Source organism: Giraffa tippelskirchi, chromosome X (assembly GCF_054371585.1).
Source record: "Giraffa tippelskirchi isolate mGirTip1 chromosome X, T2T-mGirTip1v1.2.pri, whole genome shotgun sequence".
Taxonomy (NCBI): Eukaryota; Metazoa; Chordata; class Mammalia; order Artiodactyla; family Giraffidae; genus Giraffa; species Giraffa tippelskirchi.
Genome location: NC_137289.1, coordinates 87,613,652 through 87,685,568, shown reverse-complemented (window position 1 = coordinate 87,685,568; position 71,917 = coordinate 87,613,652). Strand labels below are relative to the sequence as shown.

General features: G+C 47.7%; 3 pseudogenes across 3 annotated transcripts; all 3 read left to right on the top strand.

The window, feature by feature from the left end:
* Positions 1-9,363: 9,363 nt before the first annotated feature.
* Positions 9,364-13,410, top strand: LOC145535479 (uncharacterized protein CXorf49 homolog; annotated as a pseudogene). Its single transcript, XR_014075433.1, has 6 exons — positions 9,364-10,807; positions 11,430-11,586; positions 12,124-12,200; positions 12,484-12,529; positions 13,096-13,137; positions 13,242-13,410. The product of XR_014075433.1 is annotated as an uncharacterized protein CXorf49 homolog (transcript).
* Positions 13,411-33,749: 20,339 nt separating this feature from the next.
* Positions 33,750-37,796, top strand: LOC145537201 (uncharacterized protein CXorf49 homolog; annotated as a pseudogene). Its single transcript, XR_014076257.1, has 6 exons — positions 33,750-35,193; positions 35,816-35,972; positions 36,510-36,586; positions 36,870-36,915; positions 37,482-37,523; positions 37,628-37,796. The product of XR_014076257.1 is annotated as an uncharacterized protein CXorf49 homolog (transcript).
* Positions 37,797-58,146: 20,350 nt separating this feature from the next.
* Positions 58,147-62,172, top strand: LOC145537200 (uncharacterized protein CXorf49 homolog; annotated as a pseudogene). The gene is made up of 6 exons (XR_014076256.1): positions 58,147-59,567; positions 60,190-60,346; positions 60,884-60,960; positions 61,244-61,289; positions 61,856-61,897; positions 62,002-62,172. The product of XR_014076256.1 is annotated as an uncharacterized protein CXorf49 homolog (transcript).
* The last annotated feature ends 9,745 nt before the right edge of the window (positions 62,173-71,917 follow it).

Below are 71,917 nucleotides of genomic sequence, written 5' to 3'. Positions count from 1 at the left end.
GTGAACATTGGCATACATGGGTCTTTTTGCATTATGGTATCGTCAGGGTACATGCCCAGTAGTGGGATTGTCGGGTCTTATGGTCGTTTTATTCCCAGGTTTTGTTTCAAGGACTCTCCTTACTGTTCTCCAGAGTAGCTATATCATTTACATTGCCACCAACAGTGCCAGAGGGTTTGCTTTTCTCCACATCATTTCTAGTGTGTGTTGTTTGTAGCTATTCTGATGATGGCCATCCTGACCTGTGTGAGGTGATACCTCGTTATAGTTTTGATTTACGTTTTCTAATAATGAGTGTGGGGAGAAATGGCAACAACCTCAGATACACAGACGACACCACCCTTACGGCAGAGAGTGAAGAGGAACTAAAGAGCCTCTTGATGAAGGTGAAAGAGAAGAGTGAAAAAACTGGCTTAAAACTCAACATTCAAGAAACGAAGATCATGGCATCCGGTCCCATCACTTCACGGCAAATAGATGAGGAAACAACGGAACCAGTGACAGACTTTATTTTCTTGGGCTCCAAAATCACTGTGAACGGTGACCGCAGCCACAAAATTAAAAGACGCTTGCTCCTTGGAAGAAAAGCAATGACAAACCTAGACAGCGTATTAAAAAGCAGAGACGTTACTTTGCCTACAAAAGTCCTTGTACTCAAAGCTATGGCTTTTCCAGCAGTCACGTAGGGATGTGAGAGCTGGACAAGAAAAAAGGCTGAGCGCCGAAGAATTGACGCCTTTGAAGTGAAGTGCTGGAGAAGACTCTTGAGAGTCCCTTGGACAGCAAGGTCAAACCAGTCAACCCAAAAGGAAACCAATCCTGCTCATTCATTGGAAGCCCTGATGCTGAAGCTGAAGCTCCAATACTTTGGCCACCTGATGCGAAGAGCCGACTCATTGGAAAAGACCCTGATGCTGGGAAAGGCTGAAGGCAGGAGGAGAAGGGGACGACAGAGGATCAGATGTTTGGATGGCATCACTGACGCAGTGGACATGAGTTTGAGCAACCTCTGGGAGATAGTGAAGGACAGGGAAGCCTGGCGTGCTGCAGTCCATGGGTGGCAAAGAGTGGGACACGACTGAGCTACTAAACAACAATAAATTCTATTGCATATAATCCTGCAAGCCTAAAACATACTTCTCTCCCCACTATGAATCAATATCAAACGAATACGCATAGCCTTCAGCTGACATAGGTAGGGCTAGCACCTACATTGCTGGCTATGGGGTCCTAGGTGTCCCAAAGTTCGTCTTGTCCTGCTGGTGAGTGTGGCTGTTTCTGGGGGCAGCTGGCTGACATGCCAAGGTATCTTCAGGCTGGTTTGTCCTGCCGTTGACTGGGTTTGGGGTCCAGGGTGTCCTGGGGCTAGCGCCAGCTCACTGGTGGGTGGAGCTCTGTTTCTGTTCCTGGGTCTCTAACTGCAGGGCCCTGGGGGTCTCAGAGCTGGTCTCAGTTCACTCTTCGGTGGGGCCCGTTCCTGATATTGCTGGCTGTGGAATCCTGGATATTGCATAGGGGGTTTCCACACACTGCAGTGTGGGGCCAGATTCCAGAGCTGCTGGCTGAGAGCTCCAAAGTGTCCCAGACCTGGTGTCTACTTGCTGGTACACTGTGCTGGGGCTCAGTGGCTCTTGGGACTGGTGTGGGCCTGCTGGTGGGTGACCTATTTCCTGCTGTGGCAGGCTGCAGGGCTGGTTGCTGTTGTCTGCCTGCTAGTGGATGGAGCTGGTTCCTGGGTTCTCTGACTTCAGGGCTCTGGAGGAGTCCAGAAGTTGGTTTTTTGGGCCATTGGTGGATGGGTCTGGGTACAAGGAATACTAGGGCTGGTGCCTACCCACTGATGGGTAAAACTGGTCCTGGGGCTAGTGATGACCTGCTGTGGGCAGGAACTAGGTCACAGGGCCTCTGACTGCAGGATCCTGGAGTCCTGGCTTAGTGCCTTCTCACTGGTATAGGGCCAGTGTGGTGTGTCGGGGCCTCTGATTGACAGGTCCAGCTCCAGGGAGTCTTAAGACAGCAGGCTTGCTTGTGGGTGGGGCTGCGTCTCTGTCTGGCTAGTAGCTTGGCCTGTCCTAGTATTCCTGCCTACAGGCTGATGGGCAGGTCTAAGCACTGGTGCTAGTAAGCTAGAGGGGGGGAGTCCAAAATGGCACTTGCTAGAACCAGTGACCACGGGGTAGAAGGAGCTCCGCAAAATGACTGCTTCCTGTGTCTATGTCCCCAGGGTGAGTCCAGTTGCCTCTTGCCTCTCTGGGAGGCTCTCCAAGATAAGTAGCTGGGTCTGACCCAGGCTCCTTTCAAACTATTGCTTCAGCCCTGGGTCCTGGAGCGTGTGAGATTTTGTATGCCCCCTTTAAGAGTGCAGTCTATTTCCCACGACCCCTTGGCTCTCCTGAAATTAAGCCCTGCCGGCTTCAAATCCAAAAGTCCTGGGAGATCCTCTTCATGCGAATAAATACAATTTCATCAGCAAAATTATACAGACTACCACTACACAGAATAGGCATGAATCTTACAAACTTAACATTGATTGAAAAACCAGGAAGCAACACAGATATATTTAACAATTCCATTCGTACAGCTGTAAGTAGCTGTCAACACTAACTCATAACATTATATGTGTGTGTGTGTGTGTGTGTGTGTATGTGTGTGTGTGTGTGTGTGTAGTATAAAATTTTTGAGGAAAACGGAAGAAAGGATGGCACATAAGTAAGAGTGGGCCTATTCTCCTTGAAGAAGGAACGGGGCTAAGATAAGACAGGGAAACTTCAGGAGTGTTGGGGAAAGCCGACACTATCCGCTTCTATGACTTGGGGGTATACACTTGATAATCAATTATTAAACTCGACGTACATATTGTGACTTTTTCTCTATCTATGTTACGTTTCGGTATAACTGGAGAAGAATATAATGCTTAGGGAAATAACATCCCAGTATAAGCATATTGTAATTATATTCTAACCAGAAGTAGAACCAAAATTACTTTCTTTGTTGATAACCTATCTAACTGAGCTTAGTAATCTTATTTCATCTACATTAATAGCTATATTTTTGGGAACTCATACCTTTTTAACTAAAACTAATCAAGTGATGCTTATTTAATTATAATATCAATCTCAATTTTTAAATATATTCCATATTTGGGTAGTACATTCTCATTCAGAATTTAATTGTGAACTTGTGCTGAAACTCAAAGAAGTCATGTATTTGGATACAATTTCTCAGAGACGTCTCCCCTCCCCATCCACTTCCTCTCAGAGGTGGAGCACCAAGAACCCGAGAAAAAGAAATGAAGGCCAGAAATCCAGAGCGATGTGCCTGCGCTATAGTACACCTATCTGACCAGCCGAGGGCAGTATTGCTTAAGGCTGTTTTTTGGGAAGGGCCAGATGCCATGCCTTTGGAGTTCCTCCTGTTCTTTGTGATTCGTCTATTAACCCCTGAGACTGAGGAGCTTATTTGTGCCAGTATGGTGGCGGTGGTGATGGTGCTGGTGGTTGGATGGGCTGCATCTCCCTTGCCCGTTTGACACTGCTGTCTTAACACCAACCTTCACCCCTGCTCCCCGCAGCAGCAGCTCTTTTCTTCCTCTTTCTCCTCAGACAGAAACTGAGATCATCGATGTGCTAGACTGGGTGTGCTCCCACCTTCCACTGGCACAGAAGCAGTAGGTGGGTGTGCACAGCCCTTCAAGCCCTTCCCTTGTTCTTTGTAAGGAGCAAAGTGGAAAGAATTTTCCTTGAATGTCAGCCTCCACCCCGCAGTGAGTGCCCCTACTTTTGTTTCTAGTCTTGTGGCCCAAGTGAAGGCTCCACACTGGTTTGTGGCATCGATAGGGTCGATAGGAAGAATGTCATGTTTTTTAAAAGCTCACTGATTGATGAAATGAAACAGGAGTCATTTTCTGGGGCCACCCCGCTGCCTAAAGATAACAAAACTTTTCCCATTATAAATACGGATCCATCTTGTAACCTTGTTGTTCAGAATTCCAGCTGTTATAATGCACCTCCCTTTTTAAGGATGGACCCGAAACAGAAATTGAGGAAACATTTCTCTTGAGACTTTACCTTAAATGACTGAGCATGTAAGGGTCTTCTCGTGCTTATTAGGGATTTTTCATCTCTTTAAAGTACATGTGCTTTATTGCTAATTCTTTGACACCATCAGAAGACATTTTGGAAAAAAATTGTTTTGCCCATGATTCGAGGACCCAAATGCCTCAACTGAGTTTTCCCGCATGGTTCCTGCCCCAGAATCACAGACGTACAGAATATTAGAGCTAGATAATCTCACGTAGAAATCTAACAGTTCTACTCCTGAGGGGTGTACAAATGGGGAATCTGAGAGTAGAGGGACAGTGCCATGTCAAGGCCAGCAGACAGTTCAACTATACCTCTTCAGTCCCCACTTTGCTGTTTGTTAGGACAGAAGCACCTCCATCGCCTCACACTCAGAGCCCTTGTGGATGGGTGTTGAAGTTGGTACAGCTTCTTCCCAACCTCCTGACTAACTGGAAACAATGAAATCTGTCCCATTTACTGTCAGTTATAGCTAGAGCCTTGTTCACTCACTTGAGCATCCCGGGTGAAGCACTCTCCTTCACTGCATCCACAGAATCTCTAGTGTTTTGGGGTCACCGTGGATTGCTGACCTGACAGGCCTAACGCAAGGTGGAGTAAGGTAGGGCAAGCACTTGATGAGCAATCAGGAGACCTGTCTCTCGCCTCACCTGCTGAAAAGCACTTCCCCTTTCTGAACCTCTTGTTTCTCCATCTGGGAAAAGAGGAAGGTGACCTAGAACAGTGGCTCTCAACCTGGGTTCCAAGAACTTCCTGAAATTGTGTGCAAAGACTTCTTGGGAGGGTGTATGGAGCTTTCAATAGATTCTCAAAGGAGTCCTATTATGGGCTGAGTTGTGTTGCCCCTAAATTCCTATCTTCAAACCTTAACGCTCAAAGTGACTGAATTTGGAGATGGAGCCTTTAGAGAGGTAATTAGGGTTGATTGAGGGAGCTGGTAAAGAATCTGCCTGCAATACAGGTTTGATTCCTGTGTTGGGAAGTACCCCTGGAGAAGGGATACGCTACCCACTCTAGTATTCTTGGGCTTCTCTGGTGGCTAGATGGTAACGAATCCACCTGCAGTGTGGCACACCTGAGTTCCATCCCTGTGTTGGGAAGTTCCCCTGGAGCAGGGCATGGCAACCCACCCCAGTATTCTTGCCTGGAAAATTCCCATGGACAGAGGAGCCTGGTGTGCCACAGTTCATGGGGTCACCAAGAGTCTGACACGACTGAGTGACCAAGCACAACACACACAGAGGTTATAAGAGTGGGGCCCTAATCCCATAGGATCTGATATCCTTAAAAGAGGAGGAGTTACCAGGTCTCTCGCACTCTCTCTCTCTGTCACCATCCACACACAGAGGAAATGTCATGTGAGGAAACAGAGAGAAGGTGGCCAACTGCAATACAAGAGGAGTGCCTACACCAGGAATTGAACTTGCTGGCACCTTGATCTTGGACTTCTAGTATCCCGAACTATGAGAAACTTAATGTCTTTTGTTTAAGCCATCCGGCCTGTGGTATTTGGTTTTGGCAACTCGAACAGACTAACGCAGGGCCCATAACCAAAAAAAAGGTTCAGAGCCATTGGACCCACTGGTTGCCAGAAACCCATCCTGGACATTCATGTTTCAATACAACGATTTTAGGCACTTGCAGATTTCTTGAGTTCTTGCTTCGAACAGTGCAGGATATCATTTATTGCAACATACTTCCTCTGCTAATAGTTGCATAACACAGATTTGTATCTATATAAACCCAAAGGCCAGAGTTTAAATCCTGATTCCACCATCTACTAGATGTTTGACTTTGGACAAGTTATCGCATGTTTGTGCCTCGAATATAAAGTAGGGATAACATTAGTGTCTCCCTCACATGGCTGTTGTGAGAATTAAATGACATAATGCATGTAGAGGGCTTAGCACATAATCAAGTTTCAACAGATATTAGTAGCTTTTGTGATGAAAATGTAAGTAGCAGTCAGGGTTTTTTGCCCTTATAAACAACACTGTTGTGAGCAAACCTCTTTATACACAGAGAATTGTTTTTAAGTCCTTAGCTGGATTAACTAAGAGGAAAAGACTAAAGTAACTGAAATCATAAATAAAAGAGGGGATATTACAACCAACGTGACAATAATAAACAGGATTTTACAAGAATATCATGACCAATTGTGGCAATAAATTGGACAACCTAGAAGAAATGGATAAATTCCTAGGAACACACAATCTACCAGAACTGAATCAAGGAGAAACAGAAAACACAATAGACCAATAATGAGATTGAATCGGTAATGACAACCCCCCCACCCCCGCACACACACACACAAAATCAGGAACTGATAGCTTCACTGGAGAATTCCACCAAACATTTAAAAAATTAATACCAATCTTTCTCAAATGCTTCCAAAAAATCGAAGAAGAGGGAACACTTCCAAACTCATTTTATGAGGCCAGCGTTATCCTCATATCTAAGGCACCAAAAGAAAAGAATACTAGAGGCCACATTCCCGGATGAATGCGGATGCAAAAATCCTCGACAAAATACTAGCAAAACAATTCAACAGCACATTAGCAGGACTATGTGCCCCGGTCAAAAGGGATTTCTCCCTTGGTGCAAGGATAGTTTAACATACAAAAATCAATCAATGTAATAAAACACATTAACTGAATGAAGGACAAAAATCACATGATCTTCTCTATAGATGCACAAAAAATTCAACACTCCTTCATGAGAAAACACAGTCAAACAACTAGGAGTAGAAAGAAATTACCTCGACATAATAAAGTCCACAACTAACATCATACTCAGTGGTGAAAGTCTGAAATCGCTTCTTCTAAGGTGAGGAACAAGGCAAGGAAGCCCGCTCTCACCATTATGTTAGTATTCAACAACTGGAAGTCATAGCCAGAGCTGTTAGGAAAGCAAAAGAAATAAAAGGCATCCAAGTCAGAAAGAAGTAAAATTATCTCTGTTGAAGATAGCATGCTTTCGTACATGCAAAACTCAAAAGATTACACACACCCTTACACACACACATGGACACAACTGGTAGAACTAATAAACAAATTCAAAAAAGTTGTAGGACACAAAATCCAAAAGGAAAGTTCAGTTGTATTACTATACACTAACAAAGAATAATTTGAAAAGGAAATTAAGAAAACAATTCCATTGACATTAGCAGCAAAAAAGAATAAAATACTGAGGAATAAACTCAAGCAAGGAGTCAAAAGACTTGTACACTGCCAACTACAAAACATTGCTGAAGGAAACTAAAAAAGACACAGATAAACGGAGAGGCATCTCTCTGCACAGACTGGAATATAAATATTGTTAAGAAGTCCACACTATCTAAGGTGGTTAATTTTATGTGTCAGCTTGACTGGTCCACAGAGTGCCTAGGTATTTAGTCAAACATTATTCCGGGTGTTTCTGTAGGGTGCTTTTTCATGAGATTAACATTTAAATCAGTCAACTGGATAAAACAGATTTCCTCCTGATAATGTGGGTGGGCTTTACCTAATCAGTTGATAGTCTGAATAAAACGAAAAGGCAACCTTTCCTCACGTAAGAGAATTCCTCCTGCGTGAAAGCCTTTGGACCCGGGACATCAGCTTCTTTTCCTGCCTTTAGACTGAAACTGAAATATCAGCTCTACTGGTTTGGTTCTTAGGCCTTCTAACCTGGGCTAGAGCTAAACCACTGGCTCTTTTGGGTCTCCAGCTAGCCAACTCACCCTCTAGATCTTGGGACTTACCAGCCTCTGCAGTCGAATGAGTCAATTCTTTTACACACACACACAAACACACACACACACACACACACACACACTCCACTGGATCTGTTCTTCTAACACACTACCCAGAGTGATCTACAGATCCAATGCAAACCCTATCAAAATCCCAATAGCATGTTGTACAGAAATTGAAAAACTCGTCCTAAAATTTAAATAGAATCTAAAGAGATCCTTAGCAGGGAAAACAATTTGGAAAAAGAAAAAGTAGAGAACTCACACTTCCTGATTTCAAAACATTACAAAGCTACAGTAAAGAAAACTGTATGTCACTGCCATATTAACAAATAGATCGGTGGGGTAAAATAGAGATCTTAGAAATAAACCCTCACTTTTAGAAGATGTGCCAGGCCGTGGACTTCCTGATAGAGGGGAAAAATGGCTTTCTCTCTCTCTCTTTTTCTTTTAAGGTTTAAGATCTTTGGATCAAAGCAAGGACTCTGGAGTCAGATTGCTTGGTTTCAATTCTACCACTGATCCCCATAGGCCAAGTGACCGTGGGCCAGTGGCTGAACCTCTCAGTACCTGTTTCCTCACCTGTAAGAGGCTGGTGATCATTAGTACTATAGTCCTAGGAGGGTCACAAGGAAGCATTACTATTTATGTACAGCACTTAGAAGAGTGCCGGGCACAGGGTCCCTGCTCTATAAGTTGCTTTTCATAGATTCAGCCAAATTACCTCCCAAATGGATTTCTTGCACCACCGCCACAGAGGTTTGCTCCTCAACTCACCCACTCTCGGAATGGTTAAGCACTTGGAAGCTTGTCGTCCTAGTGCGGGAAGCCCGATTCGTGGTTTTAGTTTACATCTCCAGGGTCAGCGGTGGTGAGCATCTTTGAAGGGGGGACTGGACAGTGAGACTCTCTCTTCTTTGAATTGCCTCAGAGTGGGGAAAGAGCTGGGGGAGTGAGGTCAACCCCAGACTGTCCCCCAAATCTGCCTGCCAAGAACGTTTGATGGAGCAGTTGAGGCAGAGATGTTACAGAAGAAAACGACAATCCCTTTGTCCTCTGGCCACTTAGGGAGAAGTACGCCGACCACTCATCACTGAGCGCGGGATTCCTCTGCCCATTCTCCCATTGGGTCATAAGACTTGTGGTGGAAGGGAGGCTGGCAAATGCTTTCAGCACGTGCTAGGCGCCCAGCGCCTCCATCCTGACGTTTCATCCTCACCTCCCAGGAGACCAGCGCCCTCAGTACCTTCCTGCCTCCTGCTCCACCCACTTTGTACACAGTCAGGGCTCAGGGCTGTGACTCTAACCGGAAAGGGGAGGTGGGACAGGAGGAGGTGGGACGAGAGGCTTGACAGAGGTATACACGCAGCATCACCTTCAGCCACCAACTCGCCATCTGCCGCGATGGCCTTTGGGCTTGGCAGCAAACCACAGGAGGCCCTCGACCCCATTGGTTACACCTCGAGGGGGCGGGCAAACAAGGCGCGTGCTGCTTGGCAGGAACCGGACCAATGAGGAGGCGGCAGCGCTGGCTCGCTGAAAGCCTCGCGTGATTTGAGGCGATCTCCTGTGTGTGGTGCGCATGGTGCTTGACGGCGTGCGCCAGACGCCACCCGGCTCGCCTGCCCTGACCGCCGCCACCGCTGCCACCTCGATCCGGTTGATAAATCGTCGCCGTCCCAGGTCCGCCGGCCACCCAGATCACGACATGAGCTTCTCAGATGGTGAGTCGGCTGTTTGGGGAGCGGGTTTCGGCTCAGAGTGCTGGGAGCAGACCAGCGGCCTTGAGGCCAGCTCCACAGCCCCGCGGGGACCCAGGCCAGGCCCCGAGCCGGGGGCACCTTGAAGCGGCGAGGGTGAGGGTGGGGATGGCTTCCTAGACCCTGAAGGCTTCGAGTCAGAGCGGGAGGTGCCGGAAGCGGGAGGGCAGGTGCTGTGGGGCCGCGAAGGCCGGCCTGGCTCCCCGGCCGACGACCAGGGGGACGTCCTGCAGCTGGCTGACGAGTCAGTGGCGACCGTCCTGCAGCAGCTGGCCAACCTGGGCTTGCGGGGCATCCGCAGATGCCTGTTCCCGGAGAGCTACGTGGTCGGCGAAGGGTCTCCCTTGTGGGACCTCGAGGCGCGTCCCGGCAGTCGAGGCGTGGCCGCCCAGAGGTGTGGGGAAGAGGCACAGGCTGAGGCCGGCCCTCTCCAGGTCGGCAGACTCGAGGCGGGCCGGGCCTGGGGGAACCCGAAGAGAGGCAGTAAGAGTAGGTTGAAGGTGGCTGTGGATCGCCAGCGGCTCCCCTCAGAAAGCCCAGCCGGGCTGCTGTCCGACTCTGAGTCCTCTGATGAGTTCAGTGAGATAGAGCTGATGAGGGTGAGCATTTATGCCAAAGACAGAGGCCAGGCCAAGCGCAACGGCCCCAAGGACCCCGGGGACACACCCAGAGACTCGAAAATCCAAGGCAGGGAGAATCTCGTTAACGTGCCAGGCACTTGCCTGTCCTCGGCTCTGCGAGGATTAATCTCGGTTGTGGAAAGGCAGGTCAGGCAGGGCGATGCAGAGCAGGAGGACGTCTCTCCCCCTAAGAAATTGCAGAGCGTGCTCAGGGAGAAGGGGGGCAGCCTGCCCAGGTACCCGGGAGTAGCAGTAGCATCAGCTACTGCAGCTGCCACTACAGGCAGCCTACCGTGGCCCAGTCCTAGGAGGAAGGGGTTCCTGAAGAAATCCCTCAGGGGCGTCTCCAAACATGCCCCGGGGACAACCTTCCCTTCCTGGGAGCAGGGAATCTCGGCCACTCCCCTGGAACCGGCCACCTTCCCCCCAATCTCTGGCATCCCGCTGCTTGGGAGGTCCAAGAGGTATGCCTTGGTCCCTTGGGAAGGCAAAGAGTCAAAGCAAACCGGCGCTCGGAAGAAATCCGTGGCAAGGCAGGCACGGGAGTCGGTGGCAGCAATGGCGGTGTCCGGAGAAGACAACGACCCAAATAGAGACCCATCCCCAAAGGGCCGAGTAAGTAGGCCAGGCCCCTCCTGTCTCCCCCGTCTTCCCCCTCCCACCCTCTCCAGGACACAGGTCTTCACCCGTGCTCCCTCTGTCCATCCCTCAGGGGTGGTCATTGGGTGGCCCTCGGTCACTGGGTCATTAGGATGCCAGATTGGGGTCTTTTACTAGGGACAAACGTTAAGGTAGCACTTTGGGTGTGCTGGGCTGGGTTCTCCACCCTTGGCCTGTTTCCAGCCAGGCTGGGGCTGGAGTGGAAGGGAGAGCTGGTAGCTGAATTGATTTGAGGGGCCCCTTAAAAGCTTCACAGAGCTTCGGTGTTTAGACACATCACTTTCCTGAATCCTACTTCCTAGCTGATCCCCAAACCTTCCTTGCAGGGGCCCCAGGCTTTCTCAGTGCCACACTGTTGTCCCCAGCTCAGCTCTGCCTGCTGGCCTGGGGCTGACTTAGAGGGAATGTGCTGAAGAGATCAGCCTTTCAGTTTCCTTTCCAGTTCCCTGCCTCAGCTCGGTCTTGAATCACACGAGGTCTCACACACACAGACATAGACATATAAATGCACTGGTACACACAGGTGCATGCACACACACATCCTTACTCCAGGTCAGTGAGAAATCTTTGTTCTTAGCTGACCACTGACAGGGCACCGGCGTCTTGTCCACGGGTGCGTCAAGGAGAACCCAGCAGCACCAACGTCAACATCAGAGGCGGGCAGGATTCAGGAAACTCAGAGCCCGTGGCCATGAACAAGGGAGAAGTCATGCCCAGAGGGCCTGGCCCCTCAGGTGAGTGTCCTGGGTTTTGATATGGGGGCAGGGAACCAGGGGTGAGGGCAGAAACCTCTGTCTGTCTGTCTCTCTTTTCTGGGGCCTCAGCCTTGCTCTCAGGCTGCTTCTTCCATGGGAAACAGGTGTCAGCAGGGCTAGCCCTGGCCCCATCACCTTCTGTGTGGGATTTGTTTGGCAGGGGTGATCGGTGGCAGTGCCCCAACAGCTACTCTGGGCGTAGACCTGCAGGCTAATAGCGTTTTCTGTGAAGTGCTGTTCGCCCACATTGCTCTCCCAGGTGCTGGCCGTGGCTGCCGCTCTGGGAGGCTCGAACCCAGAACCACAGTCTTTCGGGACCATCGTGGTAAAATGGCTGCCCCTGAGGAATAGGAGGGGCAGGCCCAGAGAGAAGGTTTGGGCTGCCTGCCGGGCAGAGCCGGGGAGGCTTGATGCTAGCAGAGGGTGGTACTGCCTCACCTCACGTTAGACCCTGCTTGGCCCTTTCCACCTCACTGGGAGCCTGGGAAGCTGGATTGTGTGTCCTTTCCCTGTCAGGTGACCGCGAACCAACTGACCATCCCCCAAGACCGAAAAGGCGGCAGCAGCCACCTGCAAGGCAGGGCTGTCCTCGGGTAATGCTTCTTCTGGCTCCTGGAAATGCACACCCAAACCCCATGGTGGGATCTGAGTCCAAGTTCAACTGACATGTGTGGGCACCCCCCCCGTCCCCCCGCCCTGTCCCCATCCCACACCCCAGGGAGGGAGCCCACCTCCTTTCCTCTGAGGAAAGTCTTTCCCTTGCCAGTCTAGACACCTGGCTTTGGGATGGAGGGCCCGGGGGGAGAGGAGAGGAGGAGGAGAAGGGAGGTGGGTGTATACTAACCATTTCTCTTCCTGCTGTGTCTGCTGGCCTAGTGTCTGGTGCTACAGAGAGAAATAGACGACCTTAAGGAGCAACTTGGTATGAGGAACCAGGGACAGAGAGCAGTGGGTTCTTAGTGCAGAAGTGGGGTGGGCCCTTGGGGTGGGTGGGCTGCCGGTGCAGGAGGCCTCGTAGGGATGGACCAGCATTCCTGTGGGGAGGAGAACCTATCACGCCTGACCCTGGAGGGGGCGGTGCATGTTCAGCTGGGCGTGTGGACAAGGAGCAAAGTGCTGTGTGGACTGCGTACACACTCTGCCAGCCAGGCGAGTCCTAGAGAGCTCCTTCTGATAGGACTTGTAGAGATGCCTTGTTGATCTGGTGTGGCCTCGGAGGTTCTTGTTGGATTGTTTGTGAGACAATTTTTGAATGGTCTGGGCGTGGCCCCGACCTTGAGAGCTGCTGGCACATTTTGTTTCCTTTTAGGAAATGGCTCCACATTTAATTCCGGTAGTGGGGAGTGACGAGGCCCAGAGCTCTTTGCATCGGGGCTGGGGGTATGTGGGTTTCAGGTTGCAGGGCTAGGTGGTTCCCCACGGGGACAGGGGGACAGGCTTCTATGTCCGTCTGTCTAGAGCACCTGTTTATGCCTCTCCCTGTTGCAGCCTCCATGCAGTACCAGGTTGACAAGTTCCGGATCCTTTGAAGTGAGTGTTACACACCCCACACCCCTTCCCACAGTCCTGGCTGTGGAGCAGGGCCGTGGGCTGGCCCTGGCTTGAGGCTCTTCCCTGACTCTGCTGTTTCACAGGTTGAGCCCAGTATCTTCCGGCAAGAGGAGCAGCTGTTACCTCCAGGGCCGGCGAGCTGTGGCCAAGCTTGTTGCCTCCTGTTCTGCCTCCACCAGGGCATCCTCTGCCCCTTGTTTTGCCCCATGTCTGCCCCAGTTTCACAGCAGTTTTTGATTAAAAGGCTTCTCATATTCTGTGTTCTGTCCTCTCTCTGGGGGGTAGGGGTTGGGGGAATGGGGCAAGGCCTGGTGGGGAGCCACTTCGTATCAGAGTCTGTTCCAGAACAGTACCTCTGGCATCCTGTGGGGGGCACTCTGGTTCAGCCTGTGCTACCATCCAGGCCGTCAGGCCAGCGGAGCGCCCCTAGTGTGTGTTCTGTGTGGGCTCTGTCTGGCCACCTTGGCACGTCCCCCCTTTTCCCTGAAGGCCCTCTTCTAGTTCTCTAAACACCCTCCTCTGGGGTTTAGGAGTTTCCATTCATTGCTGCCATTCTGCCTCCCTGTCAGAAGGAAGTCATGACCCCCTTACAGAGCTCCAGTCTTTCACCCTTCCCTCACTGCACTCATTGTCCTGCTTACCCCGACCACTCTGCTTTCCTGTCAGAGCACCCTCGATCCCTCCCCTGGCTTGCCATCGATGACCTTGCCTGCATGTTTACTTAAGCAGGTGGTAACAGGCACAGGTTTGCTCATCTTCCCCCTTCCCCGGCCCTACCCTCTCAGTGGAGTCCCTACCCCACCCCCCCGGTGCCACCTTGCAAGCAGGAACCTGCATACTCTCCCCGCTCTCTTTAGCACTCACCCCTGAGACTCAGGCACCAAAACTTTGGCTTCCCCTTCCTTGGGTTCAGTAAAGGGCATGAGGATGAATCTTGGACCCGCTGAACTGGGGAGCAGGATCGAAGCTCAGGGGAACACAGGGGAACACAGGAGAAAAGCTCAGGTTAGTTGCTGAGCTGGAGGTCAGGAGAGGCGTCTGGTGCCAGTCTGGGGCAGAGTGCACCCTGACAGCTAGAGATGGATGGTCCGGTCCTTGGAGCTTTCATATCCTCCCTGCCCTAACCAACTGACCAGCCTACACTCCTGCAGCCTGGATGTCTCTCTGCCCTTGAGTGGAAACGGGCCCATCAGGCTCTATGACAAGTATGGTTGGTAAGTCTGTGTTCTTACAGGGTCTCCATCAAATACCGTTCCACCAGCCCCATGACACAGATTTTCCTGCGAATGATACTTCCCGGAGTGTCCCAGCTCAGTCTCCCAGACTACTTGTTAGGGCACACAAGACTGAGTCTGAAATCCATGTTCAATTCCCATCCCTCCCTCCCGCCCTGAAGTTTGGGGAGGACTTCCTTCTCTCAGCCAAGACCCCAGGGCTGTGCCAGCCTGAGACTCAGAGGGACACATTTGTATTGGAGTGAAATGAGGGTAGGTTCTGCCTGACTCCCTTCCTGAAAGACCACGGTTTTATTTCACAAAAGAGGGTATGATGGTAGGTAGCACATTCAAAGTTGGTGCCTGGGCATCTCTCTGGGTGAATTAAAGTCATCAGGGATAATGCCCCTTGAGGCAGAAAGGTGTGATTCGGGGAGTAATGGAAATAGAGCCTGGTCTAGATTCTGTAAGGCACTGAGTGAGCCGAAGCAAGGGTCGGATCTCCTTTATTCAAGGGGTGTTGTCACGTTCCCAAAACATAGAAGGGGGAGGATGCAGTTCACCAAACCTCAGGACAGGACATCCCAAAATGTTGGAGTCGCTGGAGGAGGCACTGGATCCTACCTTGCGATTCTGTGATGTCTGCCAACTGCTGAGGGTGTGGATGAGTGAAAATGGGAAGGGTGGCTCCGGAGACTACCTGGGACGTGGCTGCCCATCTTAGAAACAGGAGATCCCCCCCCATCTGGATTACTTGTGGGGAGTTAGGGGTGACTGCACCTGAGCAATGGGGAGCCCTCGGGCCCGCCCTTCCCCCACATTTTGACCTTGACTTCCTTCCGGGGCTCATGGCATGAGGTCAGGTGGACAGAGCACGAGGGTTGGGCCAGTCACAGACCTCAGGGTCAGCAAAGAACATGCGTGGGACTTACTCCTTCCACTCAGACCCCTCCCTGGAGCAGGAGGGCCTGATCACTTAGTTTACAGCTGATCCGGTGGTTATTGCCTGGTGGTGTAGCACATCTCGCTGTTGTCCGAGTGAGTAGATTTGGCAGAGACCTTCCCGCTGAGGTTTCTGCCCACCGAGACACGTAGGTAAGTTGTGCCTGGGGAGAAGTCAAGCACCAGCATCAGCACCACCCTTGGGCAGAGTGGGGCACGGGACTGTGGTCACCAGGGTGAGGAAGTTGGAGAAGCTCATGGAAGTGGAGGTGCGAGGGCGTGAACACAGCCCCTCGCTCACTTTTCACCAGGCTCCCTTCCCTCCTCTGGGCACACAGTTCAGACCAACTACCTCACTATAATGTTGCTGGAAACATATACATCACAGGCCTTGGCTCAGCCCCAAGCCTTCCACTTCCAGCGGGAAATCTGAGGCATAGGTTAAAGAAATACATCTGCGCCCCAGAGGGTAGGAGGAAGGCCGAAGCCCAGCCTCATTCAGTGCACCCCTGTTGCCTTTCCCCCTCATGCCCCTTCTCCAGCCTGGGAGACAGTGACAGCTGCTTTGGAGAGCCCTAGGCCCCATCCTGCCTGTCCAACACCTGGGAAGAGGCTCCCTCCCCATTACACCCCCACCCCACCAGCCCCAGCCCCAGCCCCAGCCCCAGGCCTACCTCTCTCTCTGGACTCTTGAGGGAGATTGGCACAAACAAAGAAGGTAGAGGAGGTGAGTCCTGAAGAGGGAGCCTGGGGTGGTGAGCACAGTAAACTTGCCCAAAGATGTCCAAGTCCTAATCCCTGCAGTTGGCTTGTAGTTTCCTTTGCGTGATAACAGTGGGTTATGCTTGCAGATGCAATGAAGGCTGCTACTCAGCTGACTTAATGTGGGGTAAGTTTCACCTGCATTGGCCAGGTTCGGCCGGGCACACTGGGGCTGCCAGATTTTCCACCTTGACTATCCCTGGGTAACTATCCCAGTCCCTGGAGTGTCCCAGTGTTTGAATGACTGTGGTGTGCTTGATGCCCTTGTGCTCGTGCGATCTTGAAGGCCTGGTAAGTACTGCTCAGATGCAGATGGAGAACAGGCCTGTAGTTTCGAACCCCCCTTTTGTTCCAAGCCAATCACTTCTTCCTCCCTAGTCCTCTTGAGGTATCTGCCAGCCTGACTTTTACCAGGATGATTCACTTTTTGAAAAGGATTTACTATTGCTTTTTATTAAAATAACCCTTCCAAACATAAAAGATTAATTACATTGAATTAAACAGACCATACATATACACGTTGTGGAGCGTGTGAGCCCTCAGTATCACAAATAATCACGAACCAATCAACCCATGTAACTATACTCAGGTGACATAAATGTACATTGCACGTCCAGAAGTCACCGATATGTTCTTTTCTCTGAGGAATCCAAATGGATAAATCTACATACTGCCCGATTCCATTTACTTCACATTCTTGAGGAGGCCAAACTATAGACACAGAAAACAGACTGGGGATTGCCAGGGTCTCGGGCTTGAGATTAGGGGTTAAACTACCAAAGAGAATGAAACAATTTTGTAGCTGATGAAAATGCTTTTTATGTTGATTGTAGTGGTGTTTCCATAATCGAATGTTTGTAGGCACTTAGATTTTTATGTAAATTAATTTCAGTAAACCCATATTATTTAATAAACTGTAGAAAGTACAGTATGATACCGCAATCAGAGAAGAAAAAGAAACAAAGGGAGTCCAAAATGGAAAAGGAAAATGAAAACTGTCACTGTTTGCATGTGACATGTTACTATACATTGGAAATCCTAAGGATGCCACCTGAAATCTTCCAGAATTCATAAATCAATTCAGTAAAGTTGAAGAGTACAAAATTATTATATAGAAATCTGTTACATTGCTATCCTGTTCATGGGGTCCAATCCCAAAGAAGGGTAATGCCAAAGAACGTTCAAACTACCATACAACTGTGCTCATTTCATATGCTAGTAAGTGAAAGTGAAAGTGTTAGTTGCTCAGTCGTGTGTGAGTCTTGGCGTCCCCATGGACTGTAACCCAACAGGCTCCTCTTTTATGGGTTTCTCCAGGCAAGAATACCTACCTAAATATCCATCGACAGAGGAATGGATAAAGAATATGTGGTACCTATATACAGCGGAATATTACTTAACCATAAAAAGAATGAAATAATGCCACTTGCAGCAACATGGATGGACGTAGTGATTGCCATACTGAGTGAAGAAAGTCAGAAAGAGAAAGACAAATGTCCCTTACACGTGGAACCTAAACAACTGTACAAATGAACTTATTAACAAAACGGAAACAGACTTTGAAAACTTATGATTACCAAAAGGGAAAGGCAGAGGTAGGGAAGGGATAAAGATCCTCATCTGGAACACCCTAATGAGAGATGTTGAAGATGACATAAACAGATGGAAAGAAAGATCATATTCTTGTGAGGCCAAGCATTTGCAACTAGCCTCTGCTTTCCATTTCCCAAGGAAGGAGGCAAGTGGGCTTGAGTCCAGGTATTTACAATCAACCTCCGGCTTGCCCTTTGAAAGAGAAAGAATAAGAGATACAGGGTAAATAGTCAGGCTTGGTCTCCTGAGGACACTTTAAGATAACAGCTCTGGCAGAGACAGAGGGGCTACTCTCCGTTTGAGTAAAAGAGCAAGAGGTCACGTGTGTCCCATTCTCAGGGCAGGAGAGACACTGCACATGGGCAGAAAGGCTCCTTGGGGGTCAAAAACAAAGGGGCCCCACCCCATAATATGTGATGCAACGTCTCCCCCATAGGTCTCTGGGCTGGCATGCATCTTGGGATAGAGTTGCTCATGCATGTTGGGGAGGGTCCTAGGGCAGGTCAGGTGTGAGAAAAGAAACAGGATAACTGGCCAAACGGAAACAAAGACCCAAAAGGACTGCCCTATATAAGTGACTTAACTGCCTCTCACTGCACTCCTCCTCATTAGGACAGATGCCCACACCCTGTCTCTCCAACTGTGTATCATTGCCTTCTCTGTCTTAACTAAACAAGCTGTTTCTCTGTGTGCTCTCCTACTTGTTGTGCTGTGTCTCTAACAATAAACTCTGTACCTCTTTTTACAGATTTTGCCTCCTTGAGAAATGCGTTTTTCAAAGGGGCAAACTTAAAGCCACAGCTCACTGCTGCCTCTCTGAGATCACTTGGATTGGAAGAATCAATATTGGCAGAACGACTATACAACCCAGTGCAACCTACTGATGCTGAATCCCTATCAAATTACCGCTGGTATTTTTCACAGAACTAGAACAAAAATTCTCAAAGTTTGTATGGAGACACAAAGGACTGTGAATAGCCAGAGCAATCCTGAGAGAGAAAAATGGAGCTGGAGGAATCAGGCTCCTGGGCTTCAGACTATACTACAAAGGTACAGTCATCAAAACAGTATGGTACTACTGGCAGAAAAACAGAAATATTGATCAAAGGAACAGGATAGAAAGCCCAGAAATAAACCCATGCGCCTACGGTCAATTAATCTCTGACAACGGAGGCAAGAATATACAAAGGAGAAAAGACAGTCTCTGCAATAAGTGGTGCTGGGAGAACAGCTGCACAGAAAAGAATGAAATTAGAACATTCTCTAACATCATACACAAAAATAAATTCAAAATGGATTAAAACCTAAATGTAACACAAGACACTATGTAACTCTTAGAGGAAAACATATGCAGAACACTCTTTGACATAAATCACAGCAATATGATTTTGCATCCACCTCCTAGAGTAATGAAAATAAAAACGAAAATAAACAAGTGGGATGTAATTAAACTTAAAAGCTTTTGGACAGCAAAGGTGGCGGGGGGGTGAGGGGGTGGGGCGGGGACTATAAACAAGACGAAAAGACAACCCTCAGAATGGGAGAATACATTTGAAAATGATGTGACAGACAGGGGATTACCTTCCAATATAGAAGCACTTCATGAAGCTCATCATACATACATACATACATACATACATACATACGTATATATATATAAAATCTGCCCATTATGTTTTATAAAAAGGGGCAGAAATTGTGTTTCTCCAAGAAGACATACAGATGGCCAAAAAGCACGTGAAAAGATGCTCAACATCATTAATTATCAGATAAATGCAAATCAGAACTACAATGAGGTATCACCTCACGCCTATCAGAATGGCCATCATCATAAATGTACAAACGGTAAATGCTGGTGAAAGTGTGGAGAAAAGAGAATCCTCCTTCACTGTTGATGGGAACATAAATTGGTACAACCACTACGGAGAAGAGTATGAAGTTTCCCTAAAAACTGAAAATAGAACTACCGTAAGATCCAGCAATCCCACTCCTGGGCATATATCTGGAGAAAACCATAATTTGAAAAGATGCATGCACTCAAATGTTGATTGCAGCACTCTTTACAACAGCCAAGACACGGTAGCTACCTAAATATCCAACGACGGAGTAATGGATAAGGAATATGTGGTACATATATACAATGCAATATTACTTAACCATACAAAGAATGAAATAATGCCACTTGCCGCAACATGGATGGATGTGGTGATTGTCATACTGAGTGAGGAAAGTCAGAAAGAGAAAGACAAGTGTCCCTTAGGGGTGGAACCTAAAAAACTGTACAAAGGAACTTATTTACCAAACAGAAACAGACTTTGAAAACTTATGATTACCAAAAGGGAAAGGCAGCGGTAGGGGAGGGATAAATTAGAAGTTCGGGATTAACAGATACAGCCTACTATATGTGAAATAGATAATCAACAAGGGCCTTCTCTATAGCACAGGGAACTCTACTCAACATTGTGTAATAATTTTTATGGATAAAGAATCAGAAAAGAAATGGATATATGTAGATGTATAACTGAATCACTCTGCTGTACACCTGAACCTAACACAACATTGTAAATCAACTACACGCCAGTTAAAAATAAACATTAAATTAAAAGAAATATTTTTAAAAGTACATTATGAATAGATATTGACACTACTTACTTTTTCTGAACATGGTTTTCTCCCATAGTCTGATGAGCTGGAATGATATATCACCTCAAATTAAATCAAGTTTGTATTCCTGGGGTGAATCTGTGTGCTGTGCTGTGCTTAGTTGCTCAGTCCTGCCCGGCACTTTGCGACCCCATGGAGGGGGGAGCCCAGCGGCTCTTCTGTCTATGGGGATTCTCCAGGCAAGAATACTGGAGTGGGTTGCCATGCCCTCCTCCCGGGGAACTTCCCCACCCAGGGATCGAACCCAGGTCTCCCGCATTGCAGGTAGGTTCTTTACCATCTGAGCCACCAGGGAAGCCCCGGGATGAACCTACTCATGGCATATGATGTATTTCCCTTTTGCATATCCTGTAGGATTCACCTTGCTAAGATTCCGTTTCTGGTTCTTGCTTTTATGCGCTGAGTGTGTGATTGACCTGTGCGTTTCCTTTCTCAAACTGTCCTTGACAGGATTGAATATCAAGGTTATTTCATTCTCAGGGAAATGAGTTTGGGAGTATCCCACCTTTTCTATTTTTCCTAAGGTTTTGTGTGAAATTGAAAATATTTATGCCTAGGATGTTTGTCAGCATTCAGTGGGGGAAGCCTGGAGGATTTCTGTGAAAGTTGCTTTGACTACTGGTGTATTTCATTATGGTTACCTGGAGCAACTCAGGGTGGCTATTCTTTCTGGAGTCAGTGTTGGTAAGTTATTTCTTTTTTTTTTTCTAAAAATTGGTCATCTTTTCCTAAGTTTTCAAACGGATTGGAATAAAGTGGCCCGTGATGTCCTCTTTGCCCCCAAATTTTATTTTCGGAAATATCTCTCTTACATGTAGCTGTTGTTGTTGTTCAAGTCACTAAGTCGTGTCCAACTCTTTGCGACCCCATGGACTGCAACACACCAGGCTGCCCTGTCCTCCACTATCTCCTGGAGTTTGCTCAAACTCGTGTCCATTGAGTCGGTGATGGCATCCAACCATCTCCTCCTGTGTACCCCATCCCCACCCCACCTTATCCTCCTGCCCTCACTCTCTCCCAGCATCAGGGTCTTTTCCACTGAGTCCTAACCACTGGACCCCCAGGGTATTCCTTCTACAGATAGCAGTTGCAAGAAAACAGCACAGAACACCCAAAGATCCTTCACCTGGACTGACCCACTATTAATATTTTGCCACATTTGCCATAGTCTTTGTCTGTCTCTCTCTCTGTTTTGTTGAATCACTGGAGTTCCTTTAAGACGTTGTGGTGTATCTTCTCTCAATATTCCAGTATGGATCTCTAAAGAAAAAGATTAGTCTGCCTCGAAATCTTAATGCAATTATCATACTCAGGAAATTTAATTTTGAGACAATACAGTTACCTACTATATGATCCTCACTCAAAATGTCTGATCGTCCCAATATGGTTTTTCTACCTGATTTCTAAAATAAGTTTGCTTCCAAATAAAGGCCACGTGATGCATTTGGTTGTCAAGCGTCTTCAGTGTCCTGTAAACTATAACATTTCCCTAGATTTTTTTGGTCTTGCACGATAGTGACATTTTTAAAGATCCAATCCAGGTGGTTTTTAGAAATCTTCTCCAGTTGAATTTCTCTCATTGCTGCTTCCTGATTCCACTCAGGTTAAATGTTTTGGCAGGAATACCGCAAAGTTGATGTCCTGTCCGTCTCCGCGCATGGCATCAGGATATTCTTTAGATTCTTCCAATTCTATTCAGATATATTTGACATACAGCACTGTATAAATTTAAAGTGTACAGCATCATGGTTTGACTTATATACATCATGAAATGAAATGATTATCACAACAAGTTTAGTGAACGCTCATCTTCTCATATAGATACAAAATTAAAGAAAAAGACAATTTTTCTTGTGAGAAGAACTCTTAGGATTTGCTCTCTTAACAACTTTCATATATAACATACGGCAGTGTCGATTGTATTTACCATGTTGTACGTTACATCCCTCGTACTTATTTATCTAATAACCAGAAGTCTGCCCCTTTTGCCCACATTTGTCCAATTCCCCTCCCCCACACCTACCCTTTGGTAAGTGCAAATCTGATCTCTTTTCCTCCGCATCTTTGTTTGTTTCCTTGTTTGTCTGTTTGCAAGCATAATTGACCTACAACACCATGTTAGTTCCTGGGATACAACATCGTGATTTATTATTTCTATACATTTCAAAATGGTCAGCACTGTAATTCTAGTTATGATATGCCACCATACAAGGGCAGTGCGTAGTTATTGACTATATTCCGTACACTGTGCGTGTCTCTTTTTCTATCTGATTATTTTAAGTTGCTGGCCTCTTAAGTTTAAATGCATATTAACTACCCCTCATCTTTACTCCTCTTCTCACGTTTACTGTTTCTGACATCATATTTTCCATCTTTTTCTTCTGTGTATCCCTTAACTAAGGGGCTTCCCAGGTGGCTCAGCGGTAAAGCATTTGCCCGCCAATGCAGGAGTCGTGCGTTCGACCTGTGGGTCGGGAAGGTCCCCTGGAGAAAGAAATGTCAACCGAATCCAATATCCTTGCCTGGAGAATCCCATGGACAGGGGAGTCTGGCGGGCTAGGTCCATGGGGCTTCAAAGACTCGAACATGACTTAGCAACTAAACAACAGCAACACTCCCGTACCTACTCATTGCGGATACAGATGCTTTTTACTACTTTAGTCCTTTATCCTTCCCACTAGCTTTGTAAGTCATTGATGTACTACCTTTACTGTATATTCGCCTTTATCAGTGAGCTTTCTCCTTTCATCATTTTCATGTTTCTAGTTGTGTCTTTTCTTTTTTGCTTGGAGAAGTCCGTTTGACATTTCCTGTAAAGCTGGTTTGGTGATGCTGAACTCTTTTAGCTTTTGCCTGTCTGTAAAACTTTTGATCTCTCCTTCAGATCGGAGTGACAGTCTTTCCAGTAGTGTCTTCTTGGTTGGAGGTTTTTCTCTTTATCGTTTTAAATATGTCGTGCCACTCCCTTCTGGCCTGCAGAGTTTCTGCCAAAAAGTCCCTTGTGTGTAACTTGTTGCTTTTCCCTTGCTGCTTTTAACATCCCCTCTTTAGCTTTATTTTTTGCCATTCTAACTACAATGTGTCTTGCTGTGGTCTTCTTTCTGTTTAGGGCTCTCTGTGTTCAGTACCTGGATGCCCATTTCTTTTGCCAGGTTAGCAAAGTGTTCAGCTGGTATGTCTTCACATATGCTCTCTGCCCCTTTCTCTCTTTCTTCTCCTGCTGGGACCCCTAGAATTCAAATGTTTCTATGCTTGACCTGGTCCCAGAGGTCTCTGAAACTGTCCTCATCTATGTTTATTCCTTCTTTCTTCCTGTTCAGCTTCAGTGATTTCCACTCTCCTGTCTTCCAGCTTCTTGATCTGTTCCTCCGTATCATCTCACCTACCGTTGAAGTATATTTTTTATTTCACGGATTGTACTCTTCATCTCTGTTTGGTTCTCCTTTAGATGTTTTATTCTTGCTACTTTTTTTAAACTTTTTTAAATTGATTTATTTTTAAATGGAGGATAATTGCTTTAAAATATTATGTTGGCTTCGGATGAACATCAACTTGAATCATCCATAGGTATACATATATCCCCTCCCTCTTGAACCTCCTTCCCAGCTCCCACCCCACCCCACCCATCTAGGTTGCCCCAGAGCACCAGGCTTGAGTCCCCTGCATCATACAGCAAATTCCCAATGGCTATCTGTTTTACATATGGTAAGGTATGTGTTTCAAAGCTACTCTCTCTATTCGTCCCACCGGCTCCTTCCCTCACTGTGTTCGCAAGACTGTTCTCTGTGTCTGCCAATAGGTTCATCAGTACCATCTTTCTAGATTCCATATATATGCGTTAATATATGATAATTGTTTCTCACTTTCTGACTTACTTCACTCTGTATAATAGGCTCTAGGTTCATCCACCTCAATAGAACTGACTCAAATGTGTTCCTTTTTATGGCTGAGTAATGTTCCACTGTATATATGTACCACCACTTCTTTATCCATTCATCTGTCCATGGACATCTAAGTGGCTTCCATTTCCTAGCTGTTTCAAATAGTGCTGCAGTGAACATTGGCATACATGGGTCTTTTTGCATTATGGTATCGTCAGGGTACATGCCCAGTAGTGGGATTGTCGGGTCTTATGGTCGTTTTATTCCCAGGTTTTGTTTCAAGGACTCTCCTTACTGTTCTCCAGAGTAGCTATATCATTTACATTGCCACCAACAGTGCCAGAGGGTTTGCTTTTCTCCACATCATTTCTAGTGTGTGTTGTTTGTAGCTATTCTGATGATGGCCATCCTGACCTGTGTGAGGTGATACCTCGTTATAGTTTTGATTTACGTTTTCTAATAATGAGTGTGGGGAGAAATGGCAACAACCTCAGATACACAGACGACACCACCCTTACGGCAGAGAGTGAAGAGGAACTAAAGAGCCTCTTGATGAAGGTGAAAGAGAAGAGTGAAAAAACTGGCTTAAAACTCAACATTCAAGAAACGAAGATCATGGCATCCGGTCCCATCACTTCACGGCAAATAGATGAGGAAACAACGGAACCAGTGACAGACTTTATTTTCTTGGGCTCCAAAATCACTGTCAACGGTGACCGCAGCCACAAAATTAAAAGACGCTTGCTCCTTGGAAGAAAAGCAATGACAAACCTAGACAGCGTATTAAAAAGCAGAGACGTTACTTTGCCTACAAAAGTCCTTGTACTCAAAGCTATGGCTTTTCCAGCAGTCACGTAGGGATGTGAGAGCTGGACAAGAAAAAAGGCTGAGCGCCGAAGAATTGACGCCTTTGAAGTGAAGTGCTGGAGAAGACTCTTGAGAGTCCCTTGGACAGCAAGGTCAAACCAGTCAACCCAAAAGGAAACCAATCCTGCTCATTCATTGGAAGCCCTGATGCTGAAGCTGAAGCTCCAATACTTTGGCCACCTGATGCGAAGAGCCGACTCATTGGAAAAGACCCTGATGCTGGGAAAGGCTGAAGGCAGGAGGAGAAGGGGACGACAGAGGATCAGATGTTTGGATGGCATCACTGACGCAGTGGACATGAGTTTGAGCAACCTCTGGGAGATAGTGAAGGACAGGGAAGCCTGGCGTGCTGCAGTCCATGGGTGGCAAAGAGTGGGACACGACTGAGCTACTAAACAACAATAAATTCTATTGCATATAATCCTGCAAGCCTAAAACATACTTCTCTCCCCACTATGAATCAATATCAAACGAATACGCATAGCCTTCAGCTGACATAGGTAGGGATAGCACCTACATTGCTGGCTATGGGGTCCTAGGTGTCCCAAAGTTCGTCTTGTCCTGCTGGTGAGTGTGGCTGTTTCTGGGGGCAGCTGGCTGACATGCCAAGGTATCTTCAGGCTGGTTTGTCCTGCCGTTGACTGGGTTTGGGGTCCAGGGTGTCCTGGGGCTAGCGCCAGCTCACTGGTGGGTGGAGCTCTGTTTCTGTTCCTGGGTCTCTAACTGCAGGGCCCTGGGGGTCTCAGAGCTGGTCTCAGTTCACTCTTCGGTGGGGCCCGTTCCTGATATTGCTGGCTGTGGAATCCTGGATATTGCATAGGGGGTTTCCACACACTGCAGTGTGGGGCCAGATTCCAGAGCTGCTGGCTGAGAGCTCCAAAGTGTCCCAGACCTGGTGTCTACTTGCTGGTACACTGTGCTGGGGCTCAGTGGCTCTTGGGACTGGTGTGGGCCTGCTGGTGGGTGACCTATTTCCTGCTGTGGCAGGCTGCAGGGCTGGTTGCTGTTGTCTGCCTGCTAGTGGATGGAGCTGGTTCCTGGGTTCTCTGACTTCAGGGCTCTGGAGGAGTCCAGAAGTTGGTGTTTTGGGCCATTGGTGGATGGGTCTGGGTACAAGGAATACTAGGGCTGGTGCCTACCCACTGATGGGTAAAACTGGTCCTGGGGCTAGTGATGACCTGCTGTGGGCAGGAACTAGGTCACAGGGCCTCTGACTGCAGGATCCTGGAGTCCTGGCTTAGTGCCTTCTCACTGGTATAGGGCCAGTGTGGTGTGTCGGGGCCTCTGATTGACAGGTCCAGCTCCAGGGAGTCTTAAGACAGCAGGCTTGCTTGTGGGTGGGGCTGCGTCTCTGCCTGGCTAGTAGCTTGGCCTGTCCTAGTATTCCTGCCTACAGGCTGATGGGCAGGTCTAAGCACTGGTGCTAGTAAGCTAGAGGGGGGGAGTCCAAAATGGCACTTGCTAGAACCAGTGACCACGGGGTAGAAGGAGCTCCGCAAAATGACTGCTTCCTGTGTCTATGTCCCCAGGGTGAGTCCAGTTGCCTCTTGCCTCTCTGGGAGGCTCTCCAAGATAAGTAGCTGGGTCTGACCCAGGCTCCTTTCAAACTATTGCTTCAGCCCTGGGTCCTGGAGCGTGTGAGATTTTGTATGCCCCCTTTAAGAGTGCAGTCTATTTCCCACGACCCCTTGGCTCTCCTGAAATTAAGCCCTGCCGGCTTCAAATCCAAAAGTCCTGGGAGATCCTCTTCATGCGAATAAATACAATTTCATCAGCAAAATTATACAGACTACCACTACACAGAATAGGCATGAATCTTACAAACTTAACATTGATTGAAAAACCAGGAAGCAACACAGATATATTTAACAATTCCATTCGTACAGCTGTAAGTAGCTGTCAACACTAACTCATAACATTATATGTGTGTGTGTGTGTGTGTGTGTGTATGTGTGTGTGTGTGTGTGTGTAGTATAAAATTTTTGAGGAAAACGGAAGAAAGGATGGCACATAAGTAAGAGTGGGCCTATTCTCCTTGAAGAAGGAACGGGGCTAAGATAAGACAGGGAAACTTCAGGAGTGTTGGGGAAAGCCGACACTATCCGCTTCTATGACTTGGGGGTATACACTTGATAATCAATTATTAAACTCGACGTACATATTGTGACTTTTTCTCTATCTATGTTACGTTTCGGTATAACTGGAGAAGAATATAATGCTTAGGGAAATAACATCCCAGTATAAGCATATTGTAATTATATTCTAACCAGAAGTAGAACCAAAATTACTTTCTTTGTTGATAACCTATCTAACTGAGCTTAGTAATCTTATTTCATCTACATTAATAGCTATATTTTTGGGAACTCATACCTTTTTAACTAAAACTAATCAAGTGATGCTTATTTAATTATAATATCAATCTCAATTTTTAAATATATTCCATATTTGGGTAGTACATTCTCATTCAGAATTTAATTGTGAACTTGTGCTGAAACTCAAAGAAGTCATGTATTTGGATACAATTTCTCAGAGACGTCTCCCCTCCCCATCCACTTCCTCTCAGAGGTGGAGCACCAAGAACCCGAGAAAAAGAAATGAAGGCCAGAAATCCAGAGCGATGTGCCTGCGCTATAGTACACCTATCTGACCAGCCGAGGGCAGTATTGCTTAAGGCTGTTTGTTGGGAAGGGCCAGATGCCATGCCTTTGGAGTTCCTCCTGTTCTTTGTGATTCGTCTATTAACCCCTGAGACTGAGGAGCTTATTTGTGCCAGTATGGTGGCGGTGGTGATGGTGCTGGTGGTTGGATGGGCTGCATCTCCCTTGCCCGTTTGACACTGCTGTCTTAACACCAACCTTCACCCCTGCTCCCCGCAGCAGCAGCTCTTTTCTTCCTCTTTCTCCTCAGACAGAAACTGAGATCATCGATGTGCTAGACTGGGTGTGCTCCCACCTTCCACTGGCACAGAAGCAGTAGGTGGGTGTGCACAGCCCTTCAAGCCCTTCCCTTGTTCTTTGTAAGGAGCAAAGTGGAAAGAATTTTCCTTGAATGTCAGCCTCCACCCCGCAGTGAGTGCCCCTACTTTTGTTTCTAGTCTTGTGGCCCAAGTGAAGGCTCCACACTGGTTTGTGGCATCGATAGGGTCGATAGGAAGAATGTCATGTTTTTTAAAAGCTCACTGATTGATGAAATGAAACAGGAGTCATTTTCTGGGGCCACCCCGCTGCCTAAAGATAACAAAACTTTTCCCATTATAAATACGGATCCATCTTGTAACCTTGTTGTTCAGAATTCCAGCTGTTATAATGCACCTCCCTTTTTAAGGATGGACCCGAAACAGAAATTGAGGAAACATTTCTCTTGAGACTTTACCTTAAATGACTGAGCATGTAAGGGTCTTCTCGTGCTTATTAGGGATTTTTCATCTCTTTAAACTACATGTGCTTTATTGCTAATTCTTTGACACCATCAGAAGACATTTTGGAAAAAAATTGTTTTGCCCATGATTCGAGGACCCAAATGCCTCAACTGAGTTTTCCCGCATGGTTCCTGCCCCAGAATCACAGACGTACAGAATATTAGAGCTAGATAATCTCACGTAGAAATCTAACAGTTCTACTCCTGAGGGGTGTACAAATGGGGAATCTGAGAGTAGAGGGACAGTGCCATGTCAAGGCCAGCAGACAGTTCAACTATACCTCTTCAGTCCCCACTTTGCTGTTTGTTAGGACAGAAGCACCTCCATCGCCTCACACTCAGAGCCCTTGTGGATGGGTGTTGAAGTTGGTACAGCTTCTTCCCAACCTCCTGACTAACTGGAAACAATGAAATCTGTCCCATTTACTGTCAGTTATAGCTAGAGCCTTGTTCACTCACTTGAGCATCCCGGGTGAAGCACTCTCCTTCACTGCATCCACAGAATCTCTAGTGTTTTGGGGTCACCGTGGATTGCTGACCTGACAGGCCTAACGCAAGGTGGAGTAAGGTAGGGCAAGCACTTGATGAGCAATCAGGAGACCTGTCTCTCGCCTCACCTGCTGAAAAGCACTTCCCCTTTCTGAACCTCTTGTTTCTCCATCTGGGAAAAGAGGAAGGTGACCTAGAACAGTGGCTCTCAACCTGGGTTCCAAGAACTTCCTGAAATTGTGTGCAAAGACTTCTTGGGAGGGTGTATGGAGCTTTCAATAGATTCTCAAAGGAGTCCTATTATGGGCTGAGTTGTGTTGCCCCTAAATTCCTATCTTCAAACCTTAACGCTCAAAGTGACTGAATTTGGAGATGGAGCCTTTAGAGAGGTAATTAGGGTTGATTGAGGGAGCTGGTAAAGAATCTGCCTGCAATACAGGTTTGATTCCTGTGTTGGGAAGTACCCCTGGAGAAGGGATACGCTACCCACTCTAGTATTCTTGGGCTTCTCTGGTGGCTAGATGGTAACGAATCCACCTGCAGTGTGGCACACCTGAGTTCCATCCCTGTGTTGGGAAGTTCCCCTGGAGCAGGGCATGGCAACCCACCCCAGTATTCTTGCCTGGAAAATTCCCATGGACAGAGGAGCCTGGTGTGCCACAGTTCATGGGGTCACCAAGAGTCTGACACGACTGAGTGACCAAGCACAACACACACAGAGGTTATAAGAGTGGGGCCCTAATCCCATAGGATCTGATATCCTTAAAAGAGGAGGAGTTACCAGGTCTCTCGCACTCTCTCTCTCTGTCACCATCCACACACAGAGGAAATGTCATGTGAGGAAACAGAGAGAAGGTGGCCAACTGCAATACAAGAGGAGTGCCTACACCAGGAATTGAACTTGCTGGCACCTTGATCTTGGACTTCTAGTATCCCGAACTATGAGAAACTTAATGTCTTTTGTTTAAGCCATCCGGCCTGTGGTATTTGGTTTTGGCAACTCGAACAGACTAACGCAGGGCCCATAACCAAAAAAAAGGTTCAGAGCCATTGGACCCACTGGTTGCCAGAAACCCATCCTGGACATTCATGTTTCAATACAACGATTTTAGGCACTTGCAGATTTCTTGAGTTCTTGCTTCGAACAGTGCAGGATATCATTTATTGCAACATACTTCCTCTGCTAATAGTTGCATAACACAGATTTGTATCTATATAAACCCAAAGGCCAGAGTTTAAATCCTGATTCCACCATCTACTAGATGTTTGACTTTGGACAAGTTATCGCATGTTTGTGCCTCGAATATAAAGTAGGGATAACATTAGTGTCTCCCTCACATGGCTGTTGTGAGAATTAAATGACATAATGCATGTAGAGGGCTTAGCACATAATCAAGTTTCAACAGATATTAGTAGCTTTTGTGATGAAAATGTAAGTAGCAGTCAGGGTTTTTTGCCCTTATAAACAACACTGTTGTGAGCAAACCTCTTTATACACAGAGAATTGTTTTTAAGTCCTTAGCTGGATTAACTAAGAGGAAAAGACTAAAGTAACTGAAATCATAAATAAAAGAGGGGATATTACAACCAACGTGACAATAATAAACAGGATTTTACAAGAATATCATGACCAATTGTGGCAATAAATTGGACAACCTAGAAGAAATGGATAAATTCCTAGGAACACACAATCTACCAGAACTGAATCAAGGAGAAACAGAAAACACAATAGACCAATAATGAGATTGAATCGGTAATGACAACCCCCCCACCCCCGCACACACACACACAAAATCAGGAACTGATAGCTTCACTGGAGAATTCCACCAAACATTTAAAAAATTAATACCAATCTTTCTCAAATGCTTCCAAAAAATCGAAGAAGAGGGAACACTTCCAAACTCATTTTATGAGGCCAGCGTTATCCTCATATCTAAGGCACCAAAAGAAAAGAATACTAGAGGCCACATTCCCGGATGAATGCGGATGCAAAAATCCTCGACAAAATACTAGCAAAACAATTCAACAGCACATTAGCAGGACTATGTGCCCCGGTCAAAAGGGATTTCTCCCTTGGTGCAAGGATAGTTTAACATACAAAAATCAATCAATGTAATAAAACACATTAACTGAATGAAGGACAAAAATCACATGATCTTCTCTATAGATGCACAAAAAATTCAACACTCCTTCATGAGAAAACACAGTCAAACAACTAGGAGTAGAAAGAAATTACCTCGACATAATAAAGTCCACAACTAACATCATACTCAGTGGTGAAAGTCTGAAATCGCTTCTTCTAAGGTGAGGAACAAGGCAAGGAAGCCCGCTCTCACCATTATGTTAGTATTCAACAACTGGAAGTCATAGCCAGAGCTGTTAGGAAAGCAAAAGAAATAAAAGGCATCCAAGTCAGAAAGAAGTAAAATTATCTCTGTTGAAGATAGCATGCTTTCGTACATGCAAAACTCAAAAGATTACACACACCCTTACACACACACATGGACACAACTGGTAGAACTAATAAACAAATTCAAAAAAGTTGTAGGACACAAAATCCAAAAGGAAAGTTCAGTTGTATTACTATACACTAACAAAGAATAATTTGAAAAGGAAATTAAGAAAACAATTCCATTGACATTAGCAGCAAAAAAGAATAAAATACTGAGGAATAAACTCAAGCAAGGAGTCAAAAGACTTGTACACTGCCAACTACAAAACATTGCTGAAGGAAACTAAAAAAGACACAGATAAACGGAGAGGCATCTCTCTGCACAGACTGGAATATAAATATTGTTAAGAAGTCCACACTATCTAAGGTGGTTAATTTTATGTGTCAGCTTGACTGGTCCACAGAGTGCCTAGGTATTTAGTCAAACATTATTCCGGGTGTTTCTGTAGGGTGCTTTTTCATGAGATTAACATTTAAATCAGTCAACTGGATAAAACAGATTTCCTCCTGATAATGTGGGTGGGCTTTACCTAATCAGTTGATAGTCTGAATAAAACGAAAAGGCAACCTTTCCTCACGTAAGAGAATTCCTCCTGCGTGAAAGCCTTTGGACCCGGGACATCAGCTTCTTTTCCTGCCTTTAGACTGAAACTGAAATATCAGCTCTACTGGTTTGGTTCTTAGGCCTTCTAACCTGGGCTAGAGCTAAACCACTGGCTCTTTTGGGTCTCCAGCTAGCCAACTCACCCTCTAGATCTTGGGACTTACCAGCCTCTGCAGTCGAATGAGTCAATTCTTTTACACACACACACAAACACACACACACACACACACACACACACTCCACTGGATCTGTTCTTCTAACACACTACCCAGAGTGATCTACAGATCCAATGCAAACCCTATCAAAATCCCAATAGCATGTTGTACAGAAATTGAAAAACTCGTCCTAAAATTTAAATAGAATCTAAAGAGATCCTTAGCAGGGAAAACAATTTGGAAAAAGAAAAAGTAGAGAACTCACACTTCCTGATTTCAAAACATTACAAAGCTACAGTAAAGAAAACTGTATGTCACTGCCATATTAACAAATAGATCGGTGGGGTAAAATAGAGATCTTAGAAATAAACCCTCACTTTTAGAAGATGTGCCAGGCCGTGGACTTCCTGATAGAGGGGAAAAATGGCTTTCTCTCTCTCTCTTTTTCTTTTAAGGTTTAAGATCTTTGGATCAAAGCAAGGACTCTGGAGTCAGATTGCTTGGTTTCAATTCTACCACTGATCCCCATAGGCCAAGTGACCGTGGGCCAGTGGCTGAACCTCTCAGTACCTGTTTCCTCACCTGTAAGAGGCTGGTGATCATTAGTACTATAGTCCTAGGAGGGTCACAAGGAAGCATTACTATTTATGTACAGCACTTAGAAGAGTGCCGGGCACAGGGTCCCTGCTCTATAAGTTGCTTTTCATAGATTCAGCCAAATTACCTCCCAAATGGATTTCTTGCACCACCGCCACAGAGGTTTGCTCCTCAACTCACCCACTCTCGGAATGGTTAAGCACTTGGAAGCTTGTCGTCCTAGTGCGGGAAGCCCGATTCGTGGTTTTAGTTTACATCTCCAGGGTCAGCGGTGGTGAGCATCTTTGAAGGGGGGACTGGACAGTGAGACTCTCTCTTCTTTGAATTGCCTCAGAGTGGGGAAAGAGCTGGGGGAGTGAGGTCAACCCCAGACTGTCCCCCAAATCTGCCTGCCAAGAACGTTTGATGGAGCAGTTGAGGCAGAGATGTTACAGAAGAAAACGACAATCCCTTTGTCCTCTGGCCACTTAGGGAGAAGTACGCCGACCACTCATCACTGAGCGCGGGATTCCTCTGCCCATTCTCCCATTGGGTCATAAGACTTGTGGTGGAAGGGAGGCTGGCAAATGCTTTCAGCACGTGCTAGGCGCCCAGCGCCTCCATCCTGACGTTTCATCCTCACCTCCCAGGAGACCAGCGCCCTCAGTACCTTCCTGCCTCCTGCTCCACCCACTTTGTACACAGTCAGGGCTCAGGGCTGTGACTCTAACCGGAAAGGGGAGGTGGGACAGGAGGAGGTGGGACGAGAGGCTTGACAGAGGTATACACGCAGCATCACCTTCAGCCACCAACTCGCCATCTGCCGCGATGGCCTTTGGGCTTGGCAGCAAACCACAGGAGGCCCTCGACCCCATTGGTTACACCTCGAGGGGGCGGGCAAACAAGGCGCGTGCTGCTTGGCAGGAACCGGACCAATGAGGAGGCGGCAGCGCTGGCTCGCTGAAAGCCTCGCGTGATTTGAGGCGATCTCCTGTGTGTGGTGCGCATGGTGCTTGACGGCGTGCGCCAGACGCCACCCGGCTCGCCTGCCCTGACCGCCGCCACCGCTGCCACCTCGATCCGGTTGATAAATCGTCGCCGTCCCAGGTCCGCCGGCCACCCAGATCACGACATGAGCTTCTCAGATGGTGAGTCGGCTGTTTGGGGAGCGGGTTTCGGCTCAGAGTGCTGGGAGCAGACCAGCGGCCTTGAGGCCAGCTCCACAGCCCCGCGGGGACCCAGGCCAGGCCCCGAGCCGGGGGCACCTTGAAGCGGCGAGGGTGAGGGTGGGGATGGCTTCCTAGACCCTGAAGGCTTCGAGTCAGAGCGGGAGGTGCCGGAAGCGGGAGGGCAGGTGCTGTGGGGCCGCGAAGGCCGGCCTGGCTCCCCGGCCGACGACCAGGGGGACGTCCTGCAGCTGGCTGACGAGTCAGTGGCGACCGTCCTGCAGCAGCTGGCCAACCTGGGCTTGCGGGGCATCCGCAGATGCCTGTTCCCGGAGAGCTACGTGGTCGGCGAAGGGTCTCCCTTGTGGGACCTCGAGGCGCGTCCCGGCAGTCGAGGCGTGGCCGCCCAGAGGTGTGGGGAAGAGGCACAGGCTGAGGCCGGCCCTCTCCAGGTCGGCAGACTCGAGGCGGGCCGGGCCTGGGGGAACCCGAAGAGAGGCAGTAAGAGTAGGTTGAAGGTGGCTGTGGATCGCCAGCGGCTCCCCTCAGAAAGCCCAGCCGGGCTGCTGTCCGACTCTGAGTCCTCTGATGAGTTCAGTGAGATAGAGCTGATGAGGGTGAGCATTTATGCCAAAGACAGAGGCCAGGCCAAGCGCAACGGCCCCAAGGACCCCGGGGACACACCCAGAGACTCGAAAATCCAAGGCAGGGAGAATCTCGTTAACGTGCCAGGCACTTGCCTGTCCTCGGCTCTGCGAGGATTAATCTCGGTTGTGGAAAGGCAGGTCAGGCAGGGCGATGCAGAGCAGGAGGACGTCTCTCCCCCTAAGAAATTGCAGAGCGTGCTCAGGGAGAAGGGGGGCAGCCTGCCCAGGTACCCGGGAGTAGCAGTAGCATCAGCTACTGCAGCTGCCACTACAGGCAGCCTACCGTGGCCCAGTCCTAGGAGGAAGGGGTTCCTGAAGAAATCCCTCAGGGGCGTCTCCAAACATGCCCCGGGGACAACCTTCCCTTCCTGGGAGCAGGGAATCTCGGCCACTCCCCTGGAACCGGCCACCTTCCCCCCAATCTCTGGCATCCCGCTGCTTGGGAGGTCCAAGAGGTATGCCTTGGTCCCTTGGGAAGGCAAAGAGTCAAAGCAAACCGGCGCTCGGAAGAAATCCGTGGCAAGGCAGGCACGGGAGTCGGTGGCAGCAATGGCGGTGTCCGGAGAAGACAACGACCCAAATAGAGACCCATCCCCAAAGGGCCGAGTAAGTAGGCCAGGCCCCTCCTGTCTCCCCCGTCTTCCCCCTCCCACCCTCTCCAGGACACAGGTCTTCACCCGTGCTCCCTCTGTCCATCCCTCAGGGGTGGTCATTGGGTGGCCCTCGGTCACTGGGTCATTAGGATGCCAGATTGGGGTCTTTTACTAGGGACAAACGTTAAGGTAGCACTTTGGGTGTGCTGGGCTGGGTTCTCCACCCTTGGCCTGTTTCCAGCCAGGCTGGGGCTGGAGTGGAAGGGAGAGCTGGTAGCTGAATTGATTTGAGGGGCCCCTTAAAAGCTTCACAGAGCTTCGGTGTTTAGACACATCACTTTCCTGAATCCTACTTCCTAGCTGATCCCCAAACCTTCCTTGCAGGGGCCCCAGGCTTTCTCAGTGCCACACTGTTGTCCCCAGCTCAGCTCTGCCTGCTGGCCTGGGGCTGACTTAGAGGGAATGTGCTGAAGAGATCAGCCTTTCAGTTTCCTTTCCAGTTCCCTGCCTCAGCTCGGTCTTGAATCACACGAGGTCTCACACACACAGACATAGACATATAAATGCACTGGTACACACAGGTGCATGCACACACACATCCTTACTCCAGGTCAGTGAGAAATCTTTGTTCTTAGCTGACCACTGACAGGGCACCGGCGTCTTGTCCACGGGTGCGTCAAGGAGAACCCAGCAGCACCAACGTCAACATCAGAGGCGGGCAGGATTCAGGAAACTCAGAGCCCGTGGCCATGAACAAGGGAGAAGTCATGCCCAGAGGGCCTGGCCCCTCAGGTGAGTGTCCTGGGTTTTGATATGGGGGCAGGGAACCAGGGGTGAGGGCAGAAACCTCTGTCTGTCTGTCTCTCTTTTCTGGGGCCTCAGCCTTGCTCTCAGGCTGCTTCTTCCATGGGAAACAGGTGTCAGCAGGGCTAGCCCTGGCCCCATCACCTTCTGTGTGGGATTTGTTTGGCAGGGGTGATCGGTGGCAGTGCCCCAACAGCTACTCTGGGCGTAGACCTGCAGGCTAATAGCGTTTTCTGTGAAGTGCTGTTCGCCCACATTGCTCTCCCAGGTGCTGGCCGTGGCTGCCGCTCTGGGAGGCTCGAACCCAGAACCACAGTCTTTCGGGACCATCGTGGTAAAATGGCTGCCCCTGAGGAATAGGAGGGGCAGGCCCAGAGAGAAGGTTTGGGCTGCCTGCCGGGCAGAGCCGGGGAGGCTTGATGCTAGCAGAGGGTGGTACTGCCTCACCTCACGTTAGACCCTGCTTGGCCCTTTCCACCTCACTGGGAGCCTGGGAAGCTGGATTGTGTGTCCTTTCCCTGTCAGGTGACCGCGAACCAACTGACCATCCCCCAAGACCGAAAAGGCGGCAGCAGCCACCTGCAAGGCAGGGCTGTCCTCGGGTAATGCTTCTTCTGGCTCCTGGAAATGCACACCCAAACCCCATGGTGGGATCTGAGTCCAAGTTCAACTGACATGTGTGGGCACCCCCCCCGTCCCCCCGCCCTGTCCCCATCCCACACCCCAGGGAGGGAGCCCACCTCCTTTCCTCTGAGGAAAGTCTTTCCCTTGCCAGTCTAGACACCTGGCTTTGGGATGGAGGGCCCGGGGGGAGAGGAGAGGAGGAGGAGAAGGGAGGTGGGTGTATACTAACCATTTCTCTTCCTGCTGTGTCTGCTGGCCTAGTGTCTGGTGCTACAGAGAGAAATAGACGACCTTAAGGAGCAACTTGGTATGAGGAACCAGGGACAGAGAGCAGTGGGTTCTTAGTGCAGAAGTGGGGTGGGCCCTTGGGGTGGGTGGGCTGCCGGTGCAGGAGGCCTCGTAGGGATGGACCAGCATTCCTGTGGGGAGGAGAACCTATCACGCCTGACCCTGGAGGGGGCGGTGCATGTTCAGCTGGGCGTGTGGACAAGGAGCAAAGTGCTGTGTGGACTGCGTACACACTCTGCCAGCCAGGCGAGTCCTAGAGAGCTCCTTCTGATAGGACTTGTAGAGATGCCTTGTTGATCTGGTGTGGCCTCAGAGGTTCTTGTTGGATTGTTTGTGAGACAATTTTTGAATGGTCTGGGCGTGGCCCCGACCTTGAGAGCTGCTGGCACATTTTGTTTCCTTTTAGGAAATGGCTCCACATTTAATTCCGGTAGTGGGGAGTGACGAGGCCCAGAGCTCTTTGCATCGGGGCTGGGGGTATGTGGGTTTCAGGTTGCAGGGCTAGGTGGTTCCCCACGGGGACAGGGGGACAGGCTTCTATGTCCGTCTGTCTAGAGCACCTGTTTATGCCTCTCCCTGTTGCAGCCTCCATGCAGTACCAGGTTGACAAGTTCCGGATCCTTTGAAGTGAGTGTTACACACCCCACACCCCTTCCCACAGTCCTGGCTGTGGAGCAGGGCCGTGGGCTGGCCCTGGCTTGAGGCTCTTCCCTGACTCTGCTGTTTCACAGGTTGAGCCCAGTATCTTCCGGCAAGAGGAGCAGCTGTTACCTCCAGGGCCGGCGAGCTGTGGCCAAGCTTGTTGCCTCCTGTTCTGCCTCCACCAGGGCATCCTCTGCCCCTTGTTTTGCCCCATGTCTGCCCCAGTTTCACAGCAGTTTTTGATTAAAAGGCTTCTCATATTCTGTGTTCTGTCCTCTCTCTGGGGGGTAGGGGTTGGGGGAATGGGGCAAGGCCTGGTGGGGAGCCACTTCGTATCAGAGTCTGTTCCAGAACAGTACCTCTGGCATCCTGTGGGGGGCACTCTGGTTCAGCCTGTGCTACCATCCAGGCCGTCAGGCCAGCGGAGCGCCCCTAGTGTGTGTTCTGTGTGGGCTCTGTCTGGCCACCTTGGCACGTCCCCCCTTTTCCCTGAAGGCCCTCTTCTAGTTCTCTAAACACCCTCCTCTGGGGTTTAGGAGTTTCCATTCATTGCTGCCATTCTGCCTCCCTGTCAGAAGGAAGTCATGACCCCCTTACAGAGCTCCAGTCTTTCACCCTTCCCTCACTGCACTCATTGTCCTGCTTACCCCGACCACTCTGCTTTCCTGTCAGAGCACCCTCGATCCCTCCCCTGGCTTGCCATCGATGACCTTGCCTGCATGTTTACTTAAGCAGGTGGTAACAGGCACAGGTTTGCTCATCTTCCCCCTTCCCCGGCCCTACCCTCTCAGTGGAGTCCCTACCCCACCCCCCCGGTGCCACCTTGCAAGCAGGAACCTGCATACTCTCCCCGCTCTCTTTAGCACTCACCCCTGAGACTCAGGCACCAAAACTTTGGCTTCCCCTTCCTTGGGTTCAGTAAAGGGCATGAGGATGAATCTTGGACCCGCTGAACTGGGGAGCAGGATCGAAGCTCAGGGGAACACAGGGGAACACAGGAGAAAAGCTCAGGTTAGTTGCTGAGCTGGAGGTCAGGAGAGGCGTCTGGTGCCAGTCTGGGGCAGAGTGCACCCTGACAGCTAGAGATGGATGGTCCGGTCCTTGGAGCTTTCATATCCTCCCTGCCCTAACCAACTGACCAGCCTACACTCCTGCAGCCTGGATGTCTCTCTGCCCTTGAGTGGAAACGGGCCCATCAGGCTCTATGACAAGTATGGTTGGTAAGTCTGTGTTCTTACAGGGTCTCCATCAAATACCGTTCCACCAGCCCCATGACACAGATTTTCCTGCGAATGATACTTCCCGGAGTGTCCCAGCTCAGTCTCCCAGACTACTTGTTAGGGCACACAAGACTGAGTCTGAAATCCATGTTCAATTCCCATCCCTCCCTCCCGCCCTGAAGTTTGGGGAGGACTTCCTTCTCTCAGCCAAGACCCCAGGGCTGTGCCAGCCTGAGACTCAGAGGGACACATTTGTATTGGAGTGAAATGAGGGTAGGTTCTGCCTGACTCCCTTCCTGAAAGACCACGGTTTTATTTCACAAAAGAGGGTATGATGGTAGGTAGCACATTCAAAGTTGGTGCCTGGGCATCTCTCTGGGTGAATTAAAGTCATCAGGGATAATGCCCCTTGAGGCAGAAAGGTGTGATTCGGGGAGTAATGGAAATAGAGCCTGGTCTAGATTCTGTAAGGCACTGAGTGAGCCGAAGCAAGGGTCGGATCTCCTTTATTCAAGGGGTGTTGTCACGTTCCCAAAACATAGAAGGGGGAGGATGCAGTTCACCAAACCTCAGGACAGGACATCCCAAAATGTTGGAGTCGCTGGAGGAGGCACTGGATCCTACCTTGCGATTCTGTGATGTCTGCCAACTGCTGAGGGTGTGGATGAGTGAAAATGGGAAGGGTGGCTCCGGAGACTACCTGGGACGTGGCTGCCCATCTTAGAAACAGGAGATCCCCCCCCATCTGGATTACTTGTGGGGAGTTAGGGGTGACTGCACCTGAGCAATGGGGAGCCCTCGGGCCCGCCCTTCCCCCACATTTTGACCTTGACTTCCTTCCGGGGCTCATGGCATGAGGTCAGGTGGACAGAGCACGAGGGTTGGGCCAGTCACAGACCTCAAGGGTCAGCAAAGAACATGCGTGGGACTTACTCCTTCCACTCAGACCCCTCCCTGGAGCAGGAGGGCCTGATCACTTAGTTTACAGCTGATCCGGTGGTTATTGCCTGGTGGTGTAGCACATCTCGCTGTTGTCCGAGTGAGTAGATTTGGCAGAGACCTTCCCGCTGAGGTTTCTGCCCACCGAGACACGTAGGTAAGTTGTGCCTGGGGAGAAGTCAAGCACCAGCATCAGCACCACCCTTGGGCAGAGTGGGGCACGGGACTGTGGTCACCAGGGTGAGGAAGTTGGAGAAGCTCATGGAAGTGGAGGTGCGAGGGCGTGAACACAGCCCCTCGCTCACTTTTCACCAGGCTCCCTTCCCTCCTCTGGGCACACAGTTCAGACCAACTACCTCACTATAATGTTGCTGGAAACATATACATCACAGGCCTTGGCTCAGCCCCAAGCCTTCCACTTCCAGCGGGAAATCTGAGGCATAGGTTAAAGAAATACATCTGCGCCCCAGAGGGTAGGAGGAAGGCCGAAGCCCAGCCTCATTCGGTGCACCCCTGTTGCCTTTCCCCCTCATGCCCCTTCTCCAGCCTGGGAGACAGTGACAGCTGCTTTGGAGAGCCCTAGGCCCCATCCTGCCTGTCCAACACCTGGGAAGAGGCTCCCTCCCCATTACACCCCCACCCCACCAGCCCCAGCCCCAGCCCCAGCCCCAGGCCTACCTCTCTCTCTGGACTCTTGAGGGAGATTGGCACAAACAAAGAAGGTAGAGGAGGTGAGTCCTGAAGAGGGAGCCTGGGGTGGTGAGCACAGTAAACTTGCCCAAAGATGTCCAAGTCCTAATCCCTGCAGTTGGCTTGTATTTTCCTTTGCGTGATAACAGTGGGTTATGCTTGCAGATGCAATGAAGGCTGCTACTCAGCTGACTTAATGTGGGGTAAGTTTCACCTGCATTGGCCAGGTTCGGCCGGGCACACTGGGGCTGCCAGATTTTCCACCTTGACTATCCCTGGGTAACTATCCCAGTCCCTGGAGTGTCCCAGTGTTTGAATGACTGTGGTGTGCTTGATGCCCTTGTGCTCGTGCGATCTTGAAGGCCTGGTAAGTACTGCTCAGATGCAGATGGAGAACAGGCCTGTAGTTTCGAACCCCCCTTTTGTTCCAAGCCAATCAATTCTTCCTCCCTAGTCCTCTTGAGGTATCTGCCAGCCTGACTTTTACCAGGATGATTCACTTTTTGAAAAGGATTTACTATTGCTTTTTATTAAAATAACCCTTCCAAACATAAAAGATTAATTACATTGAATTAAACAGACCATACATATACACGTTGTGGAGCGTGTGAGCCCTCAGTATCACAAATAATCATGAACCAATCAACCCATGTAACTATACTCAGGTGACATAAATGTACATTGCACGTCCAGAAGTCACCGATATGTTCTTTTCTCTGAGGAATCCAAATGGATAAATCTACATACTGCCCGATTCCATTTACTTCACATTCTTGAGGAGGCCAAACTATAGACACAGAAAACAGACTGGGGATTGCCAGGGTCTCGGGCTTGAGATTAGGGGTTAAACTACCAAAGAGAATGAAACAATTTTGTAGCTGATGAAAATGCTTTTTATGTTGATTGTAGTGGTGTTTCCATAATCGAATGTTTGTAGGCACTTAGGTTTTTATGTAAATTAATCTCAGTAAACCCATATTATTTAATAAACTGTAGAAAGTACAGTATGAGATCGCAATCAGAGAAGAAAAAGAAACAAAGGGAGTCCAAAATGGAAAAGGAAAATGAAAACTGTCACTGTTTGCATGTGACATGTTACTATACATTGGAAATCCTAAGGATGCCACCTGAAATCTTCCAGAATTCATAAATCAATTCAGTAAAGTTGAAGAGTACAAAATTATTATATAGAAATCTGTTACATTGCTATCCTGTTCATGGGGTCCAATCCCAAAGAAGGGTAATGCCAAAGAACGTTCAAACTACCATACAACTGTGCTCATTTCATATGCTAGTAAGTGAAAGTGAAAGTGTTAGTTGCTCAGTCGTGTGTGAGTCTTGGCGTCCCCATGGACTGTAACCCAACAGGCTCCTCTTTTATGGGTTTCTCCAGGCAAGAATACCTACCTAAATATCCATTGACAGAGGAATGGATAAAGAATATGTGGTACCTATATACAGCGGAATATTACTTAACCATAAAAAGAATGAAATAATGCCACTTGCAGCAACATGGATGGACGTAGTGATTGCCATACTGAGTGAAGAAAGTCAGAAAGAGAAAGACAAATGTCCCTTACACGTGGAACCTAAACAACTGTACAAATGAACTTATTAACAAAACGGAAACAGACTTTGAAAACGTATGATTACCAAAAGGGAAAGGCAGAGGTAGGGAAGGGATAAAGTTCCTCATCTGGAACGCCCTAATGAGAGATGTTGAAGATGACATAAACAGATGGAAAGAAAGATCATATTCTTGTGAGGCCAAGCATTTGCAACTAGCCTCTGCTTTCCATTTCCCAAGGAAGGAGGCAAGTGGGCTTGAGTCCAGGTATTTACAATCAACCTCCGGCTTGCCCTTTGAAAGAGAAAGAATAAGAGATACAGGGTAAATAGTCAGGCTTGGTCTCCTGAGGACACTTTAAGATAACAGCTCTGGCAGAGACAGAGGGGCTACTCTCCGTTTGAGTAAAAGAGCAAGAGGTCACGTGTGTCCCATTCTCAGGGCAGGAGAGACACTGCACATGGGCAGAAAGGCTCCTTGGGGGTCAAAAACAAAGGGGCCCCACCCCATAATATGTGATGCAACGTCTCCCCCATAGGTCTCTGGGCTGGCATGCATCTTGGGATAGAGTTGCTCATGCATGTTGGGGAGGGTCCTAGGGCAGGTCAGGTGTGAGAAAAGAAACAGGATAACTGGCCAAACGGAAACAAAGACCCAAAAGGACTGCCCTATATAAGTGACTTAACTGCCTCTCACTGCACTCCTCCTCATTAGGACAGATGCCCACACCCTGTCTCTCCAACTGTGTATCATTGCCTTCTCTGTCTTAACTAAACAAGCTGTTTCTCTGTGTGCTCTCCTACTTGTTGTGCTGTGTCTCTAACAATAAACTCTGTACCTCTTTTTACAGATTTTGCCTCCTTGAGAAATGCGTTTTTCAAAGGGGCAAACTTAAAGCCACAGCTCACTGCTGCCTCTCTGAGATCACTTGGATTGGAAGAATCAATATTGGCAGAACGACTATACAACCCAGTGCAACCTACCGATGCTGAATCCCTATCAAATTACCGATGGTATTTTTCACAGAACTAGAACAAAAATTCTCAAAGTTTGTATGGAGACACAAAGGACTGTGAATAGCCAGAGCAATCCTGAGAGAGAAAAATGGAGCTGGAGGAATCAGGCTCCTGGGCTTCAGACTATACTACAAAGGTACAGTCATCAAAACAGTATGGTACTGGCACAAAAACAGAAATATTGATCAAAGGAACAGGATAGAAAGCCCAGAAATAAACCCATGCGCCTACGGTCAATTAATCTCTGACAACGGAGGCAAGAATATACAAAGGAGAAAAGACAGTCTCTGCAATAAGTGGTGCTGGGAGAACAGCTGCACAGAAAAGAATGAAATTAGAACATTCTCTAACATCATACACGAAAATAAATTCAAAATGGATTGAAACCTAAATGTAACACGAGACACTATGTAACTCTTAGAGGAAAACATATGCAGAACACTCTTTGACATAAATCACAGCAATATGATTTTGCATCCACCTCCTAGAGTAATGAAAATAAAAACGAAAATAAACAAGTGGGATGCAATTAAACTTAAAAGCTTTTGGACAGCAAAGGTGGCGGGGGGGTGGGGGGTGGGGCGGGGACTATAAACAAGACGTAAAGACAACCCTCAGAATGGGAGAATATATTTGAAAATGATGTGACAGACAGGGGATTACCTTCCAATATACAAGCACTTCATGAAGCTCATCATACATACATACATACATACGTATATATATATAAAATCTGCCCATTATGTTTTATAAAAAGGGGCAGAAATTGTGTTTCTCCAAGAAGACATACAGATGGCCAAAAAGCACGTGAAAAGATGCTCAACATCATTAATTATCAGATAAATGCAAATCAGAACTACAATGAGGTATCACCTCACACCTATCAGAATGGCCATCATCATAAATGTACAAACGGTAAATGCTGGAGAAAGTGTGGAGAAAAGAGAATCCTCCTTCACTGTTGATGGGAACATAAATTGGTACAACCACTACGGAGAAGAGTATGAAGTTTCCCTAAAAACTGAAAATAGAACTACCGTAAGATCCAGCAATCCCACTCCTGGGCATATATCTGGAGAAAACCATAATTTGAAAAGATGCATGCACTCAAATGTTGATTGCAGCACTCTTTACAACAGCCAAGACACGGTAGCTACCTAAATATCCAACGACGGAGAAATGGATAAGGAATATGTGGTACATATATACAATGGAATATTACTTAACCATACAAAGAATGAAATAATGCCACTTGCCGCAACATGGATGGATGTGGTGATTGTCATACTGAGTGAGGAAAGTCAGAAAGAGAAAGACAAGTGTCCCTTAGGGGTGGAACCTAAAAAACTGTACAAAGGAACTTATTTACCAAACAGAAACAGACTTTGAAAACTTATGATTACCAAAAGGGAAAGGCAGCGGTAGGGGAGGGATAAATTAGAAGTTCGGGATTAACAGATACAGCCTACTATATGTGAAATAGATAATCAACAAGGGCCTTCTCTATAGCACAGGGAACTCTACTCAACATTGTGTAATAATTTTTATGGATAAAGAATCAGAAAAGAAATGGATATATGTAGATGTATAACTGAATCACTCTGCTGTACACCTGAACCTAACACAACATTGTAAATCAACTACACGCCAGTTAAAAATAAACATTAAATTAAAAGAAATGTTTTTAAAAGTACATTATGAATAGATATTGGCACTACTTACTTTTTCTGAACATGGTTTTCTCCCATAGTCTGATGAGCTGGAAGGATATATCACCTCAAATTAAATCAAGTTTGTATTCCTGGGGTGAATCTGTGTGCTGTGCTATGCTTAGTCGCTCAGTCCTGCCTGGCACTTTGCGACCCCATGGAGCGGGGAGCCCAGCGGCTCTTCTGTCTATGGGGATTCTCCAGGCAAGAATACTGGAGTGGGTTGCCATGCCCTCCTCCCGGGGATCTTCCCCACCCAGGGATCGAACCCAGGTCTCCCGCATTGCAGGTAGGTTCTTTACCATCTGAGCCACCAGGGAAGCCCCGGGATGAACCTACTCATGGCATATGATGTATTTCCCTTTTGCATATCCTGTAGGATTCACCTTGCTAAGATTCCGTTTCTGGTTCTTGCTTTTATGCGCTGAGTGTGTGATTGACCTGTGCGTTTCCTTTCTCAAACTGTCCTTGACAGGATTTAATATCAAGGTTATTTCATTCTCAGGGAAATGAGTTTGGGAGTATCCCACCTTTTCTATTTTTCCTAAGGTTTTGTGTGAAATTGAAAATATTTATGCCTAGGATGTTTGTCAGCATTCAGTGGGGGAAGCCTGGAGGATTTCTGTGAAAGTTGCTTTGACTACTGGTGTATTTCATTATGGTTACCTGGAGCAACTCAGGGTGGCTATTCTTTCTGGAGTCAGTGTTGGTAAGTTATTTCTTTTTTTTTTTCTAAAAATTGGTCATCTTTTCCTAAGTGTTCAAACGGATTGGAATAAAGTGGCCCGTGATGTCCTCTTTGCCCCCAAATTTTATTTTCAGAAATATCTCTCTTACATGTAGCTGTTGTTGTTGTTCAAGTCACTAAGTCGTGTCCAACTCTTTGCGACCCCATGGACTGCAACACACCAGGCTGCCCTGTCCTCCACTATCTCCTGGAGTTTGCTCAAACTCGTGTCCATTGAGTCGGTGATGGCATCCAACCATCTCCTCCTGTGTACCCCATCCCCACCCCACCTTATCCTCCTGCCCTCACTCTCTCCCAGCATCAGGGTCTTTTCCACTGAGTCCTAACCACTGGACCCCCAGGGTATTCCTTCTACAGATAGCAGTTGCAAGAAAACAGCACAGAACACCCAAAGATCCTTCACCTGGACTGACCCACTATTAATATTTTGCCACATTTGCCATAGTCTTTGTCTGTCTCTCTCTCTGTTTTGTTGAATCACTGGAGTTCCTTTAAGACGTTGTGGTGTATCTTCTCTCAATATTCCAGTATGGATCTCTAAAGAAAAAGATTAGTCTGCCTCGAAATCTTAATGCAATTATCATACTCAGGAAATTTAATTTTGAGACAATACAGTTACCTACTATATGATCCTCACTCAAAATGTCTGATCGTCCCAATATGGTTTTTCTACCTGATTTCTAAAATAAGTTTGCTTCCAAATAAAGGCCACGTGATGCATTTGGTTGTCAAGCGTCTTCAGTGTCCTGTAAACTATAACATTTCCCTAGATTTTTTTGGTCTTGCACGATAGTGACATTTTTAAAGATCCAATCCAGGTGGTTTTTAGAAATCTTCTCCAGTTGAATTTGTCTCATTGCTGCTTCCTGATTCCACTCAGGTTAAATGTTTTGGCAGGAATACCGCAAAGTTGATGTCCTGTCCGTCTCCGCGCATGGCATCAGGATATTCTTTAGATTCTTCCAATTCTATTCAGATATATTTGACATACAGCACTGTATAAATTTAAAGTGTACAGCATCATGGTTTGACTTATATACATCATGAAATGAAATGATTATCACAACAAGTTTAGTGAACGCTCATCTTCTCATATAGATACAAAATTAAAGAAAAAGACAATTTTTCTTGTGAGAAGAACTCTTAGGATTTGCTCTCTTAACAACTTTCATATATAACATACGGCAGTGTCGATTGTATTTACCATGTTGTACGTTACATCCCTCGTACTTATTTATCTAATAACCGGAAGTCTGCCCCTTTTGCCCACATTTGTCCAATTCCCCTCCCCCACACCTACCCTTTGGTAAGTGCAAATCTGATCTCTTTTCCTCCGCATCTTTGTTTGTTTCCTTGTTTGTCTGTTTGCAAGCGTAATTGACCTACAACACCATGTTAGTTCCTGGGATACAACATCGTGATTTATTATTTCTATACATTTCAAAATGGTCAGCACTGTAATTCTAGTTATGATATGCCACCATACAAGGGCAGTGCGTAGTTATTGACTATATTCCGTACACTGTGCCTGTCTCTTTTTCTATCTGATTATTTTAAGTTGCTGGCCTCTTAAGTTTAAATGCATATTAACTACCCCCCATCTTTACTCCTCTCCTCACGTTTACTGTTTCTGACATCATATTTTCCATCTTTTTCTTCTGTGTATCCCTTAACTAAGGGGCTTCCCAGGTGGCTCAGCGGTAAAGCATTTGCCCGCCAATGCAGGAGTCGTGCGTTCGACCTGTGGGTCGGGAAGGTCCCCTGGAGAAAGAAATGGCAACCGAATCCAATATCCTTGCCTGGAGAATCCCATGGACAGGGGAGTCTGGCGGGCTAGGTCCATGGGGCTTCAAAGACTCGAACATGACTTAGCAACTAAACAACAGCAACACTCCCGTACCTACTCATTGCGGATACAGATGCTTTTTACTACTTTAGTCCTTTATCCTTCCCACTAGCTTTGTAAGTCATTGATGTACTACCTTTACTGTATATTCGCCTTTATCAGTGAGCTTTCTCCTTTCATCATTTTCATGTTTCTAGTTGTGTCTTTTCTTTTTTGCTTGGAGAAGTCCGTTTGACATTTCCTGTAAAGCTGGTTTGGTGATGCTGAACTCTTTTAGCTTTTGCCTGTCTGTAAAACTTTTGATCTCTCCTTCAGATCGGAGTGACAGTCTTTCCAGTAGTGTCTTCTTGGTTGGAGGTTTTTCTCTTTATCGTTTTAAATATGTCGTGCCACTCCCTTCTGGCCTGCAGAGTTTCTGCCAGAAAGTCCCTTGTGTGTAACTTGTTGCTTTTCCCTTGCTGCTTTTAACATCCCCTCTTTAGCTTTATTTTTTGCCATTCTAACTACAATGTGTCTTGCTGTGGTCTTCTTTCTGTTTAGGGCTCTCTGTGTTCAGTACCTGGATGCCCATTTCTTTTGCCAGGTTAGCAAAGTGTTCAGCTGGTATGTCTTCACATATGCTCTCTGCCCCTTTCTCTCTTTCTTCTCCTGCTGGGACCCCTAGAATTCAAATGTTTCTATGCTTGACCTGGTCCCAGAGGTCTCTGAAACTGTCCTCATCTATGTTTATTCCTTCTTTTTTCCTGTTCAGCTTCAGTGATTTCCACTCTCCTGTCTTCCAGCTTCTTGATCTGTTCCTCCGTATCATCTCACCTACCGTTGAAGTATATTTTTTATTTCACGGATTGTACTCTTCATCTCTGTTTGGTTCTCCTTTAGATGTTTTATTCTTGCTACTTTTTTTAAACTTTTTTAAATTGATTTATTTTTAAATGGAGGATAATTCCTTTAAAATATTATGTTGGCTTCGGACGAACATCAACTTGAATCATCCATAGGTATACATATATCCCCTCCCTCTTGAACCTCCTTCCCAGCTCCCACCCCACCCCACCCATCTAGGTTGCCCCAGAGCACCAGGCTTGAGTCCCCTGCATCATACAGCAAATTCCCAATGGCTATCTGTTTTACATATGGTAAGGTATGTGTTTCAAAGCTACTCTCTCTATTCGTCCCACCGGCTCCTTCCCTCACTGTGTTCGCAAGACTGTTCTCTGTGTCTGCCAATAGGTTCATCAGTACCATCTATCTAGATTCCATATATATGCGTTAATATATGATAATTGTTTCTCACTTTCTGACTTACTTCACTCTGTATAATAGGCTCTAGGTTCATCCACCTCAATAGAACTGACTCAAATGTGTTCCTTTTTATGGCTGAGTAATGTTCCACTGTATATATGTACCACCACTTCTTTATCCATTCATCTGTCCATGGACATCTAAGTGGCTTCCATTTCCTAGCTGTTTCAAATAGTGCTGCAGTGAACATTGGCATACATGGGTCTTTTTGCATTATGGTATCGTCAGGGTACATGCCCAGTAGTGGGATTGTCGGGTCTTATGGTCGTTTTATTCCCAGGTTTTGTTTCAAGGACTCTCCTTACTGTTCTCCAGAGTAGCTATATCATTTACATTGCCACCAACAGTGCCAGAGGGTTTGCTTTTCTCCACATCATTTCTAGTGTGTGTTGTTTGTAGCTATTCTGATGATGGCCATCCTGACCTGTGTGAGGTGATACCTCGTTATAGTTTTGATTTACGTTTTCTAATAATGAGTGTGGGGAGAAATGGCAATAACCTCAGATACACAGACGACACCACCCTTACGGCAGACAGTGAAGACGAACTAAAGAGCCTCTTGATGAAGGTGAAAGAGAAGAGTGAAAAAACTGGCTTAAAACTCAACATTCAAGAAACGAAGATCATGGCATCCGGTCCCATCACTTCACGGCAAATAGATGAGGAAACAACGGAACCAGTGACAGACTTTATTTTCTTGGGCTCCAAAATCACTGTCAACGGTGACCGCAGCCACAAAATTAAAAGACGCTTGCTCCTTGGAAGAAAAGCAATGACAAACCTAGACAGCGTATTAAAAAGCAGAGACGTTACTTTGCCTACAAAAGTCCTTGTACTCAAAGCTATGGCTTTTCCAGCAGTCACGTAGGGATGTGAGAGCTGGACAAGAAAAAAGGCTGAGCGCCGAAGAATTGACGCCTTTGAAGTGAAGTGCTGGAGAAGACTCTTGAGAGTCCCTTGGACAGCAAGGTCAAACCAGTCAACCCAAAAGGAAACCAATCCTGCTCATTCATTGGAAGCCCTGATGCTGAAGCTGAAGCTCCAATACTTTGGCCACCTGATGCGAAGAGCCGACTCATTGGAAAAGACCCTGATGCTGGGAAAGGCTGAAGGCAGGAGGAGAAGGGGACGACAGAGGATCAGATGTTTGGATGGCATCACTGACGCAGTGGACATGAGTTTGAGCAACCTCTGGGAGATAGTGAAGGACAGGGAAGCCTGGCGTGCTGCAGTCCATGGGTGGCAAAGAGTGGGACACGACTGAGCTACTAAACAACAATAAATTCTTTTGCATATAATCCTGCAAGCCTAAAACATACTTCTCTCCCCACTATGAATCAATATCAAACGAATACGCATAGCCTTCAGCTGACATAGGTAGGGCTAGCACCTACATTGCTGGCTATGGGGTCCTAGGTGTCCCAAAGTTCGTCTTGTCCTGCTGGTGAGTGTGGCTGTTTCTGGGGGCAGCTGGCTGACATGCCAAGGTATCTTCAGGCTGGTTTGTCCTGCCGTTGACTGGGTTTGGGGTCCAGGGTGTCCTGGGGCTAGCGCCAGCTCACTGGTGGGTGGAACTCTGTTTCTGTTCCTGGGTCTCTAACTGCAGGGCCCTGGGGGTCTCAGAGCTGGTCTCAGTTCACTCTTCGGTGGGGCCCGTTCCTGATATTGCTGGCTGTGGAATCCTGGATATTGCATAGGGGGTTTCCACACACTGCAGTGTGGGGCCAGATTCCAGAGCTGCTGGCTGAGAGCTCCAAAGTGTCCCAGACCTGGTGTCTACTTGCTGGTACACTGTGCTGGGGCTCAGTGGCTCTTGGGACTGGTGTGGGCCTGCTGGTGGGTGACCTATTTCCTGCTGTGGCAGGCTGCAGGGCTGGTTGCTGTTGTCTGCCTGCTAGTGGATGGAGCTGGTTCCTGGGTTCTCTGACTTCAGGGCTCTGGAGGAGTCCAGAGGTTGGTGTTTTGGGCCATTGGTGGATGGGTCTGGGTACAAGGAATACTAGGGCTGGTGCCTACCCACTGATGGGTAAAACTGGTCCTGGGGCTAGTGATGACCTGCTGTGGGCAGGGACTAGGTCCCACGGCCTCTGACTGCAGGACCCTGGAGTCCTGGCTTAGTGCCTTCTCACTGGTATAGGGCCAGTGTGGTGTGTCGGGGCCTCTGATTGACAGGTCCAGCTCCAGGGAGTCTTAAGACAGCAGGCTTGCTTGTGGGTGGGGCTGCGTCTCTGCCTGGCTAGTAGCTTGGCCTCTCCTAGTATTCCTGCCTACAGGCTGATGGGCAGGTCTAAGCACTGGTGCTAGTAAGCTAGAGGGAGGAGTCCAAAATGGCACTTGCTAGCACCAGTGACCACGGGGTAGAAGGAGCTCCGCAAAATGACTGCTTCCAGTGTCTATGTCCCCAGGGTGAGTCCAGTTGCCTCTTGCCTCTCTGGGAGGCTCTCCAAGATAAGTAGCTGGGTCTGACCCAGGCTCCTTTCAAACTATTGCTTCAGCCCTGGGTCCTGGAACGTGTGAGATTTTGTATGCCCCCGTTAAGAGTGGAGTCTATTTCCCACGACCCCTTGGCTCTCCTGAAATTAAGCCCTGCCGGCTTCAAATCCAGAAGTCCTGGGAGATCCTCTTCATGCGAATAAATACAATTTCATCAGCAAAATTATACAGACTACCACTACACAGAATAGGCATGAATCTTACAAACTTAACATTGATTGAAAAACCAGGAAGCAACACAGATATATTTAACAATTCCATTCGTACAGCTGTAAGTAGCTGTCAACACTAACTCATAACATTATATATGTGTGTGTGTGTGTGTGTGTGTGTATGTGTGTGTGTGTGTGTGTGTAGTATAAAATTTTTGAGGAAAACGGAAGAAAGGATGGCACATAAGTAAGAGTGGGCCTATTCTCCTTGAAGAAGGAACGGGGCTAAGATAAGACAGGGAAACTTCAGGAGTGTTGGGGAAAGCCGACACTATCCGCTTCTATGACTTGGGGGTATACACTTGATAATCAATTATTAAACTCGACGTACATATTGTGACTTTTTCTCTATCTATGTTACGTTTCGGTATAACTGGAGAAGAATATAATGCTTAGGGAAATAACATCCCAGTATAAGCATATTGTAATTATATTCTAACCAGAAGTAGAACCAAAATTACTTTCTTTGTTGATAACCTATCTAACTGAGCTTAGTAATCTTATTTCATCTACATTAATAGCTATATTTTTGGGAACTCATACCTTTTTAACTAAAACTAATCAAGTGATGCTTATTTAATTATAATATCAATCTCAATTTTTAAATATATTCCATATTTGGGTAGTACATTCTCATTCAGAATTTAATTGTGAACTTGTGCTGAAACTCAAAGAAGTCATGTATTTGGATACAATTTCTCAGAGACGTCTCCCCTCCCCATCCACTTCCTCTCAGAGGTGGAGCACCAAGAACCCGAGAAAAAGAAATGAAGGCCAGAAATCCAGAGCGATGTGCCTGCGCTATAGTACACCTATCTGACCAGCCGAGGGCAGTATTGCTTAAGGCTGTTTGTTGGGAAGGGCCAGATGCCATGCCTTTGGAGTTCCTCCTGTTCTTTGTGATTCGTCTATTAACCCCTGAGACTGAGGAGCTTATTTGTGCCAGTATGGTGGCGGTGGTGATGGTGCTGGTGGTTGGATGGGCTGCATCTCCCTTGCCCGTTTGACACTGCTGTCTTAACACCAACCTTCACCCCTGCTCCCCGCAGCAGCAGCTCTTTTCTTCCTCTTTCTCCTCAGACAGAAACTGAGATCATCGATGTGCTAGACTGGGTGTGCTCCCACCTTCCACTGGCACAGAAGCAGTAGGTGGGTGTGCACAGCCCTTCAAGCCCTTCCCTTGTTCTTTGTAAGGAACAAAGTGGAAAGAATTTTCCTTGAATGTCAGCCTCCACCCCGCAGTGAGTGCCCCTACTTTTGTTTCTAGTCTTGTGGCCCAAGTGAAGGCTCCACACTGGTTTGTGGCATCGATAGGGTCGATAGGAAGAATGTCATGTTTTTTAAAAGCTCACTGATTGATGAAATGAAACAGGAGTCATTTTCTGGGGCCACCCCGCTGCCTAAAGATAACAAAACTTTTCCCATTATAAATACGGATCCATCTTGTAACCTTGTTGTTCAGAATTCCAGCTGTTATAATGCACCTCCCTTTTTAAGGATGGACCCGAAACAGAAATTGAGGAAACATTTCTCTTGAGACTTTACCTTAAATGACTGAGCATGTAAGGGTCTTCTCGTGCTTATTAGGGATTTTTCATCTCTTTAAACTACATGTGCTTTATTGCTAATTCTTTGACACCATCAGAAGACATTTTGGAAAAAAATTGTTTTGCCCATGATTCGAGGACCCAAATGCCTCAACTGAGTTTTCCCGCATGGTTCCTGCCCCAGAATCACAGACGTACAGAATATTAGAGCTAGATAATCTCACGTAGAAATCTAACAGTTCTACTCCTGAGGGGTGTACAAATGGGGAATCTGAGAGTAGAGGGACAGTGCCATGTCAAGGCCAGCAGACAGTTCAACTATACCTCTTCAGTCCCCACTTTGCTGTTTGTTAGGACAGAAGCACCTCCATCGCCTCACACTCAGAGCCCTTGTGGATGGGTGTTGAAGTTGGTACAGCTTCTTCCCAACCTCCTGACTAACTGGAAACAATGAAATCTGTCCCATTTACTGTCAGTTATAGCTAGAGCCTTGTTCACTCACTTGAGCATCCCGGGTGAAGCACTCTCCTTCACTGCATCCACAGAATCTCTAGTGTTTTGGGGTCACCGTGGATTGCTGACCTGACAGGCCTAACGCAAGGTGGAGTAAGGTAGGGCAAGCACTTGATGAGCAATCAGGAGACCTGTCTCTCGCCTCACCTGCTGAAAAGCACTTCCCCTTTCTGAACCTCTTGTTTCTCCATCTGGGAAAAGAGGAAGGTGACCTAGAACAGTGGCTCTCAACCTGGGTTCCAAGAACTTCCTGAAATTGTGTGCAAAGACTTCTTGGGAGGGTGTATGGAGCTTTCAATAGATTCTCAAAGGAGTCCTATTATGGGCTGAGTTGTGTTGCCCCTAAATTCCTATCTTCAAACCTTAACGCTCAAAGTGACTGAATTTGGAGATGGAGCCTTTAGAGAGGTAATTAGGGTTGATTGAGGGAGCTGGTAAAGAATCTGCCTGCAATACAGGTTTGATTCCTGTGTTGGGAAGTACCCCTGGAGAAGGGATACGCTACCCACTCTAGTATTCTTGGGCTTCTCTGGTGGCTAGATGGTAACGAATCCACCTGCAGTGTGGCACACCTGAGTTCCATCCCTGTGTTGGGAAGTTCCCCTGGAGCAGGGCATGGCAACCCACCCCAGTATTCTTGCCTGGAAAATTCCCATGGACAGAGGAGCCTGGTGTGCCACAGTTCATGGGGTCACCAAGAGTCTGACATGACTGAGTGACCAAGCACAACACACACAGAGGTTATAAGAGTGGGGCCCTAATCCCATAGGATCTGATATCCTTAAAAGAGGAGGAGTTACCAGGTCTCTCGCACTCTCTCTCTCTGTCACCATCCACACACAGAGGAAATGTCATGTGAGGAAACAGAGAGAAGGTGGCCAACTGCAATACAAGAGGAGTGCCTACACCAGGAATTGAACTTGCTGGCACCTTGATCTTGGACTTCTAGTATCCCGAACTATGAGAAACTTAATGTCTTTTGTTTAAGCCATCCGGCCTGTGGTATTTGGTTTTGGCAACTCGAACAGACTAACGCAGGGCCCATAACCAAAAAAAAGGTTCAGAGCCATTGGACCCACTGGTTGCCAGAAACCCATCCTGGACATTCATGTTTCAATACAACGATTTTAGGCACTTGCAGATTTCTTGAGTTCTTGCTTCGAACAGTGCAGGATATCATTTATTGCAACATACTTCCTCTGCTAATAGTTGCATAACACAGATTTGTATCTATATAAACCCAAAGGCCAGAGTTTAAATCCTGATTCCACCATCTACTAGATGTTTGACTTTGGACAAGTTATCGCATGTTTGTGCCTCGAATATAAAGTAGGGATAACATTAGTGTCTCCCTCACATGGCTGTTGTGAGAATTAAATGACATAATGCATGTAGAGGGCTTAGCACATAATCAAGTTTCAACAGATATTAGTAGCTTTTGTGATGAAAATGTAAGTAGCAGTCAGGGTTTTTTGCCCTTATAAACAACACTGTTGTGAGCAAACCTCTTTATACACAGAGAATTGTTTTTAAGTCCTTAGCTGGATTAACTAAGAGGAAAAGACTAAAGTAACTGAAATCATAAATAAAAGAGGGGATATTACAACCAACGTGACAATAATAAACAGGATTTTACAAGAATATCATGACCAATTGTGGCAATAAATTGGACAACCTAGAAGAAATGGATAAATTCCTAGGAACACACAATCTACCAGAACTGAATCAAGGAGAAACAGAAAACACAATAGACCAATAATGAGATTGAATCGGTAATGACAACCCCCCCACCCCCGCACACACACACACAAAATCAGGAACTGATAGCTTCACTGGAGAATTCCACCAAACATTTAAAAAATTAATACCAATCTTTCTCAAATGCTTCCAAAAAATCGAAGAAGAGGGAACACTTCCAAACTCATTTTATGAGGCCAGCGTTATCCTCATATCTAAGGCACCAAAAGAAAAGAATACTAGAGGCCACATTCCCGGATGAATGCGGATGCAAAAATCCTCGACAAAATACTAGCAAAACAATTCAACAGCACATTAGCAGGACTATGTGCCCCGGTCAAAAGGGATTTCTCCCTTGGTGCAAGGATAGTTTAACATACAAAAATCAATCAATGTAATAAAACACATTAACTGAATGAAGGACAAAAATCACATGATCTTCTCTATAGATGCACAAAAAATTCAACACTCCTTCATGAGAAAACACAGTCAAACAACTAGGAGTAGAAAGAAATTACCTCGACATAATAAAGTCCACAACTAACATCATACTCAGTGGTGAAAGTCTGAAATCGCTTCTTCTAAGGTGAGGAACAAGGCAAGGAAGCCCGCTCTCACCATTATGTTAGTATTCAACAACTGGAAGTCATAGCCAGAGCTGTTAGGAAAGCAAAAGAAATAAAAGGCATCCAAGTCAGAAAGAAGTAAAATTATCTCTGTTGAAGATAGCATGCTTTCGTACATGCAAAACTCAAAAGATTACACACACCCTTACACACACACATGGACACAACTGGTAGAACTAATAAACAAATTCAAAAAAGTTGTAGGACACAAAATCCAAAAGGAAAGTTCAGTTGTATTACTATACACTAACAAAGAATAATTTGAAAAGGAAATTAAGAAAACAATTCCATTGACATTAGCAGCAAAAAAGAATAAAATACTGAGGAATAAACTCAAGCAAGGAGTCAAAAGACTTGTACACTGCCAACTACAAAACATTGCTGAAGGAAACTAAAAAAGACACAGATAAACGGAGAGGCATCTCTCTGCACAGACTGGAATATAAATATTGTTAAGAAGTCCACACTATCTAAGGTGGTTAATTTTATGTGTCAGCTTGACTGGTCCACAGAGTGCCTAGGTATTTAGTCAAACATTATTCCGGGTGTTTCTGTAGGGTGCTTTTTCATGAGATTAACATTTAAATCAGTCAACTGGATAAAACAGATTTCCTCCTGATAATGTGGGTGGGCTTTACCTAATCAGTTGATAGTCTGAATAAAACGAAAAGGCAACCTTTCCTCACGTAAGAGAATTCCTCCTGCGTGAAAGCCTTTGGACCCGGGACATCAGCTTCTTTTCCTGCCTTTAGACTGAAACTGAAATATCAGCTCTACTGGTTTGGTTCTTAGGCCTTCTAACCTGGGCTAGAGCTAAACCACTGGCTCTTTTGGGTCTCCAGCTAGCCAACTCACCCTCTAGATCTTGGGACTTACCAGCCTCTGCAGTCGAATGAGTCAATTCTTTTACACACACACACAAACACACACACACACACACACACACACACACTCCACTGGATCTGTTCTTCTAACACACTACCCAGAGTGATCTACAGATCCAATGCAAACCCTATCAAAATCCCAATAGCATGTTGTACAGAAATTGAAAAACTCGTCCTAAAATTTAAATAGAATCTAAAGAGATCCTTAGCAGGGAAAACAATTTGGAAAAAGAAAAAGTAGAGAACTCACACTTCCTGATTTCAAAACATTACAAAGCTACAGTAAAGAAAACTGTATGTCACTGCCATATTAACAAATAGATCGGTGGGGTAAAATAGAGATCTTAGAAATAAACCCTCACTTTTAGAAGATGTGCCAGGCCGTGGACTTCCTGATAGAGGGGAAAAATGGCTTTCTCTCTCTCTCTTTTTCTTTTAAGGTTTAAGATCTTTGGATCAAAGCAAGGACTCTGGAGTCAGATTGCTTGGTTTCAATTCTACCACTGATCCCCATAGGCCAAGTGACCGTGGGCCAGTGGCTGAACCTCTCAGTACCTGTTTCCTCACCTGTAAGAGGCTGGTGATCATTAGTACTATAGTCCTAGGAGGGTCACAAGGAAGCATTACTATTTATGTACAGCACTTAGAAGAGTGCCGGGCACAGGGTCCCTGCTCTATAAGTTGCTTTTCATAGATTCAGCCAAATTACCTCCCAAATGGATTTCTTGCACCACCGCCACAGAGGTTTGCTCCTCAACTCACCCACTCTCGGAATGGTTAAGCACTTGGAAGCTTGTCGTCCTAGTGCGGGAAGCCCGATTCGTGGTTTTAGTTTACATCTCCAGGGTCAGCGGTGGTGAGCATCTTTGAAGGGGGGACTGGACAGTGAGACTCTCTCTTCTTTGAATTGCCTCAGAGTGGGGAAAGAGCTGGGGGAGTGAGGTCAACCCCAGACTGTCCCCCAAATCTGCCTGCCAAGAACGTTTGATGGAGCAGTTGAGGCAGAGATGTTACAGAAGAAAACGACAATCCCTTTGTCCTCTGGCCACTTAGGGAGAAGTACGCCGACCACTCATCACTGAGCGCGGGATTCCTCTGCCCATTCTCCCATTGGGTCATAAGACTTGTGGTGGAAGGGAGGCTGGCAAATGCTTTCAGCACGTGCTAGGCGCCCAGCGCCTCCATCCTGACGTTTCATCCTCACCTCCCAGGAGACCAGCGCCCTCAGTACCTTCCTGCCTCCTGCTCCACACACTTTGTACACAGTCAGGGCTCAGGGCTGTGACTCTAACCGGAAAGGGGAGGTGGGACAGGAGGAGGTGGGACGAGAGGCTTGACAGAGGTATACACGCAGCATCACCTTCAGCCACCAACTCGCCATCTGCCGCGATGGCCTTTGGGCTTGGCAGCAAACCACAGGAGGCCCTCGACCCCATTGGTTACACCTCGAGGGGGCGGGCAAACAAGGCGCGTGCTGCTTGGCAGGAACCGGACCAATGAGGAGGCGGCAGCGCTGGCTCGCTGAAAGCCTCGCGTGATTTGAGGCGATCTCCTGTGTGTGGTGCGCATGGTGCTTGACGGCGTGCGCCAGACGCCACCCGGCTCGCCTGCCCTGACCGCCGCCACCGCTGCCACCTCGATCCGGTTGATAAATCGTCGCCGTCCCAGGTCCGCCGGCCACCCAGATCGCGACATGAGCTTCTCAGATGGTGAGTCGGCTGTTTGGGGAGCGGGTTTCGGCTCAGAGTGCTGGGAGCAGACCAGCGGCCTTGAGGCCAGCTCCACAGCCCCGCGGGGACCCAGGCCAGGCCCCGAGCCGGGGGCACCTTGAAGCGGCGAGGGTGAGGGTGGGGATGGCTTCCTAGACCCTGAAGGCTTCGAGTCAGAGCGGGAGGTGCCGGAAGCGGGAGGGCAGGTGCTGTGGGGCCGCGAAGGCCGGCCTGGCTCCCCGGCCGACGACCAGGGGGACGTCCTGCAGCTGGCTGACGAGTCAGTGGCGACCGTCCTGCAGCAGCTGGCCAACCTGGGCTTGCGGGGCATCCGCAGATGCCTGTTCCCGGAGAGCTACGTGGTCGGCGAAGGGTCTCCCTTGTGGGACCTCGAGGCGCGTCCCGGCAGTCGAGGCGTGGCCGCCCAGAGGTGTGGGGAAGAGGCACAGGCTGAGGCCGGCCCTCTCCAGGTCGGCAGACTCGAGGCGGGCCGGGCCTGGGGGAACCCGAAGAGAGGCAGTAAGAGTAGGTTGAAGGTGGCTGTGGATCGCCAGCGGCTCCCCTCAGAAAGCCCAGCCGGGCTGCTGTCCGACTCTGAGTCCTCTGATGAGTTCAGTGAGATAGAGCTGATGAGGGTGAGCATTTATGCCAAAGACAGAGGCCAGGCCAAGCGCAACGGCCCCAAGGACCCCGGGGACACACCCAGAGACTCGAAAATCCAAGGCAGGGAGAATCTCGTTAACGTGCCAGGCACTTGCCTGTCCTCGGCTCTGCGAGGATTAATCTCGGTTGTGGAAAGGCAGGTCAGGCAGGGCGATGCAGAGCAGGAGGACGTCTCTCCCCCTAAGAAATTGCAGAGCGTGCTCAGGGAGAAGGGGGGCAGCCTGCCCAGGTACCCGGGAGTAGCAGTAGCATCAGCTACTGCAGCTGCCACTACAGGCAGCCTACCGTGGCCCAGTCCTAGGAGGAAGGGGTTCCTGAAGAAATCCCTCAGGGGTGTCTCCAAACATGCCCCGGGGACAACCTTCCCTTCCTGGGAGCAGGGAATCTCGGCCACTCCCCTGGAACCGGCCACCTTCCCCCCAATCTCTGGCATCCCGCTGCTTGGGAGGTCCAAGAGGTATGCCTTGGTCCCTTGGGAAGGCAAAGAGTCAAAGCAAACCGGCGCTCGGAAGAAATCCGTGGCAAGGCAGGCACGGGAGTCGGTGGCAGCAATGGCGGTGTCCGGAGAAGACAACGACCCAAATAGAGACCCATCCCCAAAGGGCCGAGTAAGTAGGCCAGGCCCCTCCTGTCTCCCCCGTCTTCCCCCTCCCACCCTCTCCAGGACACAGGTCTTCACCCGTGCTCCCTCTGTCCATCCCTCAGGGGTGGTCATTGGGTGGCCCTCGGTCACTGGGTCATTAGGATGCCAGATTGGGGTCTTTTACTAGGGACAAACGTTAAGGTAGCACTTTGGGTGTGCTGGGCTGGGTTCTCCACCCTTGGCCTGTTTCCAGCCAGGCTGGGGCTGGAGTGGAAGGGAGAGCTGGTAGCTGAATTGATTTGAGGGGCCCCTTAAAAGCTTCACAGAGCTTCGGTGTTTAGACACATCACTTTCCTGAATCCTACTTCCTAGCTGATCCCCAAACCTTCCTTGCAGGGGCCCCAGGCTTTCTCAGTGCCACACTGTTGTCCCCAGCTCAGCTCTGCCTGCTGGCCTGGGGCTGACTTAGAGGGAATGTGCTGAAGAGATCAGCCTTTCAGTTTCCTTTCCAGTTCCCTGCCTCAGCTCGGTCTTGAATCACACGAGGTCTCACACACACAGACATAGACATATAAATGCACTGGTACACACAGGTGCATGCACACACACATCCTTACTCCAGGTCAGTGAGAAATCTTTGTTCTTAGCTGACCACTGACAGGGCACCGGCGTCTTGTCCACGGGTGCGTCAAGGAGAACCCAGCAGCACCAACGTCAACATCAGAGGCGGGCAGGATTCAGGAAACTCAGAGCCCGTGGCCATGAACAAGGGAGAAGTCATGCCCAGAGGGCCTGGCCCCTCAGGTGAGTGTCCTGGGTTTTGATATGGGGGCAGGGAACCAGGGGTGAGGGCAGAAACCTCTGTCTGTCTGTCTCTCTTTTCTGGGGCCTCAGCCTTGCTCTCAGGCTGCTTCTTCCATGGGAAACAGGTGTCAGCAGGGCTAGCCCTGGCCCCATCACCTTCTGTGTGGGATTTGTTTGGCAGGGGTGATCGGTGGCAGTGCCCCAACAGCTACTCTGGGCGTAGACCTGCAGGCTAATAGCGTTTTCTGTGAAGTGCTGTTCGCCCACATTGCTCTCCCAGGTGCTGGCCGTGGCTGCCGCTCTGGGAGGCTCGAACCCAGAACCACAGTCTTTCGGGACCATCGTGGTAAAATGGCTGCCCCTGAGGAATAGGAGGGGCAGGCCCAGAGAGAAGGTTTGGGCTGCCTGCCGGGCAGAGCCGGGGAGGCTTGATGCTAGCAGAGGGTGGTACTGCCTCACCTCACGTTAGACCCTGCTTGGCCCTTTCCACCTCACTGGGAGCCTGGGAAGCTGGATTGTGTGTCCTTTCCCTGTCAGGTGACCGCGAACCAACTGACCATCCCCCAAGACCGAAAAGGCGGCAGCAGCCACCTGCAAGGCAGGGCTGTCCTCGGGTAATGCTTCTTCTGGCTCCTGGAAATGCACACCCAAACCCCATGGTGGGATCTGGGTCCAAGTTCAACTGACATGTGTGGGCACCCCCCCCGCCCCCCCGCCCTGTCCCCATCCCACACCCCAGGGAGGGAGCCCACCTCCTTTCCTCTGAGGAAAGTCTTTCCCTTGCCAGTCTAGACACCTGGCTTTGGGATGGAGGGCCCGGGGGGAGAGGAGAGGAGGAGGAGAAGGGAGGTGGGTGTATACTAACCATTTCTCTTCCTGCTGTGTCTGCTGGCCTAGTGTCTGGTGCTACAGAGAGAAATAGACGACCTTAAGGAGCAACTTGGTATGAGGAACCAGGGACAGAGAGCAGTGGGTTCTTAGTGCAGAAGTGGGGTGGGCCCTTGGGGTGGGTGGGCTGCCGGTGCAGGAGGCCTCGTAGGGATGGACCAGCATTCCTGTGGGGAGGAGAACCTATCACGCCTGACCCTGGAGGGGGCGGTGCATGTTCAGCTGGGCGTGTGGACAAGGAGCAAAGTGCTGTGTGGACTGCGTACACACTCTGCCAGCCAGGCGAGTCCTAGAGAGCTCCTTCTGATAGGACTTGTAGAGATGCCTTGTTGATCTGGTGTGGCCTCGGAGGTTCTTGTTGGATTGTTTGTGAGACAATTTTTGAATGGTCTGGGCGTGGCCCCGACCTTGAGAGCTGCTGGCACATTTTGTTTCCTTTTAGGAAATGGCTCCACATTTAATTCCGGTAGTGGGGAGTGACGAGGCCCAGAGCTCTTTGCATCGGGGCTGGGGGTATGTGGGTTTCAGGTTGCAGGGCTAGGTGGTTCCCCACGGGGACAGGGGGACAGGCTTCTATGTCCGTCTGTCTAGAGCACCTGTTTATGCCTCTCCCTGTTGCAGCCTCCATGCAGTACCAGGTTGACAAGTTCCGGATCCTTTGAAGTGAGTGTTACACACCCCACACCCCTTCCCACAGTCCTGGCTGTGGAGCAGGGCCGTGGGCTGGCCCTGGCTTGAGGCTCTTCCCTGACTCTGCTGTTTCACAGGTTGAGCCCAGTATCTTCCGGCAAGAGGAGCAGCTGTTACCTCCAGGGCCGGCGAGCTGTGGCCAAGCTTGTTGCCTCCTGTTCTGCCTCCACCAGGGCATCCTCTGCCCCTTGTTTTGCCCCATGTCTGCCCCAGTTTCACAGCAGTTTTTGATTAAAAGGCTTCTCATATTCTGTGTTCTGTCCTCTCTCTGGGGGGTAGGGGTTGGGGGAATGGGGCAAGGCCTGGTGGGGAGCCACTTCGTATCAGAGTCTGTTCCAGAACAGTACCTCTGGCATCCTGTGGGGGGCACTCTGGTTCAGCCTGTGCTACCATCCAGGCCGTCAGGCCAGCGGAGCGCCCCTAGTGTGTGTTCTGTGTGGGCTCTGTCTGGCCACCTTGGCACGTCCCCCCTTTTCCCTGAAGGCCCTCTTCTAGTTCTCTAAACACCCTCCTCTGGGCTTTAGGAGTTTCCATTCATTGCTGCCATTCTGCCTCCCTGTCAGAAGGAAGTCATGACCCCCTTACAGAGCTCCAGTCTTTCACCCTTCCCTCACTGCACTCATTGTCCTGCTTACCCCGACCACTCTGCTTTCCTGTCAGAGCACCCTCGATCCCTCCCCTGGCTTGCCATCGATGACCTTGCCTGCATGTTTACTTAAGCAGGTGGTAACAGGCACAGGTTTGCTCATCTTCCCCCTTCCCCGGCCCTACCCTCTCAGTGGAGTCCCTACCCCACCCCCCCGGTGCCACCTTGCAAGCAGGAACCTGCATACTCTCCCCGCTCTCTTTAGCACTCACCCCTGAGACTCAGGCACCAAAACTTTGGCTTCCCCTTCCTTGGGTTCAGTAAAGGGCATGAGGATGAATCTTGGACCCGCTGAACTGGGGAGCAGGATCGAAGCTCAGGGGAACACAGGGGAACACAGGAGAAAAGCTCAGGTTAGTTGCTGAGCTGGAGGTCAGGAGAGGCGTCTGGTGCCAGTCTGGGGCAGAGTGCACCCTGACAGCTAGAGATGGATGGTCCGGTCCTTGGAGCTTTCATATCCTCCCTGCCCTAACCAACTGACCAGCCTACACTCCTGCAGCCTGGATGTCTCTCTGCCCTTGAGTGGAAACGGGCCCATCAGGCTCTATGACAAGTATGGTTGGTAAGTCTGTGTTCTTACAGGGTCTCCATCAAATACCGTTCCACCAGCCCCATGACACAGATTTTCCTGCGAATGATACTTCCCGGAGTGTCCCAGCTCAGTCTCCCAGACTACTTGTTAGGGCACACAAGACTGAGTCTGAAATCCATGTTCAATTCCCATCCCTCCCTCCCGCCCTGAAGTTTGGGGAGGACTTCCTTCTCTCAGCCAAGACCCCAGGGCTGTGCCAGCCTGAGACTCAGAGGGACACATTTGTATTGGAGTGAAATGAGGGTAGGTTCTGCCTGACTCCCTTCCTGAAAGACCACGGTTTTATTTCACAAAAGAGGGTATGATGGTAGGTAGCACATTCAAAGTTGGTGCCTGGGCATCTCTCTGGGTGAATTAAAGTCATCAGGGATAATGCCCCTTGAGGCAGAAAGGTGTGATTCGGGGAGTAATGGAAATAGAGCCTGGTCTAGATTCTGTAAGGCACTGAGTGAGCCGAAGCAAGGGTCGGATCTCCTTTATTCAAGGGGTGTTGTCACGTTCCCAAAACATAGAAGGGGGAGGATGCAGTTCACCAAACCTCAGGACAGGACATCCCAAAATGTTGGAGTCGCTGGAGGAGGCACTGGATCCTACCTTGCGATTCTGTGATGTCTGCCAACTGCTGAGGGTGTGGATGAGTGAAAATGGGAAGGGTGGCTCCGGAGACTACCTGGGACGTGGCTGCCCATCTTAGAAACAGGAGATCCCCCCCCATCTGGATTACTTGTGGGGAGTTAGGGGTGACTGCACCTGAGCAATGGGGAGCCCTCGGGCCCGCCCTTCCCCCACATTTTGACCTTGACTTCCTTCCGGGGCTCATGGCATGAGGTCAGGTGGACAGAGCACGAGGGTTGGGCCAGTCACAGACCTCAAGGGTCAGCAAAGAACATGCGTGGGACTTACTCCTTCCACTCAGACCCCTCCCTGGAGCAGGAGGGCCTGATCACTTAGTTTACAGCTGATCCGGTGGTTATTGCCTGGTGGTGTAGCACATCTCGCTGTTGTCCGAGTGAGTAGATTTGGCAGAGACCTTCCCACTGAGGTTTCTGCCCACCGAGACACGTAGGTAAGTTGTGCCTGGGGAGAAGTCAAGCACCAGCATCAGCACCACCCTTGGGCAGAGTGGGGCACGGGACTGTGGTCACCAGGGTGAGGAAGTTGGAGAAGCTCATGGAAGTGGAGGTGCGAGGGCGTGAACACAGCCCCTCGCTCACTTTTCACCAGGCTCCCTTCCCTCCTCTGGGCACACAGTTCAGACCAACTACCTCACTATAATGTTGCTGGAAACATATACATCACAGGCCTTGGCTCAGCCCCAAGCCTTCCACTTCCAGCGGGAAATCTGAGGCATAGGTTAAAGAAATACATCTGCGCCCCAGAGGGTAGGAGGAAGGCCGAAGCCCAGCCTCATTCGGTGCACCCCTGTTGCCTTTCCCCCTCATGCCCCTTCTCCAGCCTGGGAGACAGTGACAGCTGCTTTGGAGAGCCCTAGGCCCCATCCTGCCTGTCCAACACCTGGGAAGAGGCTCCCTCCCCATTACACCCCCACCCCACCAGCCCCAGCCCCAGCCCCAGCCCCAGGCCTACCTCTCTCTCTGGACTCTTGAGGGAGATTGGCACAAACAAAGAAGGTAGAGGAGGTGAGTCCTGAAGAGGGAGCCTGGGGTGGTGAGCACAGTAAACTTGCCCAAAGATGTCCAAGTCCTAATCCCTGCAGTTGGCTTGTAGTTTCCTTTGCGTGATAACAGTGGGTTATGCTTGCAGATGCAATGAAGGCTGCTACTCAGCTGACTTAATGTGGGGTAAGTTTCACCTGCATTGGCCAGGTTCGGCCGGGCACACTGGGGCTGCCAGATTTTCCACCTTGACTATCCCTGGGTAACTATCCCAGTCCCTGGAGTGTCCCAGTGTTTGAATGACTGTGGTGTGCTTGATGCCCTTGTGCTCGTGCGATCTTGAAGGCCTGGTAAGTACTGCTCAGATGCAGATGGAGAACAGGCCTGTAGTTTCGAACCCCCCTTTTGTTCCAAGCCAATCACTTCTTCCTCCCTAGTCCTCTTGAGGTATCTGCCAGCCTGACTTTTACCAGGATGATTCACTTTTTGAAAAGGATTTACTATTGCTTTTTATTAAAATAACCCTTCCAAACATAAAAGATTAATTACATTGAATTAAACAGACCATACATATACACGTTGTGGAGCGTGTGAGCCCTCAGTATCACAAATAATCATGAACCAATCAACCCATGTAACTATACTCAGGTGACATAAATGTACATTGCACGTCCAGAAGTCACCGATATGTTCTTTTCTCTGAGGAATCCAAATGGATAAATCTACATACTGCCCGATTCCATTTACTTCACATTCTTGAGGAGGCCAAACTATAGACACAGAAAACAGACTGGGGATTGCCAGGGTCTCGGGCTTGAGATTAGGGGTTAAACTACCAAAGAGAATGAAACAATTTTGTAGCTGATGAAAATGCTTTTTATGTTGATTGTAGTGGTGTTTCCATAATCGAATGTTTGTAGGCACTTAGATTTTTATGTAAATTAATTTCAGTAAACCCATATTATTTAATAAACTGTAGAAAGTACAGTATGATACCGCAATCAGAGAAGAAAAAGAAACAAAGGGAGTCCAAAATGGAAAAGGAAAATGAAAACTGTCACTGTTTGCATGTGACATGTTACTATACATTGGAAATCCTAAGGATGCCACCTGAAATCTTCCAGAATTCATAAATCAATTCAGTAAAGTTGAAGAGTACAAAATTATTATATAGAAATCTGTTACATTGCTATCCTGTTCATGGGGTCCAATCCCAAAGAAGGGTAATGCCAAAGAACGTTCAAACTACCATACAACTGTGCTCATTTCATATGCTAGTAAGTGAAAGTGAAAGTGTTAGTTGCTCAGTCGTGTGTGAGTCTTGGCGTCCCCATGGACTGTAACCCAACAGGCTCCTCTTTTATGGGTTTCTCCAGGCAAGAATACCTACCTAAATATCCATCGACAGAGGAATGGATAAAGAATATGTGGTACCTATATACAGCGGAATATTACTTAACCATAAAAAGAATGAAATAATGCCACTTGCAGCAACATGGATGGACGTAGTGATTGCCATACTGAGTGAAGAAAGTCAGAAAGAGAAAGACAAATGTCCCTTACACGTGGAACCTAAACAACTGTACAAATGAACTTATTAACAAAACGGAAACAGACTTTGAAAACTTATGATTACCAAAAGGGAAAGGCAGAGGTAGGGAAGGGATAAAGATCCTCATCTGGAACACCCTCATGAGAGATGTTGAAGATGACATAAACAGATGGAAAGAAAGATCATATTCTTGTGAGGCCAAGCATTTGCAACTAGCCTCTGCTTTCCATTTCCCAAGGAAGGAGGCAAGTGGGCTTGAGTCCAGGTATTTACAATCAACCTCCGGCTTGCCCTTTGAAAGAGAAAGAATAAGAGATACAGGGTAAATAGTCAGGCTTGGTCTCCTGAGGACACTTTAAGATAACAGCTCTGGCAGAGACAGAGGGGCTACTCTCCGTTTGAGTAAAAGAGCAAGAGGTCACGTGTGTCCCATTCTCAGGGCAGGAGAGACACTGCACATGGGCAGAAAGGCTCCTTGGGGGTCAAAAACAAAGGGGCCCCACCCCATAATATGTGATGCAACGTCTCCCCCATAGGTCTCTGGGCTGGCATGCATCTTGGGATAGAGTTGCTCATGCATGTTGGGGAGGGTCCTAGGGCAGGTCAGGTGTGAGAAAAGAAACAGGATAACTGGCCAAACGGAAACAAAGACCCAAAAGGACTGCCCTATATAAGTGACTTAACTGCCTCTCACTGCACTCCTCCTCATTAGGACAGATGCCCACACCCTGTCTCTCCAACTGTGTATCATTGCCTTCTCTGTCTTAACTAAACAAGCTGTTTCTCTGTGTGCTCTCCTACTTGTTGTGCTGTGTCTCTAACAATAAACTCTGTACCTCTTTTTACAGATTTTGCCTCCTTGAGAAATGCGTTTTTCAAAGGGGCAAACTTAAAGCCACAGCTCACTGCTGCCTCTCTGAGATCACTTGGATTGGAAGAATCAATATTGGCAGAACGACTATACAACCCAGTGCAACCTACTGATGCTGAATCCCTATCAAATTACCGCTGGTATTTTTCACAGAACTAGAACAAAAATTCTCAAAGTTTGTATGGAGACACAAAGGACTGTGAATAGCCAGAGCAATCCTGAGAGAGAAAAATGGAGCTGGAGGAATCAGGCTCCTGGGCTTCAGACTATACTACAAAGGTACAGTCATCAAAACAGTATGGTACTACTGGCAGAAAAACAGAAATATTGATCAAAGGAACAGGATAGAAAGCCCAGAAATAAACCCATGCGCCTACGGTCAATTAATCTCTGACAACGGAGGCAAGAATATACAAAGGAGAAAAGACAGTCTCTGCAATAAGTGGTGCTGGGAGAACAGCTGCACAGAAAAGAATGAAATTAGAACATTCTCTAACATCATACACAAAAATAAATTCAAAATGGATTAAAACCTAAATGTAACACAAGACACTATGTAACTCTTAGAGGAAAACATATGCAGAACACTCTTTGACATAAATCACAGCAATATGATTTTGCATCCACCTCCTAGAGTAATGAAAATAAAAACGAAAATAAACAAGTGGGATGTAATTAAACTTAAAAGCTTTTGGACAGCAAAGGTGGCGGGGGGGTGAGGGGGTGGGGCGGGGACTATAAACAAGACGAAAAGACAACCCTCAGAATGGGAGAATACATTTGAAAATGATGTGACAGACAGGGGATTACCTTCCAATATAGAAGCACTTCATGAAGCTCATCATACATACATACATACATACATACATACATACGTATATATATATAAAATCTGCCCATTATGTTTTATAAAAAGGGGCAGAAATTGTGTTTCTCCAAGAAGACATACAGATGGCCAAAAAGCACGTGAAAAGATGCTCAACATCATTAATTATCAGATAAATGCAAATCAGAACTACAATGAGGTATCACCTCACGCCTATCAGAATGGCCATCATCATAAATGTACAAACGGTAAATGCTGGAGAAAGTGTGGAGAAAAGAGAATCCTCCTTCACTGTTGATGGGAACATAAATTGGTACAACCACTACGGAGAAGAGTATGAAGTTTCCCTAAAAACTGAAAATAGAACTACCGTAAGATCCAGCAATCCCACTCCTGGGCATATATCTGGAGAAAACCATAATTTGAAAAGATGCATGCACTCAAATGTTGATTGCAGCACTCTTTACAACAGCCAAGACACGGTAGCTACCTAAATATCCAACGACGGAGTAATGGATAAGGAATATGTGGTACATATATACAATGCAATATTACTTAACCATACAAAGAATGAAATAATGCCACTTGCCGCAACATGGATGGATGTGGTGATTGTCATACTGAGTGAGGAAAGTCAGAAAGAGAAAGACAAGTGTCCCTTAGGGGTGGAACCTAAAAAACTGTACAAAGGAACTTATTTACCAAACAGAAACAGACTTTGAAAACTTATGATTACCAAAAGGGAAAGGCAGCGGTAGGGGAGGGATAAATTAGAAGTTCGGGATTAACAGATACAGCCTACTATATGTGAAATAGATAATCAACAAGGGCCTTCTCTATAGCACAGGGAACTCTACTCAACATTGTGTAATAATTTTTATGGATAAAGAATCAGAAAAGAAATGGATATATGTAGATGTATAACTGAATCACTCTGCTGTACACCTGAACCTAACACAACATTGTAAATCAACTACACGCCAGTTAAAAATAAACATTAAATTAAAAGAAATATTTTTAAAAGTACATTATGAATAGATATTGACACTACTTACTTTTTCTGAACATGGTTTTCTCCCATAGTCTGATGAGCTGGAATGATATATCACCTCAAATTAAATCAAGTTTGTATTCCTGGGGTGAATCTGTGTGCTGTGCTGTGCTTAGTTGCTCAGTCCTGCCCGGCACTTTGCGACCCCATGGAGGGGGGAGCCCAGCGGCTCTTCTGTCTATGGGGATTCTCCAGGCAAGAATACTGGAGTGGGTTGCCATGCCCTCCTCCCGGGGAACTTCCCCACCCAGGGATCGAACCCAGGTCTCCCGCATTGCAGGTAGGTTCTTTACCATCTGAGCCACCAGGGAAGCCCCGGGATGAACCTACTCATGGCATATGATGTATTTCCCTTTTGCATATCCTGTAGGATTCACCTTGCTAAGATTCCGTTTCTGGTTCTTGCTTTTATGCGCTGAGTGTGTGATTGACCTGTGCGTTTCCTTTCTCAAACTGTCCTTGACAGGATTGAATATCAAGGTTATTTCATTCTCAGGGAAATGAGTTTGGGAGTATCCCACCTTTTCTATTTTTCCTAAGGTTTTGTGTGAAATTGAAAATATTTATGCCTAGGATGTTTGTCAGCATTCAGTGGGGGAAGCCTGGAGGATTTCTGTGAAAGTTGCTTTGACTACTGGTGTATTTCATTATGGTTACCTGGAGCAACTCAGGGTGGCTATTCTTTCTGGAGTCAGTGTTGGTAAGTTATTTCTTTTTTTTTTTCTAAAAATTGGTCATCTTTTCCTAAGTTTTCAAACGGATTGGAATAAAGTGGCCCGTGATGTCCTCTTTGCCCCCAAATTTTATTTTCGGAAATATCTCTCTTACATGTAGCTGTTGTTGTTGTTCAAGTCACTAAGTCGTGTCCAACTCTTTGCGACCCCATGGACTGCAACACACCAGGCTGCCCTGTCCTCCACTATCTCCTGGAGTTTGCTCAAACTCGTGTCCATTGAGTCGGTGATGGCATCCAACCATCTCCTCCTGTGTACCCCATCCCCACCCCACCTTATCCTCCTGCCCTCACTCTCTCCCAGCATCAGGGTCTTTTCCACTGAGTCCTAACCACTGGACCCCCAGGGTATTCCTTCTACAGATAGCAGTTGCAAGAAAACAGCACAGAACACCCAAAGATCCTTCACCTGGACTGACCCACTATTAATATTTTGCCACATTTGCCATAGTCTTTGTCTGTCTCTCTCTCTGTTTTGTTGAATCACTGGAGTTCCTTTAAGACGTTGTGGTGTATCTTCTCTCAATATTCCAGTATGGATCTCTAAAGAAAAAGATTAGTCTGCCTCGAAATCTTAATGCAATTATCATACTCAGGAAATTTAATTTTGAGACAATACAGTTACCTACTATATGATCCTCACTCAAAATGTCTGATCGTCCCAATATGGTTTTTCTACCTGATTTCTAAAATAAGTTTGCTTCCAAATAAAGGCCACGTGATGCATTTGGTTGTCAAGCGTCTTCAGTGTCCTGTAAACTATAACATTTCCCTAGATTTTTTTGGTCTTGCACGATAGTGACATTTTTAAAGATCCAATCCAGGTGGTTTTTAGAAATCTTCTCCAGTTGAATTTGTCTCATTGCTGCTTCCTGATTCCACTCAGGTTAAATGTTTTGGCAGGAATACCGCAAAGTTGATGTCCTGTCCGTCTCCGCGCATGGCATCAGGATATTCTTTAGATTCTTCCAATTCTATTCAGATATATTTGACATACAGCACTGTATAAATTTAAAGTGTACAGCATCATGGTTTGACTTATATACATCATGAAATGAAATGATTATCACAACAAGTTTAGTGAACGCTCATCTTCTCATATAGATACAAAATTAAAGAAAAAGACAATTTTTCTTGTGAGAAGAACTCTTAGGATTTGCTCTCTTAACAACTTTCATATATAACATACGGCAGTGTCGATTGTATTTACCATGTTGTACGTTACATCCCTCGTACTTATTTATCTAATAACCAGAAGTCTGCCCCTTTTGCCCACATTTGTCCAATTCCCCTCCCCCACACCTACCCTTTGGTAAGTGCAAATCTGATCTCTTTTCCTCCGCATCTTTGTTTGTTTCCTTGTTTGTCTGTTTGCAAGCATAATTGACCTACAACACCATGTTAGTTCCTGGGATACAACATCGTGATTTATTATTTCTATACATTTCAAAATGGTCAGCACTGTAATTCTAGTTATGATATGCCACCATACAAGGGCAGTGCGTAGTTATTGACTATATTCCGTACACTGTGCGTGTCTCTTTTTCTATCTGATTATTTTAAGTTGCTGGCCTCTTAAGTTTAAATGCATATTAACTACCCCTCATCTTTACTCCTCTTCTCACGTTTACTGTTTCTGACATCATATTTTCCATCTTTTTCTTCTGTGTATCCCTTAACTAAGGGGCTTCCCAGGTGGCTCAGCGGTAAAGCATTTGCCCGCCAATGCAGGAGTCGTGCGTTCGACCTGTGGGTCGGGAAGGTCCCCTGGAGAAAGAAATGTCAACCGAATCCAATATCCTTGCCTGGAGAATCCCATGGGCAGGGGAGTCTGGCGGGCTAGGTCCATGGGGCTTCAAAGACTCGAACATGACTTAGCAACTAAACAACAGCAACACTCCCGTACCTACTCATTGCGGATACAGATGCTTTTTACTACTTTAGTCCTTTATCCTTCCCACTAGCTTTGTAAGTCATTGATGTACTACCTTTACTGTATATTCGCCTTTATCAGTGAGCTTTCTCCTTTCATCATTTTCATGTTTCTAGTTGTGTCTTTTCTTTTTTGCTTGGAGAAGTCCGTTTGACATTTCCTGTAAAGCTGGT